Below are 72089 nucleotides of genomic sequence, written 5' to 3'. Positions count from 1 at the left end.
TGGTGGCATCAAAAGCTGTGACTCTTCGTGGAATTTTTGAGTCTGAGAACAATTGAGAATAATTATAATTGACCTATCGCCGTTTGCGAGTGAGCCACGCCCCTTAGACAACCCTATGGAATTTTGTACACTAAAGTTTTGTTCTCAGATTTTGCGCGTTCCGCGTCCACTTGTATATCATGTAATTGGACAATATTTCATAGCTGCGTTGACACAATTCTAGCGCGATAGGTTAATTGGCCTGAAGTTGGTACATAAAAGACTACATTTGTGAACGAAAGAGGGAACGCTTTATTTATTTGACTGACATTTTCTGGGAACAAACACAAGAAACATACAAAAGACCTTCCTCAAGGTACGCCCTCTTGAAAATCAAAGCGAGGCAAATAACGCAAACAAACATGGCGGCGTAAATAGTGCGCGCGGTGAACGAGTGACTCTCGCAAAGTTACCGGGATTTTGACAATCCTATAAAAGGATGGATAGCTCAAGTTTTCCGAAAACATCAATCCGTATTCTAAGTAGGCCATGTCTCATTACATTTTGAACAAGGATCTTCGAGTACAAAGCCTAAAGCAGTGGGCGACCTGACATTACAAATTTCAACCGTCTATTAGTAGAGCACACGGGCGTCTCGAAGGCCCGTATTGTTTGCACGTAAACGAGTCGGGGTACAGTGCACGACCATTGAGAAATTTCTTCATTGTATTTGTAAGAGAGAAAAAAAACCGCATTACCGTAGTGTGCCTGGATGCCTAAAATATCATCGGAGTGCAGCTGGAAGTTTGGCACGTAGCCGGCGTAGAACGCAAACATCAGCGCCCCCTGTACATTGGAATGCCCCAAGCCCAGGCTGTGACCGAACTCGTGCGCTGCCACCTGAAACAGGTTGATTCCTACAGGAAAACACAAACAATTCCGTGAATAAAGAGATGTCTGAGACTTGTACAGGTTTGCATGGTGGACTGTGGACATGAACAAAGTATATGGCAGATTAGCTGTGATACCATGTGAATATTATCTCTCTTGAGTTGTGTGGTTCTGAGAGGAACCAGGCAATGTTCGTCATCAGTCTCATGATGACGAACAGAGCACAATGTTCGAAACGTTGAATTAAAACAACTGATTCTGTTCAGAACCACACGACTCAAATAAGAGATATACCTGTTTCACTGTACCTAAATCAAATCTGTCGCCATGAAAACGACATTATGATTTGTACTTTTTTGGTTTGAGTTCAATGTGTGAAATTCAAGTGAAACTAGAAATGTGTTTGTGGACAAACACTGAGCTGTTTCGACCGTTTTATTAATGACTGCCGTAAAGGAGTTTCATCCAGGTCGAATGAACATGTACATGCGTATTCTATACAAAAAGTGTCTATCCTACGTCCCTGACTATGCATGAACATGAAATCTGTCAAAGTTAGCCGGAAATCGGCTAAAACGGTCACTGTGGACAGGATAGACCTCAGCAACACGTGCGCTGCGCGCGGGCTGACTGACATACGATATGTACAACGTACGTGCATGTACATGTACATGTACATTGTGGACTGTGCATGTTTTAAAGCAGAGTTATTGTCAACCTGAAGTTTTAAGCGTGCGCAGGGCATGTCCGAGTTTGCTTATTGCCTTGAAGCTTTGAAATATTTTAGACCTACCCATAAATAGACAATTACAGTAAAAACTAATGTAAAAACTGCCATGGTTGATTTTTCAGGAATTTTTTAAGGAAAAAGGGTCTTTTCATTATAACTTCCGGTCTGATGACGTCATACACCTTAAACTTTGCACACGTCTTAAGTGGGTCAAGGTCATCATATACACCAATATTTAGGCGATTCCGACAAACTTCGCCACAGACATCTATTCAAAATACATTTTTGAAAATATTCAACCTGTCGCTAGAGGGCGCTCGAAGATTGCATGACGTCATCGGTAGATGATTTGAAGAATACTATCAGCAAAGAGACTAACACCGTTAAAAGCAAGATCATATCTATTACCACTTTTAAATAATAAGCCACTTCCGGTTTGGGCCTTTTTCGACCGGAAGCAAGGGTCACGTGATTTTACGCACACTGAATGAAATAAAGACCTCAACCTACTCTACCACTTGCCGGCAACAGAATGCTGCGGACGCGTACGGTTGATTTCTTATGCATTTTTAAATATTAAAAGTGTCACAATTTAATTGCCCATAAATAAACACCGGATGACGTCATCATGACGTCATCGTTACACAATGTTGTTTGAATTAGGGTCATTGCTTGCACAAAGATTGGTGTAGATGAATTACTGGCAAAGTGTCGAAAATGCCCTCTGAAAATTGACATTTTTTTTAAATTTCTGTGTACAAAGTCTATGGGAAAAATTAAATATTCAAAAATCTATAATAAATCACGTGATGACGTCAGCATGACGAAAAGTTTCAGTGCACATCTTCAGATGGTGGTCTAAGTGTGTGCCGGGTTTGAAGTCGATCGGATTTGAAAAAAGTCCAAAAGTGCGTTGTAGAACGAAAACACGTGTTATCCTATGGGAAAAAAAGTGGAAGAAAAAAAAAAAGAGAAACTAGAGATCTATGTCTGTTTGCAACAGAACATAGGGCTTTTCCGCATTATGATTGTTTTATCAATAATACGTCTCTGACTATGCATGAACATAAAGTCTGTCAAAGTTAGCCGAAAATCGGCTAAAACGGTCACTGTTTTCAGGATTTGACCTCAGCAACACTTGCCCTGCAGTCTGACTGACATAAGATGTACATGTGCGTATGTACAACGTACGTGCATGTACATGTACATGTACATTGTGGACGTCCTGTGCATGTTTTGTCAAAGTTAGCCGAAAATCGGCTAAAACGGTCACTGTGGTCAGGATTTGACCTCAGCAACACGTGCGCTAGCGCTGCGGGCTGACTGACATACGATGTATGTGCGTATGTACAACGTACGTGCATGTACATGTACACTGTGGACGTCCTGTGCATGTTTTAAAGCAGAGGTATATTGTCAACTTGAAGTTTTAAGCGTGCATGTGCCATGTTCGAGTTCGCTTATTGCCTCGAAGCTTTGAAATGTTTTAGACCTACCCTTAAATCGACAATTAAAGTAAAAACAAATATAAAAACTGCCATGGTTGATTTTTCAGGAATTTTCAAAGGAAAAAGGGTCTTTTCATTATAACTTCCGGTCTGATGACGTCATACGCCTAAAACTTCTCACACGTCTTAAGGGGGTCAAGGTCATCCTATACACCAGTATTTAGGCGATTCTGACAAACTTCACCACAGACATCTATTCAAAACACATTTTTGAAAATTTTCAACCTGTCGCTAGAGGGCGCTCGAATATTGCATGACGTCATTGGTAAATGATTTGAAAAATACTATTGGCCGAGAGACTAACACCGTTAAAAGCAAGTTCATATCTATTACCACTTTTAAATGAAAAGCCACTTCCGGTTTTGGCCTTTTTCGACCGGAAGCAAGGGTCACGTGATTTCTCGCACACTGAATGAAATAAAGACCTCCACCTACTCTACCACTTGCCGGCAACAGAATGCTGCGGACGCGTATGGTCGATTTCTTATGCATTTTTAAATATTAAAAGTGTCACAATTTATTTGCCTATCAATCAACACAGGATGACGTCATCATGACGTCATCATTCCACAATGTTGTTTGAATTAGGGTCTTTGCTTGGACAAAGAGTGGTGTAAATGAATTACTGGCAAAGAGTCGAAAATGTCCTTTGAAAATCGACAACTTTTTTTAAAATTTCTGTGTATAAAGTCTATGGGAAAAATTAAATATTCAAAAATCTATAATAAATTAGTCGATGACGTCACCATGACGTCAATCTTCGGGACACATCTTTGCTATAGGGACTATGCTTATGCAAACTTTGAATGATGTCTGACAAAGATTAATGCCAAAAGTGGAGGCCAGAAAAAACGTGCACAAAGTCTATGGGGTTTTGGCGACAAAAAGAAGGAAAAAACTAGAGATCTATGTCTGTTTGCAACAGAACATAGGGCTTTTCCGCATTATGATTTTTTTTAATCAATAATATGCCCTGAATATGCATGAACATAAAATCTGTCAAAGTTAGCCGAAAATCGGCTAAAACGGTCACTGTGGACAGGATTTGACCTCGGCAATACGATGTATGTGCGTGTGCACAAGGTCTTTGCTTGGACAAAGAGTGATCTAAATAAATTACTGGCAAAGAGTCGAAAACGCACTTTGAAAATCGACAAAAATTTTTAATTTGTTGATGACGTCATCGTGACGTCACTTCGAACTTTGCATACTAGTATGATTAACTACCTACCCACCAAGTTTCATGACAATTGGACCTTTCCTTATATGAGTTTTGCAAAATCGCATTTTGATGACGTCATGATGACGTCACACTTTTTTTTCAAGTTTTGTGCAAATAGCTATTACATAACAGACCAAATGCAAAAAAGAATTTTGCATTTTGCATGTTGCGTTCGGGAGATATGGCTAAAAGTCCAAACAAATAAATATTATATAAAATCTCAAGATGACGTCATCATGACGTCACCTCATTTTTAATCTATAACACATCCTGGTATAGCCACATACCAAGTTTCAACCCAATCGGACTTACATTTCTGTAGATATAAGACTTCACAATATGTACGTAAATTTTCAAAAGTCAATAAAGAATTAGGTGATGACGTCATCGTGAGTCATAGTCTTGGCATAATTTTTGTATGAGGGTCTTTCTTGGCTGTAACTTTGATGACGATTCCAGATCGCCAAAATACGAAAATGGTGGCTTGAAAACGTGTACAAAGTCAATAGGTTAAAAATCCCACTGCAGAAAAACTGCACCTTTAAATGCGTGATTTTCCTTTAAACTGAAACATTTTTATAAAATATTACTTGCTATTCTAACTCTTGGGAATATTTTCAATCAAATGAAAGGCGTAAAAAAATACGATTTCTTTTTCCTTCTCATAGTAATTCTCAGCCGAAGTTCAGAACTACTCAGTAAGATATATCAGTGTTGTATAGGGAAAGACTTGTGGAGAAAGCTGTGTACAAAGTCTATGAGAAAAATTAATTATTCATAAATCCATAATAAATCACTTGATGACGTCACCATGACGTCACTCTTCGGGACACGTCTTGGCTATAGGGACTATGCTTATGCCAACTTTCAATGATATCTGAAAAAGATTAATGCCAAGAGTGCTATAATACGTCCATGTGCATGCATGAACATAAAATCTGTCAAAGTTAGCCGAAAATCGGCTAAAACGGTCACTGTGGACAGGATTTGACCTCAGCAACACGTGCGCTGCAGGCTGACTGACATACGATGTACGTGCCTATGTACAACGTACGTGCATGTACATGCACATTGTGGACGTCCTGTCCTGTGCATGTTTTGAAGCAGAGGTATTGTCAACGTGAAGTTTTAAGCGTGCACAGGGTATGTTCGAGTTTGCTTATCGCCTCGAAACTTTGAAATGTTTTAGACCTACCCTTCAATCGACAATTAAAGTAAAAACAAATATAAAAACTGCCATGGTTGATTTTTCAGGAATTTTCAAATGAAAAAGGGTCTTTTTATTGTAACTTCCGGTCTGATGACGTCATTTGCCTAAAACTTCGCACACGTCTTAAGTGGGTCAAGGTCATCATATACACCAATATTTAGGCGATTACGACAAACTTCGCCACAGACATCTATTCAAAATACATTTTTGCTAATTTTCAACCCGTCGCTAGAGGGCGCTCGAAGATTGCATGACGTCATCGGTAGATGATTTGAAGAATACTATTTGCCAAGAGACTAACACCGTTAAAAGCAAGTTTATATCTATTACCACTTTCAAATGATAAGCCACTTCCGGTTTGGGCCTTTTTCGACCGGAAGCAAGGGTCACGTGATTTCACGTACAGTGAATAAAATAAAGACCTCAACCTATTCTACCACTTGCCGGCAACAAAATGCTGCGGACGCGTACGGTTGATTTCTTATGCATTTTTGAATATTAAAAGTGTCACAATTTAATTGCCTATAAATACACACCTGATGACGTCATCATGACGTCATCATTACACAATGTTGTTTAAATTAGGGTCTTTGCTTAGACAAAGAGTGGTGTAAATGAATTACTGGCAAAGAGTCAAAAATGCCCTTTGCAAATCGACAATTTTTTTTAATCTTCTGTGTACAAAGTCTATGGGGAAAATTAAATATTCAAAAATCTATAATAAATTAGTCGATGACGTCACCATGACGTCAATCTTCGGGACAGATCTTTGCTATAGGGACTATGCTTATGCTAACTTTGAATGATGTAGGACAAAGATTAATGCCAAAAGTGGCGTTGAGAAAAAACGTGCACAAAGTCTATGGGATTTAGGCGACAAAAAGAAGAAGCCAAAAAAAAAAAAAAAAATGAGAACAAAAACAAAGGCTTTTCCGCAACTTTGCGGAAAAGCCAAAAAAAAAAAAAAAAAGAGAACAAAAACAAAGGCTTTTCCGCACTATGCGGAAAAGCCAAAAAAAATGAGAACAAAAACAAAGGCTTTTTCGCAAAATTGCGAAAAAGCCAATGAGAACAAAAACAAAGGCTTTTCCGCAACTTTGCGGAAAAGCCAAAAAAAAAGAAAGAAAAAAATCAGAACAAAAAGAAAGGCTTTTTCGCAAAATTGCGAAAAAGCCCCCCCCCAAAAAAAAATCAGAACAAAAAGAAAGGCTTTTTCGCAAAATTGCGAAAAAGCCAAAAAAATAAAAAAAAGTAAAAGAAAAAAAAAATCTTAACGAAAACAAGAGCTGTTTCGGTGTGTCACCGAAACAGCTAAAAAAAAAAAAAATCAGAACAAAAAGAAAGGCTTTTTCGCAAAATTGCGAAAAAGCCAAAAAAAAAATAACAAAAACAAGAGCTGTTTCGGTGTGTACACCGAAACAGCTAATAATTCACATCGAATCAAATTGTGATAAGGCCCCAACAAAAATAAGTCGGTCTCTGGTCAGCGCGCGCGTCGATTTTAATCACGCGCGTAAATCTGTTTTTCCCAAAATGTTCCGCGGTAGCTCCAACAGCGCCCTCTATTGCTACACCTCTATTGCAATTTTTTTTTTTAATAAAGAGCACTAAGGAATGGGAAATTGCACCAAGGCAAATGATCGAGAGTACCAGGGCAAATTATGGAGGACACTAGCGTACATGAGGACACCAAAAAAAGCAAAATAGTACCCCACCTTGTCTGTACAATCCAAGCTTGAAGAAAAAAAAAAAAAAAGCCGCGTCCCCGCGTCAATTCCGGAACTTTGGTCTGACCAGAGACCGAATATTTATTTTTGGCCTAATCTTACAATTAATGCAGTATTACACTAAATGTGATTATTTGCAAAATGGAAAAGTGAGGATCGTTTCTGAGGAGCCGTGGACGTTATAAATCTCAGTGAACGTTCAAAATCGTATTTATACAATTAGTGACCGTTGGAAACAAAATCACCAACTACACGGTATAAATCCATTATTGCTATTGTGGGATCTAATCAGAATACAGGAAGCAAGTTTTCCCCCAGGGTCTACAATTGTTTCGAGATTGAAAGCAGAACCTGGGAACGAGGTTATAAACACGTGGAATGGAATACGAACCACTCTGCAGGCTTGTACAAAATAATGTTAAGAAATATTTTTTTTGTTCATTTTATCAGGGCAGGCATTTAGTCGAGTCCATCACAAGTCCATCACAAGTCCAGCACAAGTGCAGTCACAAGTGCAGTCACAAGTGCAGTCACAAGTCTAGTCACAAGTCTAGTCACAAGTCTAGTCACAAGTGCAGTCACAAGTCCAGTCATAAGTCCAGTCACAAGTAACAGTGGATGAACAATAACAAAGGAATGTCCTTTGTCAAAGCTCATTTGAATAGCTTGTGAGCTAAATTGGGACTGGAGGACTTGTGATGGACCTGCAGGGATTTATGATGGACTTGCAGGGACTTGTGATGGGCTCGAGTAGTCGACTTCATCCCTGGATCGAGGGAGCAGACATATTATGATTCCAGTTGGTCCCACCTGAGTTAGAGTTGATGGTCCACTGTTCTCCTTCGTCGAAATGAGCGTCTCCAATCTCCGGGTAGAAAGCGTGAGCCAGGACACCCCTCGGGCCGTCGAACGGGCTGCTGTCCCCGTGGCCCTGGTTGCTTGGGGCGAAGAAGATGACAATGTCGGCCGGAGTGTTGCCAGTAACTCGGGTGAAAGTCAACGGTGTGACGTCCGACCAGACCTAAATAGCACAAGACAGGAAAAACCAAGATAAGGCAAGCCCAGCAAAGCTGGTCACATAGTGCACAAATTTGTGTTCAATTGGTCCAGAATGGTTATTCACTGGAAGTCTTTTCATGCATCTGGTTTACACGATGGGCCAGATTCAGCACACTTTGGGATAATTCTATAAGATAGCACTGCCCGGTTCTCTTCAACAGCCAACAAACCAGTCACCAGTGACAGTCAGTCGGTCAGTCGGTCGGGCAGTCAGTCACTTGTCAGTGAGTCAATCAGGCTCAAGGAGGACACTAGTCTGGCACTCTGGGACCAGCAAATGCAACACTGTTAATTTCGTACTATGCGGCATTTCATAAACTACGGCGAAATATCTGTTCGGTCAAAGCTTAAAGGATTTATATTTTATACACTAAGTTCCTGGTGAGATTTGATGCGGGATCCCGGTTCTATTTGGCCTGACACTTTCATGGGTTGAAACTGGCACTCTTACGCGTCAAGGCTGACGCTGAAACTCATTTCCCTGGTCATTTTAACCCAGAAAACCTGCACGAAAGGGTCATGTTGACCCGGAGAGGTGTCACTTTTGACTCTATAAAAAAGTGCCAGGCGGAACAGAACTCGGATTCTGGGTCAATGTGGCCAGGCACTTTTGAGAGTGTAGAATACCTTCAGAGCTGCGGCCATGGTTGCATCAACGTCGGCTCGGTCGGGGATGTCAGGGGTCGTGTTGTCGATGCGATAGGTCAGGTCGGTTCTGCTCCATGTTGGTCCGAGGGAGAACCGCTTCTTCCGTCTAGCGTCCAAGGCGTGACCGATGTTGTCCGGCATGCCGCAACGAGACATGTTCATCATGTCCATGGTGTCTTGATCAAGTTCACCTGCATGGGGAAGGTACGACAATCAGTGTGGCACACCCGATAACACTGGGAGTAGGGAAATTACGTCTCCCAACATATTTTCAACTTAATAAAAATAGTAATGTGCGGTGATATCAGCACAATCTGGTGTCTACCCTTACAAGTACCCGTTGATACTCCCGGGTGGTGAGAGGCAATTGTAGTAAAGTGTCTTGCCCAAGAACACAAATACCATGTTCCCCGTCAGGGGAACACGTCACAGCACATGCACCACGTCACATGGGTCCAACACCGTAACCATTGTATCACGGCGCTCCACATATATTGTGACTGTATTTTAATGAAAACTACACATTGTCTATTTTTTTTGGCGTGTGCAACCCTCTTGCAAAGTGATCTGTTTTGCGAGCAGACTGGTTCATGAGATCATGAGATAGGAGGCGGGATCCAGTCTACCCTGCGAGAACTTAAATAATTGTCATGCTGTAAATAATTTGAAATGTTTAAAGTAATTATTCCATTCCTAAATGTTGGTCTTTCTTTGTTTCTTTCGATGTCTCATTCAAAAGTTACTTTTGTACTGTTACAGCAATTTAATTTAAAAACAAATAAAAAAATAAAAATAAAAAAACCTATTTTGCGTTGAAATTCGTTGACAGCACCTTTTTACGTTGGACGGATTTCACAACGAATTTCAAAGATCACCTTACATCCTAAATATGAAATCATGAAATAAATAAGATAGTTTTGCCCTTTTAACTCGGACGGGTGGTAAATCATGGGTCTAGTCGAACATCTCTCTCTTTTCTTGGATTCTGACCATTATTGCTGTATAGATTGTGTGCGAATAAAACATGCCTCTTTAAACAATCAGTTTTCAGTTCGATTCCCTTCCATGGATATGATATGCAGTTTAGTATTGTGACAAATTCTTGTTTTAATTTTGATGCGAGGGTAGACCAGGAAACAAAATTATTTACTTATAACAAGGTCAATGTGTTGTACACATGATATACACCACAGGTGTACAGGAGGACATCACTTGGCATCCCGTGCACAAACCGTATGAGACTGATCTAACAAATTCCTTGAATTTCACAGTAAATGCTTCAATATTTTCCCTGCTAAATTTGACTTTTGAGGACATGTTTTCGCTTTCTGATGGCTGATAGGTCACTGCAGGGAAAATTTAGTGATGTCCATGTATATGGAATTCTTCCCGTATAGGAAAAGGTCATTGTTTTAAAGGGATCCTTTCATCTCAAATGCAGCCTTTTAGGGCTTTAAAACGTGTTTCTGCAATGTTATAAAAACACAAAAGTTGGTAACAAACTGTTGGACACTTCACCCAACTTTGGTATTAATTACTGAAATTGTCGGTTAATTCGGGTTAAAAAAAATTACCAATTATTGGGAAGAGTTTACCCAAAAGTGTCTGCAGTTGGTATGTTGACCAACCATTCAGCAAAAAAAACCCCAGACCGTTCGCCCAACCTCTTGGTGTGTGTAACGGAATGATAACAGTTTGACATATTGCCAAATCTACACAACTATACATCTTCAAAATTTGCAGTTTTCATGTAATTATTGCGCGAAGGAGTTGCGTGGTACAAAAAGTTTGGTCCTCATCAAATCAATCAAGCCGTTGGAAAGCAATTCGTCATTCCAGTCACGCGTGTTTATTTTAATGATAAAGCCAAACAGTAAACGAAGCCGAGCTTTGAAAAAGGCCCACCATGTTAATTTTTAGCCGTGGCGGCTACCTGACCGACCTCATCCCCAGTGCTTACTTTATTTCCAACCTCCTTTCCAATAGTAAGCCCTGGATAGGAAACTTTCTTCCTGTATCCTGATTCGATACCGCATTAGCAAGAACTGGATTTGTATCGTGTACTTGGTGTTATTTCCAACGTGTATTACGTTTTTTTACGTTCATTGTAATTATTACGTCCACACCTTCTGACTAAGAATAAGTTCCTTTCCAATTTGTTCATTTTAATATGAAAATGTGATACTTCATATTGACTGGATAACATTGTAAACATCGTGTTTTCGTAACTCACGCCATTTCTCTCGCCGCGACGAATTGATTGTACCCCAGACACCACATGCAAAAAAACCCCCAAGCTGATGTAAAGCACAGGACGGCACCAGACTATTCATCATTTACATGCGTGTTCAAAACTTTCACACATGCATATGATCCAGTGCCAGGGTGAGAGAGCAGGTAGTGGTGAGCGCGTTCTGTTCCACACCATGTGGACGAGGTTGGCTACCTGACCTACACATTTATGACGTCAGTGATTTGCCAGGTCAGGGAACCAGACTAATGCGCAGTGGGCGGGCCATTTAATGGATCAGTCCATTGTTCACGTACTCACCGGTTTGTGTCAAGTTGGCCATGTACTGGAAGTTCAGTATCCCTTGTCGTTTCTCATTAGCATCCATACCGGTCCCGTCGGTCGACTGTCTTTTTAAGTAGCCGAAGTCGCTTAGATACGTCTGTCAAATTCAAGAACAACAATATTTCCATTACAAAGTTTGGGACAACTTTGGTGCTACAGTTTGGCTAGTAATGAGCGTAAAATCTGGGAAATATTGGAGCTAAGTACCTTATAATGTTTCATTCATTTTTAAGTTTTTATTTATTGATTGATTGATTTATTTGGGTACAATATCACTATTTAGAAACTCGAAAGCTGACTGGTACAGTGATTTATGTTAAAAGGTAAATTAAATTAAAAAATAAACACAATTCAAGAGCAAATAAAACACATACAAAAATCGACAAATACAAACCATTATTCTAAAAAAAATCAAGCTTAGATGACCCCCCCCCCCCAAAAAAAACCCCGTAAACATTTTGTGTGTGCTTACCATGGGATCGAAGGGATTCTCCACGGGCCGGGAGTGAATAAGCGTTACAGCACTGGCCAGCAGTGCCGTCAAAAGTAGCGTAAGCCCCGTCATCGTCACAGGCCGTTTCACGCTGAGGCGCAGCAAATTTCAACTTGAGGTGGTGGAAATATTCTAAAACAAGTGTTCTTTTTACGCCGCCAGCTGCATTTGATACCCTGCCCAATTACTCGGGCTCCTTTTATGTGTTGTGTGAACATGTTTCGTCATTGCGATGACGTAAGACGTAGTGCGCTCTGGCGGCCGACTTCCTTTCTCGGGATTGGCTGACGCGTGCGTGAAGTTTGTAGTCACGGGGATTTTTGTTGGCCAATAAGAGAGCAGTTCAAAGCTGTTATTGGCGGGTGGCTGTTCAGGGTTAATGGTGATAGTTCCACTGCACTCCACCAAACACGCGCTCATATAGAAAACAACACAGAATTCGGACATAAAAAGCGCCACCTGGTGGCGCTCAGGAGCAAGGCGGCAATGTGTTTCTCACCGGAATTAAAGATTACGACCTCTTAGGTTTCTTTTTCAATTTTACCAGAGAAAGCCATTTTTTATTTTTATAAATATTCCCTTCTCCAAACCATTCCTAAAATGGTTGCCAATCTACGGGCCCAGGTCTAAGTGTAGCCCCCGACCTCTCGATGCGAAAGATGCCCACAAGTGGGGTTTTGTGAAGGAAACCCCTCGAGTTGGAAGCCACACGTTACAAAAGCTTGATCTCCAGAAATATTTCTACAATGTGTCCCAAGTATAGGCCACAAGGACTTCTTATTCAAAGTTACCTGTGGAGATCACAACATATAATTGAGCTCGCGGGCAGTAATTCACAGCTCTGTGGTGCTATGCACCCTGATAAGACAACATTACCAAAGTTGGTCATGGCCGTTTCTTTATACGTTTTCATATCATGAACAACTCATAATAAACAACTCATAATGCCCTCGAGCTGCGAAAACCACGACATTGTGGACAACATGCCATGAAGTTGGGATCACATTTTGTACAAGATTTGCATCGTCATGAAAAAAAAAAACCAGCAAAAAAAAAAAAAAAAAAAACACCACAAAGTTAAACACATGCAACTTTACAAGAATAGGCCTATTATAGGGAAGCTTTACCTGACTATTATTGTTGGCTGGCCGTAGTATTAAGACGGGCGGTCAGCGATATGCGACGTCGTGCTGCAGAGCTTTGTGTGGAAAGAGGTGGTAGCCACGTTGAAGGCACGTTGAAGTCATCCGTGGCCACAGACACACAATCAAGGTAGCATTGGAAAGAGGACACATTGGTGTTTTCGTGATCTTTAACTTATTTGAAATTATTTATTAGATCTTTGATAATTAACATTTACATCTGGGTTTCTTTTTTTTTCATATACACACCGTATAGTTTAATTTAAAATTGTAATTAATATAACACGCCACTTGTGTGGCGCGGTCTTCGTTAGTTTACCAGGAATTGAAAGAACTTTTAGGTAAATATTTGTCTCAGTTTGATGGAAGTTACAAACGTTATCAGGAAAAGAAAGATCATTATTTTTTCAGCGGCCTTGGTTGGTTTGTATACTCAACGAGCCAATCTATGTTTGGGTTGGGTGTCAGCAAAAATACCACCAATGACTTTTTTTATAAATCAATTGAAAGTGCAAGCTGGGTGTATGTTCTACGAAACAAAAGGCACGCGATGTCAATGTTCACATATGAGTTTTCAACTGTGGTTAAAGGGAATATACATCATTTGCTTTTGCTGTAATTTTCAGAAATGGATGGAATTGGGGGGTTAGAAATATATAGCAAATATAGTTACACTGACTTTTTTGAGGTTTTGGGTTCGAAAATGCTATAAAAACCAAGAAAAACGATCATTTTCCTGTAGTCTGGTTCCCTGACTCCATATAAGAAGAAACAGAGCAGTTTACATACATTGGGGAATTGTAAGGTCAGCGAACCAGTCTAGCTGGCTCGTACCCGTTCATAGGTTTGTAATCGATTGCAAACAAGTGCGATGGTCAATTGGGGCCAGTATTTGAAAAAAAGCCAGTTGTTTCCAACGCTGATCAGCCGATCAGCGTTGGAAATTGATACAAAAATACCACTTTTCTTGAAAATGACAGTATACCAGGTGCCATGATTTTACAGTATGCTTTACACTGTCATTCACTAACAGTCCAGCAAGTCATTTCAAAATGATTTGGTAGTTTTATTTTTTGATGTTTGCAAATGTTGTATTTTCCCTTTAAACACCGCACCATATTATGATAGCAAACTCATACAATAGAGGAATATTCCTCCATGCTTATACCGGAGGCACGCTAAAAGGAAGTGTAGGAAACGAGCATGGGGCTATTAATCGACTGAGCTCCTGCCTAACATGGAGTGCGAATAAAAAAAAAGTGAATGACATAATTCCAACTAAAGTGCAGTGTCGGAGGGGCTGGATAAAGGGGTCTAAATCCCTCTTGGACAGCAAAATAGGAATATCATGCAGAAAAACACAGTAAATGTATGATAAACCCCTTCTTTTCAGCTAAACCTCCCTCTTGATCCAAAACTGGATCCGCCCCTGCAATGTGTGATAAAGAACTGTATAAAATAAAGTCAATTTGTAAGACTTCAAAGCAGGCATAATTTACATATCATACAGAAACAAGTTCAGAGCTTTACGCAAATTCGGTATATAAACAGCTCCAAATCGATCTCTATTTGAACTTAGTAACAACGAATGCACTTAAAGATTAATTTGGGCATGCCTATGCAAGCGACTTACAAAAAGCATGGTCATGGGCATCGCCAGGATTTTTTCTAGAGGGAGGCAAAACATATTTTTGTCAAAAAAATGCCTGTATTTCTCTAAACATTCTCGATTTATCAGTTTTAGAGGGGGGCAGGGACATTTTGGTCCCCCCAACCTATTAAATTTACACCACTATGACTTCGCACCTTTTTTCTTTACTTTTGTCTCTTTTTTTCCCTTCTGTTTTTGGGTGCTTTTTTTGCTTTTCCGGGGGGGGGGGGGGCAAGTGCCCCCTTGCCTCCCCCCTCGCGACGCCCATGAGCATTGTCCACTATCTTTGCCTTTATAACGCAAAACGTCTATCGGTATTAAGCAGTGAATTTATACAATTCGCATGTCACAATAAGCACACATGATGGCCCCATTGTTATTGCTAAACATTAAGTTCCCAATTCCATAATTAGAATGCGACAACAAAAACATTTCAAGGAAATTAGTTCACGAAAACATTTCAAGGTAATCGTGTTTTTCTTTTGACTTTTTTTTTTTTAAAGATGACTCTCTGTGCTCATCAACAAATTCAACTATTCTCTCCTAACGAATTTCCAACTTACACGTTTTAGTTTAGTGAAAAAAAACCTTACTTTTCATCTGTTTTGGACATCTGCAGCCTTTTGTAAAGTGGCTTTTGGGTTACTTTTACACAAAAACAGATCCGCTTGTGATCCTGGCTCCCAATCCCTACATTATAGATGCTTACATTGGCGGGACCAGTGGAAATTAATTGATGTCGGGCGGTACTCGGGCCACAAGTAATAATTTGGAATTTGTAAAGTAAATTTTCCATAAGTAAACTCGGCAGATTTGTTTTCGTTCGATGCCGTATTAACGATTGCCGTGGAACAACATTTGTATTGCTTTAAAAAAAGCAAATTAAAAACAAAATCTAAATATCGGGTGAAACTTGAAAATAACAAGGACCGGTACATCTCTACAGGTGTCATTTACAACATTACATAACACATTTAAGGAGACATTTTGTAGTAAGCATTAAGGAGACATTTTGTAGTAAGCATAGGACGACATTGGTCATTGGGGAAACATTTTTGGTCTCCCTAATTCTTTAACTATACCTTTTCTAGAACTAATTTTAATGGAGCAAAATGCTTTAAAATGGTTTATTCGGTAAAGAATAGTATAATATTAAAAGGTTTAAGGAGGGGGAGTATTTTCAAATGGGTTAATATGGGAGACTTTATGTTGGCTCTGCACAAGTCTAAAGGAATGGCTCCTTAATGAACCATTTTCGGTACAAACGAACGGACCCAATTTGGAAAACAAATCACCTAGTTTGCTTGGAAGTTGAATACTTCAGGCGCGGATCCAGAAGGGGGGTTTTGGGGGTCAACCCCCCCCCCGCTCTGTAAAAAAATAAAAAAAATAAAACAAATTCCTAAAAAATAAGTCGAACACCCCCCCCCCCCCTGCTGTGACACCCCCCAAAAATTATACTGGTATAATGTCTGCCTGTTCAAAATACGGTACACCATTCTGTAATCTAGTGTTAATAATCGTCGAATTTGAACAGCACCCCTATTGAAATATGGTACCAGCTCCCCCCCCCCCCCCTCAGTTTTTTATTTTACGGAGGCCAAGTGTCCGGAGAAAAAAACCTGTGTACATTTTCAGATTTTTTTTGCTGATGAAACCCCCCCCTGCGAAATCATTCCTCGATCCGCCCCTGATTTTGGTATCGCCAGAACAGCACACCCCGCTATCACAAGTTTCCCTCCTGTTGTCAGAAATGTACTATAAAGTACAGTGCATGGAATTTGTCGAATTACAGGAACAATTGACAGTTGACAGGATATCCGCCCAGTTTCCAATTCCAGCGATGCGCTGGTGTTGTTGCAGGTTGCGGGCAGCGCATCCGAAAGTTTGGTCTCTGCATTGCAATGTCATTCTAGATTGTTGGGATTGATCCAGTGGTCGGTGGTCATACGGTAAGTTGATCAAACCATGGTCCAACTGGCCACTGGGGTGTCGGTCAGTTGGTCAGTTGGTCAGTTGGTCAGTTGGTCAGTTGGTCAGTTGGTCAGTAAAGTGAAGTAAAGTCTGTCACGAGCCAAGTGGCCCATCAGGCCGGCATTCATCTCCGGTGTCAGTTGCATGAAACGACTGAGAATATTTCCATTCCCCTTGAATGTGATGCCAGTCCATCGCAGGTTACTCCCCAGCTAACGCCGGTATCCATTTACACTCCTGGGTGGAGATAGGCAAGTGGGGGTGGAGTGGCTTGCCCAAGGACACAACATAATGACCAGCAGCTGGATTTGAACCCCTGACCCTCTGATCATGAGTCACAAACCCTAACCACTAGGCCACACTCCCCCTCAGTTGGTCAGTGTATTTTGTCTGTACCGGCGAATTCACAGCCACAATTTGGGATGGCTGAGTGGCCGGCCACTGCAAATTCAAAGAGCTGGGAGGGCTGGACCTCATTTAACGCTAGGGGCGCTCTTCTCCCATTTACATTCTTTTCTGCAACTTTAAAACAAGATAAAAATTTCTTTCTTTCTATTCATAATTTTTTTTTGACGAATCCGTATCAGGGAAAGGGGATGAGCATCGATTCAATGTGTTTTGCAGTGGTATTTGAAGGTTTAACATAGGGTTTGCAATAGGAGGTACACAACGTGCAGAACACATTGCGACCTTGACTTTTTTGTTGGGGGGCGGAGTTTATGGATCGAATTCCGATAAAACTGTTCGCTCGTACCCCACCCCCCCGCCCTGCAAACAGGACGCTGGGATACTCTGATGAGCTTCACAGAATCTGGTGAAGGAAGTGGCCTATGTATAAAGCATCTGGCTGCAGCTGTTCAAGACTGCAGTTAGACAATGTGCGCAAATGCTATCCGAAAACATCCCATAGAAATGCACACGTTCCATACCGGATGTGATTTCTGTTTCATTGCGGACCATGTGGACAAAATTTTGAGCGTCGTATTTTAATATGCAATCCGACCGTTCGTGATTCGAAACGGAGCCTGAGCAAGTGACGGACTTTTACAACACAGATAAGTTTTACAGAATTTCCTACATTATTACGCTTTTCAACGAAAAAAAAAATCTCTAAACTGGGATAAAAGAGTAACGAATCAGTCTTAACGGCCCTTTCAAACCTTGCAGAGTCATGGCCGTGATGACACGCAGGGCACAGGTCACGCAAAATCTAACCAATCAGAGCGTGAATTTATCAGAGTATCCCAGCGTCCTGTTTGCAGGGCGGGGGTACGAGCGAAATAAAACTGTAGGAACTAGGAAACCACAGTCCATGTGTTCAACTTGACACATAGCTTCCGACCTCTGTACTATACTTTCCTCTGGCACAAAAACATTTTGGTCCTCAAAAAAAAATTGAGCCGTCCTGGAACTAGTCGAAATTCGAGTCACACAATGATTATGTTCACGAAAAAAAAATTGCCTCGAACCGTGAGCACTTGGTTCGCCATGTGTGTAAGTTTGAAACTACCGTGGGACCTGGGCCCAATTTCATTGCTCTGCTTTATACCGTTAGCGAAAAATCCCTGCTTACTGTAACAGAACGTTCTGTGCTTACGGTAAGCATATTTATGGGTTAGCGAGGAATTTTGACTTCTACGCATGCGTACATCCCTAAAGGATTATGTGCTTACAGGTGCATTTTGAAGAAATTAATTAACTTTTTGTTGCCCTTTGGAGAATCTTCAATTCAGTTACCGTCACAGGATATTTCATCGATGTGTGACTTTTAGTCAAGACCTCACAAAATCCTCACATAAGTCAATCACAATTAAATCCTTCGATCTAAATCACTCACAAACTATTCCAAATTAACTATGATTAGATTTTCTTATGCATATTTGCTCTCAACAAGACTCGAAGCCACTTAAGGTACATGGCTACATGAGAAAAATAAAAAGAAGAGTAGATACTTAGGAGATCTGAAGGTAGGAATTAACATACCTCTTGAAACAGAACAGATCATAGGTTGGAGGGAAACAAGCACTAGGCAAGGAATTCCAAAGAGATGCAGCACGAGGGGAAAAGCTATTGGAATATCCTTTTGTTCTACATCTAGGTAATAACAACAGTAAATGGATGAGAACAGGTAGAAAGTCGGGTTTCTCTCTCAAACATTCTGATTGGAGGAACCAGGGTGGATGGTCTCCATCCTTGATATTTGCGGTCTTACTTGTGTCTGACTTGGGACTTGACTTGTGATGGATTCGACCAAAAGTCTGCATTGTCGTTGATGTTCAATTCGCTTGGGCCGGTGATTCTTGAGCGGCCTTTGCTGGTGGAATCGCTCGAAGTTCTATCTGCTCCGTCTGCTGCGGTCGGCGGCAGCGGTGGCACTGTCGAAGGAGCTTTGCCAGCGGGGGGAAAGCCTCCAAGAAAGCTGCTCGATACTGACTGTTCGTCACGCTGTACACCAGAGTATTGATGGAGCTGTTGATGAAGCGAAAGATTGCTGCGCAGAACAACATGTCAACACTGGTCCAGTAGATATCGAGAGCTTCTGCTGCTGAGTGCAAGGAGAACAGGAATATAAGGTAGACGACAAGGTAAACGATGTCCAATGTATTGAGCACGTAGAAGACAGCAGTGTTGATGACCAGCATGCGGACAACGGGGTAAACTCGACGGGTTTGGCCTGCTTGACGCTCTCGGTCACTGTGGCATAACTTAATAACGATGTAAATATGCGAGGAAATAGTTATGGTAAACGTAGCCAGGTAAATCAAGATGAAGATGACCACACATACTTGATTGAAAACCACGTTAGTGACATAATTGGTATCATTTGCGAGGCCACCCAAAGTGCCAGTGACAACTGCCACAACCCATACGCCTGCCGATACCTTGGCTGCTCGTGACTTGCTCGCTCGCGCTCTCTGGGTTAGTGGTTGGCGTACAGCGGAGAATCTCTCAACCGCTATGACAGTCACGAAGCAGTACGAAGCAATGTGCATAGTTGAAGAAGCTATGTTAACAGCTAGGAAAGCACCTGAAGCTACGTGTGTATCTTCTGTTGCCCATGTTGTCGACATGGCCAGAATCAGATAGACAGCGTCAGCCACTGCTAAATTCGACAGATAGACGTTGATGATCGTGCGCATGGACTTCACTCGAATTACCACGAAGAGAAAAATTGAGTTCAGAACGATTCCAATGGGGGCAACGATTTTGATAAAGTGATGGATTATGTCTTCGTAGTCTTGAGCATGAGCTTCGACATCACGGGCAAGCTGCCTCTCATGGGTTGTCAGTCCGTCGCTGTGTCTTATTGTTCCATTCATCTTTCTTTAATAGGATAACGTCTTGACAGGCTTGGTTCAAAAGTCGAAATGTATCTACATTTACAGCCAGATTATAACTCGTCTTGGGACGAAGCAATGTGAAATAAGAAAAGAAAGCAATAAACACTGGGCATGCATTATAACCAACTCACTCTTCGCGCGTGAAATGGCAATGTCAGAAAACTTAGTTTCCTTTTCGATCAGCGGACCCAATAGAGTTAAAGGCGCTATTTCGTGAATTGTGTATTTCTCAACTCACTCCAAGGGTGAGCTCTAACCTCTAGAGCATGGGTTCGTGCAGTTCAAATTACCCCTTTTGGGAATCGTTCTATAGCATGATTAACAATAACAATGTCCTGCAATCTTAGTCATGTGGTTTGAACCTAATTTGAACCCGTCACACCCCCACCCGATCCCACCCCGCCCCCATAGATTACCCAAGTTGTGCACACATTTCTAATTAACCTAAATTTCCGAGTGTTAGCTCTATAGACCATGTTAGATTTACAAATTGGATGTTCCAAAATTCCATCTTATAAATTGGATGTTGTTGTCACGTGATTTCAACTTTCAGCAAACTGATGTCTTCCGCACTGTGTATCCCTTGAAGTGGTGACGTAAAGTGTTTAACGTGGGCAAAATAACATGCAAAAGATGCTTAAATGTTGGGTTGCCTGTCAGTTGCCCGTTGGTAGCAATGGCAAGCCAGCTAGTCTGGCTCCCTGACCTGACAATTCCCCCACGTCAAAAAATTGCTCCATTTCTTCTAAAGTAGGGTCAGGGAATCAAACTACAAGAACAACATGATCTTGTTTTTTTTTCCAGCATATATGAACACAAAACCTTAAACACTACTATCAGTTTAACAAGATTGGCTATAAAATATCAACCCCCAAATCCATCAATTTCTGAAATTTACAGCAAAAGCAAATGCTATTTATTACCGTACCTTTAAGCATCATCCTTAATCCAATGTTTCGGAATCTATTTAACTTCCTGAACGTCAGAAGTTTCAATTTGCTTGCTCTTTTCCCCAGCATCTTCTTATACGTTTTCTGGTTTGCTTGAGACAATAGTGGTGATACCAAAAGTTCATTATCAAATTACGATTAAGTTTCCTCGTTTGTACCCTGTAGTCACAGTCACATGTTGAACGATTTACTCTCGAAGAGGTATTATATGGCTAAAAAGTCATCACGTGAACTCATAGTTTGGTCATTGCCCTCCGGCACAAAACCTAGTCTATGCAATATCCCCTACACAGCAAGGGTCTATGATATGCGAGCAGATTCGGCGATTATTCAAAACAAGACTGCGTGTTGACCTCGAGATTCTGACCATTCAGCGGGCGCCTTCTATCGGGTCTTCGGTAAACCCGTTGTTGTATTACAGAAACGTGACAACAAAATTGACCAACCAGCAGCTTAGTCCACATTTCTAATCGACATGACGTCCCAGTTTCCAAAGTCGACTCCGATTGGCTGGCTCGCGGGGTCGCATACAATTTGACTGCTAGGATATATCAGACGTTCGTCCGTGGCTCCGCACATGTAAATGTCTGATCCTTAGACTAATAATACACTGTACAGGCAAAAATTATCGAAAGTCCGATCTATGCGTTAGAAGTCAGAACAACGAAATAGCTCCCTTTAATTTCAATGAAGCTAATTTGTAAACTTCCTAAGGAGTTCAGTCGGGAAACTTTAATGTCTAATTTCTCGATTTTGAGAGAAAAAATTCCGGCCAAACGAATTGGAAACTGAGTATACCTGTAACTCTGTCACAGTTTGTCAGATTGCCATTTTGTACAGTCTTAGTATCAGCCGTAGTTCAACGGATCCCGCAGGCTCAGCAACAACGTTTGGTATAATTATGTGAGCATGCAAATCTTAATGAGACTCCGGGCGCAAGCCAATCGGAGTCCACTTTACAAATTGCGACGTCATTTGGAGCAGACAATCCTGCCTAAGCTGTTGAATGGTAAATTTTATGCACATGTTTTGTAATACACCAACGGGTTACTGAAGACCCAATAGAAGGCGCTCGCTGAATGGTCAGAATCTTGAGGTCAAGACGCAGTGTTGTTTTGCATGTGTCACCAATAAAACCCCAAATCATGGCTGAACAATTACAGTAATAAGTTCACGTGATGACTTTGTAGCTATAATCCCTTCAGAATGGAAAGTTCATCATGTGACTGTGACTAGTGTACAAACGAGGAAACACAATTGTGTTTCGATAATGAACTTTTGGTATCACTAGTATTGTCTCAAGTAAACCAGAAACTGCAAAACATTAAAAATAAAAATAAAAAAGAGCTAGGAAATTGAAAGTTCTAACGTCCAGGAAATTAGATTCCAAATGTTGGATCAAGGACGATGTTTAAATTGACTGCAGGTAATTCATATTTGTAGTCACGCATTTTTTATACAAACATTAGAATGTCATTATTGATATCAAATTTAATTGAGAGACAAAATGGAGTTTCATGACGTCGCACCCCAACGTATTTGAGGTGTTTGCAAATTGGAACAAAACAAAATTAGAATGGGAAACATCTGCCATTATTGGCTTAGTTCTATAGACCGTGTTACCTGTGCCGTCATACCAACGGGCAACCGACAGACAACCCAAACATTTAAGCATCTTTTGCATGTTATTTTGCCCACATTAAACAGTTGACGTCACCACTTTTACACCAATCACATTTCAAGGAATGCACATGCAGTGCTGAAGAGAACAGTTTGCTGAAAGTTGACATCACGTGACCACAGCATCCAATTTGTAAATTCATGTAACATGGTCTATAGAGCTAACACTCGGGAGTTTAGAAATATGTGCATAACTTGGCCAAACTTTGGGGTGGGTGGGATCGGGTGGGGATGTGGTGGGGCAGCGTGGGGGATGCAGGGTGTAATTAGGTTCCAACCATGTGACTAAGATTGCAGGACATTGCTACTGTTTATCATGCTATATAACAATATCCAATAGGGGTAATTTGAACTGCACAAACCCATGCTCTTAAGGTTCAAGCTTACCCTTGGAGGGAGTTGAAAACTACACAACTCACGAGATAGCGCCTTTAACACCATTGGATCTGCTGATCGAAATGGAAACTAAGTTTTCTGACATTCCCATTTAAGACGCAAAGAGTGAGTTTGTTATAATGCATGCCAAGTGTTTCTCGCTTTCTTTTCTGATTTCATATTGCTCGGACCCAAGACGAGTTATAATCTGGCTATCGATGTAGATACATTTCGACTTGCGAACCAAGCTGTTCAAGACGCCACCCTATAAGAAAGATGAATGGAACAATAGAACATAGCGACGGACTGACAGCCCACGAGAAGCAGCTTTTCCGTGATGTTGATGCTCATGCGCAAGACAACGACAGCATTACCCGTCAGTTTGTGAAAATCATCGCCCCCATCGGAATCCTGATGAACTCTATTTTTCTCTTCGTAGTAATTCGAGTGAAGTCCATGCACACGATCATCAACGTCTATCTGTCGAATTTAGCAGTGGCTGACGCTGCCTTTCTGATCCTAGGCATGTCAACAGCATGGGCAACAGAATATAGGCACATAGACTCAGGCGTTTCCCTAGCCTTAGCCATAGCTTCTTCAACGATGCAGATTGCTTCGTACTGCTTCGTGACTATCATAGCGGTTGAAAGATTCTCCGCCGTACGCCAACCGCTAACCCAGAGAGCGCGAGCGAGCAAGTCACGAGCAGCCAAGGTATCAGCAGGCGTCTGGGTTGCGGCAGTGGTCACGGGCGTGTTGGGTGGAGTCGCAACTGATCCCAATTATGTAACGAATGTGGTTTTCCATCAAGTATGTGTTGTCATCTTTCTCCTGATTTACCTGGCTTCGTTTACCATAACTATAACCTCATATATTTGCATCGTTATGAAGTTATACCACAGTGATCGAGAGCTTCAAGCAGGCCAGACCCGTCGAGTTTACCCGGTCGTCCGCATGCTGGTCATCAACACTGCTGTCTTCTTCATGCTCAGTTCAACGGATATCGCTGTCAGTGTTAATACCCTTATACTCCTGTTCTCCACGCTCTCACCGGCAGCCGTTATTGATCGCTTATGGACCATTCTCGACGTAGCGGTCTGTGTAGGAATCCTTCGCCTCATCAACAGCTCCATCAATACTCTGGTGTACAGCGTGACGAACAGTCAGTATCGAGCGGCTTTCTTGGAGGCTTTCCCCCCACTGGCAAAGCTCCTTCGACAGCGCCGCCGCTGCCGCCGACCGCAGCAGACGGAGCAGATAGAACTTCGAGCGATTCCACCAGCGAAGGCCGCTCAAGAATCACCGGCCCAAGCGAACTGAATATCGACGCCAATCCAGACTTTTAGTCGAGTCAATCACAAGTCAAGTCCCAAGTCAGACACAAGTAAGACCACAAATATCAAGGATGGAGACTATCCAACCTGGATCCTCCAATCAGAGTGTTTGAGAAACCTGACTTTCTGCCTGTTCTCATCCATATACTGTTGCAATTACCAAGATGTAGAACAAAAGGATATTTCCATAGCTTTTTTTCCCCACGTGCTGCATCTCTTTGGAATTCCTTGCCTGGTGCTTGTTTCCCTCCAACCTCAAGAGGAATGTTAATTCCTACCTTTAGTTTTCCTGATTATTCTTCTTTTTATTTTTATCTTGTATCCCTTTAACTTGAGTGGCTACAAGTCTTGTTGAGGGCAAATATGCATAAGAAACCCTAATCATAGTTACATTTGAATAGCTTGTGAGTAATTTAGATCGAAGGATTTCATTTCGATTGACTTATGTGAGGATTTTGTGAGGTCTTGACTAAAAGTCACACGTCGATGAAATATCCTGAGACGGTAACTGGATTGCAGATTCTGCTTAAAGGGCCCAATTTGCAGGCTATTTTTTTTCAAATTCAATCTTTTAAAATGCACGTTTGTGTCCCATTGAACCTAATTTTCAATTTTGTATTGTATTATACATGTGTGTAGACATTTGAAGTGTATGCAGGGCCCCAAATGGAAACCAGTTTTAAACTGTTTGGGCATACACTGGGTAAAGAAATGTAATAAATAAATAAATAAACAAATATAGAAATATACTCTATATTATGTACATTGATTAATTATGCTTCATGTTGTGAATTTACCTCTGTTTTTAGTACATAATCCATATTCTTTGGACATAATATTGTAGCTGTGCAGATTTGAATATTTCAAATGCCTTGCATGATCTCTTGTCATAAATGTTGCAATTTTAGAAATCATGCTCGCCCTGGTATATTTTTGTAATCACTATATTGTAACGGGAACCTGTTGGGCCCTTGTCCTCCGCATCCGGCAAAACGCAGGAAAAGGGGTCAAACACACAGGATTTCCAACTTCTGAAGAAACTCTTATGTATTCAGCAACAACTCTGTGGTCAACCTGCCACACTGCTACCAGTACCACGACTGATCATTCCCAGCATAGAAAAACACACAGTCTGAACAAATGTGTACAATTGTAACATTCTGTAATGACCCCGGCATCTTGCCAAACTATGAAGCCCGGGAAGGGACAGGGTGGAAATTTTTTTTGGCATTTGCTAATTAATTCGCACGAATTACTAGTTCGTTCGCACGAATTCCTAATTCGTTTGCACGAATTACTAATTCGTGCGAACGAATTAGTAATTCGTGGGAACGAATTAGTAATTCGTTCGCACGAATTACTAATTCGTTCCCACGAATAACTTATTCGTGCGAACGAATTAGCAAATGCCAAAGAAAATGTCCACCCTGTCCCTTCCCGGGCTTCATACCAAACCTTTCCCGCGTCCCCCAACAAAAGAAACCCACTTTAAGCAACCTATTTATAGAGCCCATTTCCGGATAGTTTTTTTTGTTTTGGGGGCCGTAAGGGGACATCATAGCCTATTTTTTTTTTTTTTCGTAATTCATACTCATATCGTTTTGAAAACGTAGCCTAATGAGTTGGTGTTCACCGTTTTTCAAGATTTGCAGTTTATCCCAGTTTATCTTTTGATAACTTATAAAACCTGAGCCTTTATTTCTCGGCACTGAATGGGGCATATTTAGGTCGATGTGTGAGCGAAGGCATCAAAACGAAACCAAAATACGTTGTAACAACTTAACAGTTGTATGAGGGCGCTCTTTCTCTTCAACTGTTCTTGTGGCAACCCAGCCTCCTCCATATTTGTGTACATATCACAATTTGTACAGTAGGTGGCGCGGTTCATAATACAATCTTGTATGAATATTTTTGTACATAAATTAGGTAAAGTAAAAAAATGTCACTTATTTGTCACTTAAAAATGCTTATTTGCTACCATACACATTTTCTTTTCAACACGCGTTTGGTTGTGCGTCTGTATAGTTCCTTACAAGTATGGATTTGTCTAAGATTTATTGGATGTTCTTGACATTTTGGTAGTAAAAGTAGGAAACGAATTCTTGCCCAGTTCACCGCAGTGCTGGATCTTCGAGGGGGGTGGGGGTGGACTACTACCCTAGACCCCAAAAGAAAGGAAATTTTGCAGAGCAAACAAGCACATGCCTGCTACCCCTACCCGTCCTTGACAGCTAACTCCCTTTGAGTCGAAGCTGGATCCGCCCCTGCATCCATCCACAATCAACACTTCTCCCCACCCAAATCCCAGAATATAAGCTTATTCAATGTCCTTTCCAATGAGCCTCAATCCAAGTTTTACAAATGTGTCTAAGTGAATGTTTTTTTGCTGGAGTTTCACAAATAAACCCCAAAATCATGGTTAAAATATTACCGTAGTGAGATCACGTGATAACTTTGTAGCAATGATACCTTTCCGATAATAAATCGTTCAACATGTGACTGTGACTAGCGTGCGAACGAGGAAACACAATGGTGTTTTGATAATGAACTTTTGGTATCACCAGTATATTGTCTCAAGCTAACCAGAAATGTTTATCATAATATGCTGGGACAAAATAACAAGTAAATGTAAACTTCTGACGTTCAGCAAGTTAAACTGATTCCAAAAGTTGGATCAAGGTAATAATACAATTTGTTTCTCCTGTAATTTTCAGAAATTGATATATTTGGGGGTTGGTATTTTATAGCAAACATTGTTCAACTGATAATTATGTTTAAAGATTTGTGTACACAGATGCTAGAAAAAAATCACAAAATGCTGCTCTTGTAGTTTGGTTCCCTGACGTACCCTATATACTTCAGACAAAACGGAACAATTTATAGACGTCGGGGAATTGTCAGCTCGGGGAACCATACTAGCTGGCTTGCAATTACTGTTACCAACGTGCAACCGACAGGCACCCCAAACATTTAAGCATCTTTTGCATGTTATTTTGCCCACATTAAACAGTTGACGTCACCACTTTTACACCAATCACATTTCAAGGAATACACACGCAGAGCAGAAGAGATCAGTTTGCAGAAAGTTGACATCACGTGACCACAACATCCAATTTGTAAAGAAATGTTACATGGTCTATAGAGCTAACACTCGGGAGTTTAGGTTCATTAGAAATGTGTGTATAACTTTGGCCAAACTTTGGGGGTGGGGTGGGATCGGGTGGGGTTGTGGTGGGGCAGCGTGGGTGATGCAGGGTGTAATTAGGTTCCAACCACGTGATTAAGATTGCAGGACATTGCTATTGTTTCTCATGCTATAAAACAAAATCCCATAGGGGTAATTTGAACTGCACGAACCCATGCTCTTAAGGTTCGAGCTTACCCTTGGAGTGAGTTGAGAACTACACAGTTCACGAGATAGCGCCTTTAACCCCATTGGATCTGCTGATCGAAATGGAAACTAAGTTTTCTGACATCCCATTTAAGACGCAAAGAGTGAGTTGGTTATAATGCATGTCCAGTGTTTCTCACTTTCTTTTCTTATTTCATATTGCTCGGTCCCAAGACGAGTTATAATCTGGCTATCAATGTAGATACATTTGGACTTGTGAATCAGGCCTGTCAAGACGTTTCTTGTAAGAAAGATGAATGGAACAATAGAACATAGCGACGGACTGACAGCCCATGAGGAGCAGCTTTTCCGTGATGTCGAAGCTCATGAGCAAGACTACAATTACATCATCGGTCAGTTCGCCAGAATCATCGCCCCCATTGGAATCCTGCTGAACTCTATTTTTCTCTTCGTGGTGATTCGAGTGAAGTCCATGCGCACGATCATCAACGTCTATCTGTCGAGTTTAGCAGTGGCTGACGCTACCAATCTGACCCTAGGCATGTCAATAACATGGGCAATACAAAACACACACACTGTAGATCCAGGTGCTTCCCTGGCCTCACACGTAGCTTTATCAACGATGCAGATTGCTTCGTACTGCTTCGTGACTGTCATAGCGGTTGAAAGATTCTTCGCCGTACGCCAACCGCTAACCCAGAGAGCGCAAGCGAGCAAGTCTCGAGCAGCCAAGGTATCGGCAGGCATCTGGGTTGCGGCACTTGTCACAGGCGTTTTGGGTGGATTCTTAACTAGTTCCACTTATGTCAAGAATGAGGTGTTCACTAAAGTAGCTGGTGTCTTGTTTCTACTGATTTACCTGGCTACGTTTACAATAACTATTTCTTCGTATATTTACATCGTTATTAAGTTGTGCCACAGTGACCGAGAGCGTCAAGTAGGCCAAACCCGTCGAGTTTACCCCGTCGTCCGCATGCTGGTCATCAACTCTGCTGTCTTCTTCCTGCTCAGTTCAACGGAAATCGCCTTAACCGTTAACACTCTTATTATCCTGTTCTCCTCACAGTCGGGAGCTGAAGCTGTCTTGGATATGTTCTGGACCAGTCTCGACCTGTTGTTCTGCGTAGCGATCTTTCGCCCCATCAACTGCTCCATCAATACTCTGGTATACAGTGCGACCAGCAGTCAGTATCGAGCGGCTTTTTTGGAGGCTTTCCCTCCGTTGGCAAAGCTCCTTCGACAGTGCCGCCGCTGCCGCCGACCGCAGCAGACGGAGCAAATAGAACTTCGAGTGATTCCACCAGTGAAGGCCGCTCAAGAATCACCGGTCCAAGCGCACTGAACATCGACGCCAATCCTGACTTTTAGTCGAGTCAATCGCAAGTCAAGTCCCAAGTCAGACACAAGTAAGAACACAAATATCAAGGATGGAGACCATCCAACCTGGTTCCTCCAATCAGAGTGTTTGAGACAGAAACCCGACTTTCTGCCTGCTCTCATCCATACACTGTTGCTATAACCTAGATGTAGAACAAAAGGTTATTCCAATAACTTTTTCCCACAAGCTGTGTCTCTTTGGAATTCCTTGCCTGGTGCTTGTTTCCCTCCAACCTATGATCTGTCCTGATTTGAAGTAGAATGTAATTTCATACCTTCAGTTTAAGTGAGTATTTCCCCTTCTTTTTAGTATTTTCTTGTTGCCCTGTACATTGAGTAGCTTTGGCATTATTGAGGGCGCATGCGTAAAAACGTTACCACGGTCAACTTGAAATAGCTTGTGAGTGATTAAGATTGAGCAACGGAATAGTGAATGACTTCTGAGACGATTTTGTGAAGCTTGACTAAAAGTTGCACTTCGCTAAATTACTGTGACGTTACCTGGATTGAAGTTTTCCCCAAATCTGACATTCTCTGTTACAAACTCTCTTCGATGCTTCCTACATTGTGGTGCCTTGATTTGGAATCCTAAGAAGTGGCGTAAACTACTGTCGACGACTTGGGAGGGGGCTCATGCTTGCAAAATCCTGGCTCCACACTGGACGTTGTAAAATAACTTGCATAGCTGTAGTGGGGTGGTGTAGGTGTGTTGAGTTGGAATTTAAAGTTGCTGGCGATGTTCATAGTTAATCTGGTATGATTGTACACAAAGTAGGCCAAGTGAAAAGATGCAATGATAGGTCTATGCAGCTTAAAGCGGTTCATTGTAAATACAAAAATCGGAAAATGGCGACAAACTAAAGTTTCTCTGTAATAACTTTGTAACGCGTAGGTATACTGAAAAGTTATCAACGGGAATGTTTAGAGCTTGATGAAAATTATACTGTAAAAACAATGTGATGTAACTCTAAATGTTCCAGTCGACGGTGATTACTTGACTTAAGTTTAAACATTATTGGAATATAATCATTACGTTGTAACAAACAAATCAGGTCGCTAAGGTGTTTAAGTGTTAGGATTAATACTGACATTGGAGGTTAAATTGTTTGACACAATGGTACGTGTAGCCAACCAAATTTGCAAGCTGCGATTCATTTGTTTCCTTACACAGATTTAAACAGTGTGAAGTAACTTGTAAAGTCCTCTTAGGAATGTGTAAATACCCACCGCCCTTCCAGGAGCTCTCCTTATTTGTGAATAGGAATTTTTGTTTGCATTGTTGAGGCGAACAAGTGAAATGCCTGTGTTTAGTTGAGCATTAGGGCGTGGTGCAGCGCGAAATTCAAGGCAGTCATTCCTGCACATGCCGTCCTGAGAGAAGGATCGACGTAGAGCGCTGTTCTTTCTTCGTTCTTTGCGTTTCCTGAGTTCAGCCACATTCATTTTCCTTCCTTTACAAACTTTGCTATTTCTTTAGTATCACTATGAAGCCTCGCCCAGCTGTATTCGGCTTCTGACGGCCCATTTTTGTGCATAATTAGGTACCTTCCGGTGAGCTCAATTGGAAAAACCAATTTTCTCATGTAATTGTGTATGTTTAAGTGACGGTATTTGTGTATTTTCTACTGTGAAAATTGCTGATATTTGGTGCCTCCAACATTGCATCATTGTGGCTAATTAATATCCTCATTTTGTATATATGCTAAATGTATGGTTTTTTAAGGTGCCGTTCATTTTAAATACTGCAAACTGTAGATAATTTAACAAATGTCGACACCCACTCGTATTTATTAGTGTCATTGATAATTGTATTTCAGTAATCCATATCTGTGGCCATTTTGCTGTGGTAGCTCTTGAGACGGTACCCGCCAGTCACTAACTCTCTGGCGGGTACATGATCGTTAATTGTTCATAATCCAGAAAATTAGTTAAGATTGGCATAGCATATATCCCGTGTATATTGCCTCATTTTCACAATGTTGGTTGCCATAATACGGAGCCAGATGCGAATTTTCCCGTTTTTCTCCCAATAGTTTTGGCGAGTTTTTCGCCCCTCCCGTAATCAGCGAATGATATAGAAATATATTTTCTCGATGTCACAAGAAATGCCCAAATCCGTCGTGTTCACTTATTTCACCTTAGGCCTTTAGGAAAGTCTGTTAGCGATGTCGTCTCAAACTGTGCATGTTTCTTTGTAATAGTTGTACAATATTCATAATAGTTGCTTGACCATCATGCAGTAATCCCATACGCTTTTATTCTATTTCATTGTGCTGTATTGTATTAGTAATGTATTGTATTTGTATGTATTGTATTTGTATATGTGTGTAGTCACAAACACTGTAGCGTTTGCAGGGCTCCATGGGAAACCAGTTTTAAATTGTAAGGCCATATCCTCGCTAAAGAAATGTAACAAATAAATAAACAAATAAACTCTATATTTTGTACATTGAATAAGTATTCTCCAATTGTCAAATTTCCTCCGTTTATTTGCACATAATCCATTTTGTTTGGACATAATATTGTAGCCGTGCAGATTTGAATATTTCAAATGCCTTGCATGATCTGTTGTCAAAAATGTTGCAATTATAGAAATCATGCTCGCCTCGATAACATTTTGTAATCCTTGTTGTCTATATTTGCTGAATAATTTCCCGCTCAAATTAAGTGATTTCGATATTTTCTCTCAGTACACCGACTCCCTCAACATCTGGTAGCCTTGTATTTCTCCTTGTCATTTGCTCTTATCTTTCCTTGTTTTACCCGGACTAATTTTGTACATATTCTCAAATCCTTCGATTGCAAAGCATAAAATCATTTTTGGGGGGTTAAATTCACAATTGATTAAACCATCTTGCGAGCAACCTGAAAATTAAGTTTCCAACTCAGTGTTTTTAGTCACCTTCTCTAGTCTGCTTGGTTTGTACATGGATTTTTTGTGTGTGTTCTGATAGTAAAGCACTGAAGGCGGAAAAATCAACTTGAGCCACGTTGGGGGCCTCTATAGGGGACATCAACAATAGCCTATACATTTTTAGTAATTCATCCTCATATCGTTTTGAAAACGTAGTCAAATAAGTTGGTGTTTCCGTTTTTCAAGCTTTGCAGTTTATCCTAGTTTATCTTTTGATAGCTTATAAAACTGAATCGGGCATATTTAGGTCGGTGCGTGAGCGAAGGCAGGGGCGTAAATCGGGGAGGGGGGGGGGATGGGGGTATATACCCCCCACCTTTTGACCGGGGGATGGGCTTTTGAATCGAACCCCCCCCCCGGTGCACTTTTTTTGTGTTGAGAAAAGATTGGAGGTTTGAGGTCTTTTGCGAACGTCCCAACAACTAAAATGTATTCAATAGCATTGGGTATACATATTGATATACATCTTTATCCTGAAGAGCGCCCCCTAGTATAATGTGGCCTCCAGCGGTCCCCCCCCCCCATTCGGCCGGGCAATTCTATTTTTTTGGTCACTAACCCATGCCCCCCCACCTCGCCAGTAGATTTACGCCACTGAGTGAAGGCATCAAAACGAAACCAAAATACGTTGTTACAACTTTACAGTTGTACGAGGGCGCCCTTGTCTTTAATTGATTCCTGTGCCAACGCAGCTGTGTACATATGACCAATAGTGTGCATGTCACATCTTAACATAGGATGAATATACTGCCCTCTTTCGGAATGGTTCTCGGACTTGATTTCCATTTAAACAAATTCCCACAGAGCCATGAATGATAAGAAAAGGTTGAGTTTCATTTTAAATGCGATCATCTGGAGTTGATTTAACACAGTTTAGGGAAGATTTTTTTTTTGGGGGGGGTGGAAATAAAAATGTAAAATTCCCTCCAGGATTTGAACAAGCAGCCTCCCAGCATCCAAACCAGCGACCTAACGCAGCACGTGATAGCTAAACCTCACTGACTGCTACAAAATATAGGCTATATAGAGACCATTATCATGTTGCGACCATCTTGATTTTTCCCCGATTAAAATCAACGTAACCAAAGCAACGCTGGAAGTCGAATAGTCTGGTTCCTGTTTGCACAAGAAACATTATAATTCAGTACTGTTTTTGGATACAGGGAACATGACTAAAATGGTGGCAGCATGATTAAGGTCTATAAGAACTAAATCCGGATCAGATGACATAATGTATTCTTCACGAGAGAGGGCAGTATATTAAAATGTGATATGCACACAATATTGTGTCAATTGTGAAATGTTCACAAAATAAGAAGAAGACTTGGCTAATTGTCCTGTGCGAGTTGTTATGCGAACGACGGAATAAAACGAAAACTAATACAGCTATACGCAGTGGCGACGGCAGACTCTCAAATAGGAAGGGGGGGGGGGGGACAGGAAATACTTTTTTTGGGGGGGGGGGGGAAGTCAAAACAAAATCTAGCCTGTGTACACTCGAGTGCCCATTGTCAGTAGTCCGGAAATAAGCCACTAGAGTAACTTAGAGAAGTGTAGTCGTTTTTGTTTCCCATGCCCCCCCCCCCTAGTGCTGCCACTGGCTATACGCCAAAATGACCTTGTCACAAATTGCAAGAGGCCATGTTGAAAAAACCTTTTTGCTAAGTTTTGAGTAAAAGTTGCCATGAAAACATCACAAATATTTCTACATTAATTAACCTCAGGTATATCACGGAGAAACGTTGACTCCGAAATTGCTGACAAACAAATTGCAGTTGCATACTTTATTTCCATTTTGCTAAATCCTACTTTTACTTACTACCATTGTGCTATTCGATAGCCTCATTTATGACACTATTTATCTGATTTTACTTCAAATTTCAACCTTAGTAAGTAAGATCCCTATATTTATTATTTCGTAAAACAACTATTATTATCACAAACAGTAGTCCAATCATCATAAATGTTCACTGTACGAGTTATGCTTTACCACAATATTATGAGTATATAAAAGTACACAACCTCAACCCATATAAAATCATAACACTTAACCGAAACAACAGATTAAAACTTAAGCAGGTGATCAGTAAATGTTTTCTTTTGCTGCTCTTTAAGTAGACGTACTATATAAAAGAAAACGTATGCTACTTCAGCAGTCTAACATGCTGTAGTACAATTTTTGGTGTAGTACAATTTTGGTGTTACAAAAAATGTGAACAACTTTAACCTTCAGTTTTAATGTTATTCCAGCGAATGCATAGTAATAAAAAATAACCTGGATTGATGACACTTACTAAACTTAATTCCTTCACTTTAAGTGTTTTTAATCTTCGATCATTTCAAAGGTCAAATAACATCATTATCGACTCCTGGTCGTTTGCAGATGCTTTCATTTTAGCCGAAGGAATTATTCAGAGTTTTAATTCTCAACTGTGTAGTGTTTCGCATTTTAAAGCACGAACAGGACGTTTTGAAGATTTGAAAAATTAACAGCTTTTTTTAAAAATCTAAATCTCTACGAGTGGAGAGAAGAACACTCTACACGATTTTTAAACCTAAAAACTAACACTTACGTTAACTGTATTTCAGTATTTTCCTGTTACGTCTACAATTATTTAAGCTTTCTTTTTTTAAACAACTGTTTCGCCTGATATTTCCTTGTCTTACTTGCCAAATATTTCTTTCTCTCAGGATATATATTTCTTTACTTAATCATTAATCATCATCAACGTTCGCTTAATTTGTACGGCTTTCAAGTTACATCAATTACTAGTGTCAGGTTGCAATAAAGACATGGCTGGATCAAAATTTCAAACACAAAATTTTTCTCTACATGTCTTTTGTGCGATATACAAAGGATATTCAAAAAAATTATGGTTCTACCACAAGGTTTACGAAAAAAATTAAAAACATTACGTTTACGAAAAACGGTTTACTACAAAGATTACGAAAAAAGGTTGTAGCACAATGTTAAAACAAGAGCCATCGGAACATAAATGCTTCATCGCATTCAAACATGACTGATCAATCTTAAAAACGGAATGATTCAATACGATGAATGCAATCGTCATATCCAGGCACAAAAAATGTGGCGGATTATGTTAATAATTAACATTTTATCGCATATAATGTTTAATACCGTTTTTACAATTATTTGTAAAAAAAAAACCAGAATCGTAACGCTCGGCAATCACTCAGACAAGATACTGATAACAAACTGTCTTTAATTTGAGATCTTCGGACAATACTTCAAAATCTATTTAAAAGAAGGAAAATTGTCCTGGTCTAGACAAAAGTTTGTAAAAACTGTCATCAAAGATGTGTCAGATCAAAAAAAATTGAACAAAAAAGAGTCTTAACTGTTTCTCTTTAAACTGCGCTAGATACATTTGTTTACAACTACACGTAATACCCTGCTTCTGCAGTCTTTTCAACACAATATGAAAACGAAGCATTGTCTTGCATTTGAGATGTTGGTTGTAGCCTGAGTATACTCAATCATATTCACGAATGGTTCTTTCAACGATGCGGAATCCCAACAACGATATTTGTTCCGTACATGTGTTAAGTATTTGTTGACCTTGCTAAGCATGATAACTGGTTTGTTTCATGATAACTGTTATTCTACATCGATAACTTCTAGTGCTTTTAAAACACATATACAGACAATATTTCGTGCGCTTAATTAATGTTCGACTTAAATTTCCACAACTACAAAACAAATATAAACACTTGCGTTTGATTTATTTCTGTCAATTTCTTAATCAAGTATAGTATTAATACCGATACGTTAATTTACAGGGGTTTCCCTTCACTTTTTCCTTTACTGGCCGGCCGGGCCAGTAAACCAGAGTTTTCACTGGCCCGCAACCTTTTTCACTAGCCCACATGTTTTAATAGTAACTTTCAGTTTCAATCAAATCACCATAAGCATTTTTGATAACATTTTTGATAATAAATTATGCAATATGAATACAATCGGCAATTATCTTAATCATGTACATAATATTGCATGTAGTTCCTTTTTAAGTAAAGTCAATGTTTCTTAAATCGTCCATGCTTTAACATAGAGCAAGGCTTTAATTAACAGGAATCAAATATAGGGGGAGAAGTTATAATCAAAATTTATGCAGTGTGCTTCGTTCCGAACTTAAGGCTTTAGGTGTTCTATTTCCGACATGTTTTGATAAAACACGAACTAAAAAAGCGTTATCTTGAGGAACAAGAAAACATTGCACACAGTCGTGGTATTAATGGGAGTTTACCAAGTTAGTATAAACTGAACTGTTTTAACTTGTTTGAAAATGAGTGAGAAGGCCAGTATTTAAAAAAAAAAACATCTCTCGCGCGCGCCATGCATTTCTAGCGAAGAATGGTGCAATCAGCGTGCCTAGCCAAGAAGCGCTGCGGGCGGGCGACCCACAAACTTACGCTGGTCACGTCAATCCAAAACGTTTTCTGGAGCACGGTCCACTTTACATTCACTAGTCTTTACATTCAAAATAGGCCCCTCGAATCTCATATTGTCCTCATCTTTTCGGTACATTCGTTTGATAGTGTTCAAGAAATCATCCCAAGAATCCGTTCGGGCACTAGTTTTGGCAGTGAAACTGTCATGAAAGTTTTCTCCTCACCACGTTGTATGATACGAATACGATGTTAACGTACGCACGTCCGTACCGTACCCGTGTGGACTGCAGACGAAGTACATGTAAATCACGTGCGCTGCATGTGTGCACAATGTGTAATGGCAAATACACGTTGATTCGCCTCGTGTCGTATTCGTCGTTGGGATTTCAATGCCCAGCGCACTGCGAATATACATGGAGTGATATGAATTCAAACTACCAATGTTTTTATTTCGGTCGGCGTGGCAAAAGCATTCATGTGTTGTATCACCCTTAACTTTTTATTTTGATTGATTGAAAAATACTGTAGGGAAAATTTCGTTATTTTTATTTTTTTAACAGTTTTTTGACTCGCCCGTCGGACTACTGAGAGGAGGGTTTTGACTCGCCCGCCGCTGTTTTCACTCGCATTTGGCGAGCGGGCGACCGCTAAGGAAAACCCCTGCCGTTAATACTAGCTACAGTTAACAAGCTCACAATGATCTCTTTGAACAAATCACCTGCTACTTGGCTACAAACAGGCACAAGACAGACTCAGGCGTAGGAATCTTCGAAAAGCTTTCGACAGTGTCCAAATTTTATTTCAAAGCAGTATAATCTCCCTACCTAGTTGCTCAGTGCGTACATATATAAATGGTAAAATATTAAATTAGCGTTTTCAAAGTCAGCTTCAAAAGCTGCAGTTCCTCCTGGCTCGGGTATCTCTGACTAAGCATGTATGCATCGAAGGTACGCGTACATATTCTATGTCAGATGAAAGATAGACGGGACATTTAGCATACTAAAAATGAAGTGAACAAATTTCCCACAAATGAACAGTTAGGCTCTTCCAGCCACTTGTTCATTTATTGTCATAAGGGAATGAAGCTTCTTGTTTCAGCTTCGTATCATGTTGTTTAAAACAACCTGATACCGATGATTTCTTGGACAAGGTTCAGCAGTTCTCCACACTTCTTCAAAACTTCTGCTGTGCGGAAATCACTGTACTCCTGTCCACTTGTCTTTGAGTTCCTCTGCGGGTAGCGAGGTTTTCTGAAGTCACAACTCAGACGAACTAGTTCATGTGTTACTTCAGACACTCGGTTAGAGGTTACGTCCCTGTGTTGGTCAACAGCACTTGCTAGAGATATTAGATCGTTACTCTCTATATCCGGACGTCCATCCAGACTGTACTGAGCTGCTTTAAGAGCAGTTTCTGCGGCCTGATGTACTTGGAAGGCTATCCATTGAGTCGGAACTGGGTCATGTTGACTCGTCTGCTCTGCAACCTTTAGGTGTTCCTTGGCCTGACGGAACCACAGCCGTGCTTTTCGTGGATCTGGGGTCTCTCTGGTAAAGGACGGTGGTACAAAGTTATCATATGATCTGTTTGAACTAGCGCTGGACCGACTTTGGTAATACCTCTCTTGATATCTTCTGGCTTCCTCCCTGTCCCTATTAACCTCTGACTCCCAGTTGGAATATTGATTAGAACACCGCTGGTTGGACTCATAGCCCCTTTCATGCCTTTCAATTTCCTGTTTGAGGAATTGGAATGCCTTATTGGCACGGTCCTGCTGGCCTGGATTCTTATCGGGATGCCACTTGCGAAAGAGACGATGCAAAACCTTTTTGCGTTCTTCTGGCGGTAGTCCAAATACCTCGTCAACCTCCTTCTTAATCTGCTCTTCGTCTTTCTGCATGTCTTCTGGAAGAGCTCGGTCAAAATGCGCCGCAGGTGGGACATCAGATGTAGGTTCCCCAGTGAAAGGAACGACTGTCATGTCTGGCTGTTTCTTTGGTCGCAGAAATTTATATAGGGTAGTCACTTTAACAGTGATGGGATCCTTTCTTCCAACGTCAATTTTGTATTGTCTCGATAAATTGACTGTCTCATCCCTCTTGTCAATCTGCTCAAGGATTTTTGCATAGATTTTCTCAGTAGCACCATCAGCAAGGTCGTCATTGTCATCATACTGCAACTGGTCGCCTTCGTCAATGTTTCTTTCATAACCTACTATCTCACCTTCGCGGAAAAGGTTGTACGGATCGTGATCAAGCAGGTGATGGATATCGCTTGGTATAAGAGTTCCTGGTCTGTACTCGTCCGGTTGGAGAGCTCTTGCTGTGATATCGTACTCGGGGATCTCAGACTGGGAAAGAATCAAATTCATCTTGTCCAGACTCTTACAGTCCAAGACACTTATAAAGATACTCAAATGATACACATCCAACAGATGTTCTAGGAGTGCGTTGCAACTGTTTGCGATTTGTCTGGAAGTAGGACCCCTTTGCTGAGATGGCGAAGAGTGCCGTAGGCATATTTCATTTGTGGATTTGTTGAAGTACGCTTCCCGGGAGTATTTCCGTTCAGCAATCTTATGCCCATTCTTGTCGTATAAGCCAAATTTCAATTCCACTTTGCAGACGAATTTGTCAAATTGCTGGAGTTGTACTATGTGCTGTTTGATGTCAGCACTTAGTTGTTTGTTTTCGGACTGGTGTTGCTTAAGTCTTAGCAAGACTCGAGTCATCTCCTCTGATTTCACCTTTCGCTTAACACCTTCCAGATACTCACAATGCTGTCCAGCAGGACAGTCTTTATTGGTTTCTAACGGCTTCTCATTCATCTCATCACCAAGATTCTTAGGTCGGAGAGACTCTTGAAGAAGTTCAATGAGCCTCATTTCATCCTGAACCTCAAATCCGCACTGCTTTAAGGGAAGGACGAATTCTCTGTCTGTGGATGCAAGGTTGTATTGATCCATTTGGTTTGGGTCGGCATAATAAAGATCTGTCGACCTCCTCATGAAGTATTCTGTATTTGGCAAATACAGCTCGGGTACAGAAAACCTTGATTGACCGTTCCCACTGTCCAACAGGCCAATTATTGCTCCTACAGCACACACGGCTGTATTCTTTTCGTTGGGACCCAGACGTTCATCACCACATTCCACTTTCATTGACGCCAAAACTCCTGCCAGTTGGTCCAAGGAACATGACTCCTGGGCTCCAAGCAGTTTGAAGACAGGATCGAAATCGGACAATTCTCGTGGCGCTTTGTACAAGTACGGTCGCAAAGAGGGCTCTAGATGTTTGTCCATTTCAAATACTAACTGATCTGCTCTGACCAATACACTGCCTTCCTCCACAAGACATACTGGAGTGCACTTCAACCGACGTTTAATGTCATCACTGTGCTTACGCATGCTTCCATTCAAGAAGCCCAAAATCTTACCCATGACGCCTTTGAACGTCTTTCTCTGTTCTGAAGGCAGTGTGTCTTTCTTGTGAATCGCATTGTGTGTCTCCATCAGCCCACAGATGTTTTGGGTGTGCGAAACAACTTTGTCAACAATCACGTTTTCAATTCCAAGGCATTCATGAACAGTAACGTCCTTAGTTAGTTTGTCGTCTCTCGGTATGGCCCCATTCGGTAGTATCACACAAACTGACCAGACGAGCTCCAAATGTTCCCCCGACACTGATCCTTTGTATGCAACGAATGGGGGTACTTTCTTGTTATCACTGCTCGTCAAAGAACATGCAGGGTGGATGTCAAGCAGCTCTTTCTTGATTGTCACCGACTGAACGAACTTAATCGTACAGATTTTCTTCAGGAAGTCTGGATTGCGGAGCTCTTTGTTGAAATTCAGTTGATCTGTCAGAAGACGAGAAATGCGACACAATGCATCTCTTTCGTTCTTGTCTTTGACCTCACCCGACCTTTTTTCTACCTCCTGTGAAAACTGTAGGAAGTCGGCTTGAGTAACTGTTGAATGGAGACCAATCCTTTCCAGGAAACATTTCAGGGTTCCCATGGATTCAGGCAGTAGCTTTATTGGATCAATCAACGCTTTGAAAACAGAGTTATCACCGTCGTAAAAAAAGCATGCTTGTCGAGGTATACCCGTTCTGTCTGGAATGAACGCAATGTGGGAAAGACGCTCAATAATTTCTTTCCTCTCCTGTTCTGAAGCTTTGCCTAGAACGCTGTCTCTGATGAATTTGACGTGCTGTAATCGACCCTCTTGACTGAGCAATAGGAAGCTTGGAAGTATGTACTTGAGATACATGTCAGCTTGTGTGATGGGCGTTATTCCTAGCTGTTCGTAGATCAGATTCAAGCTACGATTGGGCTCCAGAATAACACAGTGCATGTTGTCCATCCATGTCTTGGACTCAACCATCAACATCGCGTAGCCTTCTGCAGTGTGGTAGTCATCGTAGCGGTGAAGATCAGTGGTGTTTTGTTCCTTTAGAAGTTTGAAAACTGAGAGCTTTTTGATAGTCTTCTTGCTGTCCTCCGACAGATTCTCGTCCTCTTGGAAATAATGAAGTAGAGTGTCGCACTCTTGGAGCGTCAGACGACCAAAGCCTCCGCCTGTTTTTAGCACGAATGCGATCACATCTGTCACATCTTGTCTTGAGGCTGGCAGGGCTAGGTGTTTCGCAAGTAGTTCGTCTAGTCGTGGTGGTGCATGGTGTACTTGCACTTGAGTACCAGTGAGGAAGGTTGTCCTGAGCTCACACATAAGGGTCCGCGAAATAAGAGGGAGACCAAGTTTGCGCAGCACATTGGCTATTTCCATCCCTAACCCTACTTGGTTTTGCAGGAGTAACACAGTTTTGGACAAAGAAGGTGGCACCAGTTTTCCCGACGTAGTGGGGAATATTGGCCAGTGGTTGATGCAATCGAGGGAGGAATCCTGTAATGTCTCGCTGCAGATGAATGCCCAAAGGTGTCCAAGCCACGACTCGGAGGGATGGCCTTCTGTGTCTGGCGTCCACTCTACGTGCTGATTGCAACCTTGCCAGCTCTCTGGCAGATGCTTCCCAAGGTGTTGGGCAAGCTCAGTGATGGTAAACTGCTTAAGCACTCCACTGCTATAAGCTGCCTCGGAATTCTCTTTCCTCTTGAACCAAGCAATGCAAGATGAAACAAGCCTGCTGTGAAGGAATATATCCTTCAGAAAAGGTAGTACCATGGTGTGGTCCGTCACATATGAACCATCACTTGTTGAAAACTCACGCAGTATGCAATCATTCGTCAGACGGATGGGTAAGCCGTTCAACTCAGCTGGATTTTCGACACCTTCAAGGCAGTACTCAAACACAGTATGAAGAGTCTTGATGTTCTTGAAATCGGTTGTCTCCAAAGGAGCAGGGAGGGCCTGTGCCACTGGGTGAGAAGAAAGATGTTGAACTACTGACTTTGGATTTACAAACTTTGCCTCGACACCACAAGCTTGAAACGCCAAACATATATTCCGGGAGCTGGCCAGCAGGTTAAAGTTGACCCTCAGCAAAAAGGAGCGTATTAAATCCCGTACTTCATCATCTCTCACTAAGCTCACACCTGCTTCAGGCAATGCCGGATCGAAGTTATCCGTGAAAGCAAGACTGTCAACACTATTTGGATGATGCCAGGTAGTTGTGACAGCATCTTTGGTTTGACGCACAACAGGTAAAACCTTCAGGTTTTTCCTACCGATGTACTGGAGCGTCGCCTTTGCCAGGAGTTTCCACTCTCCATGATAGTTCTCCAAACGCTTTGGGAAAAGGTCATCATACTGCGAAAGGTGCTGTTTCAAAGACTCGGTATCAGCTACCCCAAGTAGTATTCCTCCGGCGTGCTCAATTAATGTAGCATAGGCCGGGGCAAGCACATGTTGCACAAGTATTCGGTTCCATCTATGGATGAGACCACTCTCGTCAGAAGAATCAACCATCGTATAATCGTCGCCTTTTGCGAGATTCTTTCTTGCCGAATCCAACTCAAACGTCCCATTCACATGCACTGGTAATCCGGTGTGCACCGGCAGCGGGAGAAAGCAGTAGGCCTTGTGCAGCTGACTTGCTGCCATCACCGGTCTGCTGTCCCTGAGGAGAGCGGCTACTCCACCACGGGGAAGGGGCCTTTTTAGGCTTAAAGCTGGCATACATTCAGCAGGAGAACCTTCAAACCCCAGCCTCTGAGAAATGAGCCATGTTTGTTCTGCGCCATGTGAGTCACTTGTCACGAGATTGTAGACAAGGGACATCGGCTCAACTGTCTCAGAGGGGTTATCAGTGAAAAGCTTGAGGTGCTTCGTGAACCTTGCACGTCGTTCTTCATCTTGTTCCGATAACTTTGCACTGATATGGTACTCTGTTGTCAGTTTGTTGGTGTGCTCATCAATACACGAAACACTGATCGATTTGATGTTGTTCAAGAAAAGAAGTGCTTCCTGGGACACCTTCTTGAAGTCACCAAGCAATTCCTGCACTCTGCTTGAATGGTAAGTCTCTCTGGAGAGCCCTGATGGCTGTGTTCTGAGTGGTAATCGGAAAATTGTTCCCCCCTTTCCACTAAAGGCTGGTATATCCTCAAGATATCCTCTCAACATGTCAGGGAATTTCTCCCTGAACCGATCGTTTGCCATTAGATGCATCCCTGGTGAAGACTTTTTCGTCTCTGGAGATAACATCAACAGCGGATCAAACACACAAAGGGTGTCACTGTTGCTCAGGAAACTCGGGCAATCAGTCAGGTGGTAGACTGCATTGAAACCGATTCCAAACTTCCCAGTTGTTGTTATGTCGTCTCTCTTTCCACCAACGCCTACCTTTTGAATGCCTTTGATGTCTGCTTCAGTGAATGGCTTGTCATTATACACACAGAGCGATGGAAGTTCTCCTACGGCAGCCCAGGAATCACATACGACCTTCTTTGCTTCGTGATAACGTGGGTCATAAACGAAGTGTATCTCTGTTGATCCTGCATCATCGGCATTTTGAAGAAGCTCTTTGAATACATCAGAGACGTTTGGATACGCCCCCAGTATGTTTTTCAGACGATCCGTTAATTCTTCACTCTGGCCGAAATCTATTGCAAAACCATGCAACGGTGAGCAGCTACCGATGTACTTCTGCCTTTGTGTGATGATATTCAAAACCTGAGCATCGCGGGATGTTATATCTGGATGTGTGTACTTCTCTTCGTCACGACTTCCCTCCCATTCAATATCGTTATATGTCAGTTCTTCGGGTGACCGCAAGATCCCACAGTTATCTGGGACATAGATTAAGCCTGTTTGCAAGCTGCTTTGCTGGCTACCTTCAGCATGTTCTCCATGCTTTCCTGTCAACAATGACACAACTTCTGACAACATCGACGTCGCGGTTTTCAGTTCTGATTGATTTAGAGGTTTCTCACCATGGGTGTTCTTTAGAAGCTGGAGAGCGAGAAGAAAATCCTCCAGCTGAAAACGATCTCTTACACCGCAAATCCGCAACAGGTTGCTGAATGAAATTAGCTCATGGGAAACTTTGTACAGATATGGTCCATGTTTGCCTTCGTAGTTAAAAGCTAGTTGCGTACACTCTCTGAATTTGCCATCACAGAAGACAAATCCCATTGAACGAAGTTCGTTAACAGCAGCACGGTGCTCTTCTTTGATAGTAACATCACCGTTTGGAGACACTGCACAGATTGTGCTCTGGAGGAATGAATATATGCTGCGCACCATAGCAGATGTTTGCACAGCCGACTTAGGTGCTCGATCAATTAGAATAACAAGCTGTGCAGTGACATCACCAACTGCAAATTGTTTTCCTGTGAAACCCAGAAAGGTTTTGACCTTGTCACTCATTGCGTCAGACCCCAATCTCTTCTCGTCCAAGAGTGGTCGAACTGAACCAAGAAGGTTCTTGTGTTCTCGTGTATGAAGCATGTCTGCTGGCATAAACTCGTCGTCAGTCTGAAACCAATCGATAGGATAGCCTGGGGGCTTCTTCAGGACTGGAAGAAAAGCTGCCTGCCGGATTTGTTTCCTTTGATCGGGTGTCGGTTCGTCATACCTTCTGAGTTTTTCATCGATCAGCTTCAGAAGAGTTACGCATCTCTGGTCAACATTCTCCCCCTCTGACAATGATTGGGCTCTCTCACAGATATCATCCCAAGATAAGTCATGTGAAGCCATTCCTAGCTGGAATAAAGACAAAAGACGTTCTTGTTTACGGTACTGCTCCCCATGTGGAAACCGACAGTCAGTCTCGCTATACAGTGATCCAACTGGTGATTCGGGATTCACCAAATCCTGAGGTCTTGCCAAGTCTTCGCCTTCTGGGGAGGTCGGTATGCACTCTGTAGCCCTCAGTGATTCATCATAATCTGCAAGTTTTCTTTCTCCAAGACGAAGGTCCAACATGTGAAGAACAATACTGTTCCTGTGTGTCGACTCGATGTCATGAGGGTTATTCTCCAACATCGGAAAGAATACCTCAGACAAGAATCGCTGGATGTTGAAGGTGTTGCGGTCGAAAACCCCTTGAGCGCCTGCTTGATTGATGCTGTGAACTACATCTTTTCCCAGTTCCACACATCGTTTCGGGTCCTGATGCTTGTCTAGCACGGCTTTTATGCTTCGTCTCAGTTGTTCTGGATCTGTCCGACTCCAATCAGTGAAGAAGCATTGATGCACTGATACCCACTTACTTTGGACAAAGAATACTTCTGGGGCATCGCCACTAGTTCCTATCTCCCTGTAGTAGGCTTTAACGAAAGGATGAAAGTCACTTTCGGACTCACTCCATCTTGGCCACAAACACTGGAAGTTGCGAGTATCGACAACACCTTGTCCTTGCAACATTTGAAGATCTTTCAGTAGATTCAAAAAAGCACGCAACAAGACTGATTCCATGAAGCAGATATTCCAACGGGTCTCAAATTCTCCCGTGTCAGATGAGGGTTTGCTCCACAGCTGGCGGCGGTTAGGTTGAAGCAGGAAGTTGCCATTGACATGAACGCGTAACCCGGTGGAGACATCAAGAGGGAGATAGCTAAAGGCCTTACCCTGTGTGGATTCAGGGGTCAACCCTCTTTCACCAGATTTTAATTGTGCTGCAACCCCACCACATGGCATAACTCCAGCTTTGATGCCCTCTTTGGTGAGAGCGAGATCTAGAGGCCTTCCTGTTGCCATGCAGGAGCTCACGATGAAGTGACATGTTTTTTGCTTTGGTTTCTTTTTGGCAGCTACGCCCAATATGCACGTTTCTTGATTCATCTTCACAATCATGGTTGTTTCTGGAACTGGAAGGCCTTGGTCTGGGACTTTCAAACGTTTTGCTGTTGCCTTCAGGATACCACGTTGAGTTTTCAAGTTATTTGTTGGTGCTGTAATTGACCGTGGCAGCTGTCTGACCTGTGAAACAGTGACAGACATCACTGTTGTCATGTTCTTGATGTTTTGAGACTCAAGCTGTTCCACGGTAACTTTATTCACGTTCTGGGTAAAGAGGAGCAGAGTAGACACCGACTTCTGCAAAGCCTTTAACAATGGGTCTGTACTCTTTTTGGAATCAAAGACAGAATCTGAAATTTGATTGGGCTGTTGGCCATCGGCTTCCGCTTTTGTCCGCAGTGGTAACCTAAAGAGTGTGTGCTCGAAGTGTGCAGCCTCTGGCAGCTTACAACCAAAGATGCCATTGTATGGTTGGAACTGGTTCGGATAACTCTCAAGCGTCCGTCTGTGGTTGTCATATGTCAGATCAAGTTTGATGCCTGGTTGTGCCGGCTTAACACGGGACCCAAGATGGGTTGTTCTTGGATCACAAATGAGTACATAGGGTCCGCTGACAACACTTGGAACATCTGTCAAGTGATAAACTGACGTAAATCCCAATCCGAACCTCCCAACTTTGTCCAGCTGATCTTTTTTGCTCTGGGCCGCTATATTGCAGATATTTGTAATATCATCTTTTGAGAAAATGCCATCGTTATAAGCCCAGAGAGCAGGTCCGTGACATAACTTCATTCCTTCACCCAGAAGGTCGTGAGCTGTTTGCTTGTTGTCGCGCCAGTCTAGAAGGAATTTGACTTCAGTAGCTCCAGCATCATCAGCATTTTGAATCAACTCGTTAAAGATTCCAGGCCCTTCCTTGTACATGTCAAGATTTCGCTTGATTGCATTTACTGTCGTCTCGTGTGGACCGGCAACCTCGTATCCATATTCTACTGCTTCAACAGGAGCAATCACATGACTCAGTGGTTGCAATCCTAATCTCTGAGCCACCAAGTTCGGTATTAACTCATGAATTATTGGCCTGTCGAAGTCTTGGGAACCTTCTTCGAATATCTGCCTTGCAAGTCTCTCCTCATCAACATACAGGCACTGAGATGAGCTTGCCATGTGTAGCTTTCTTTCTCCTCTCCGAATTCTACATGGAACGAGGATTCCCGACATCTTGTTGTCAAATCGTTCTTGGTTTACCATGTGCCGTAAGATGTTGCAGACAAGATTTAAGTCAGTCTCGTAATCCTCTTTATTGGTAACCGAGTTGGCTCCATGCTTTTGACTGACAATTTGCAGCACTTCGCAAAGAGCGCTGTCTTGGAAGGTCTCCTGGACACCCATGTTGTTTAGGAAACGTTTGTACTGGACACAATCCTGAGGAACAAGGCGTAGATAAGGGGTCAACGTAATGCCAAGTGTCCCATTGCTCATGGCCATTTTGTCAGGAGTAGTGAACCCAAAACCATGCCACACCCATGGTTGTGAGGCTTTCATGTGCTGATGAAAAAGGTGGCTCAACTGTACGTTCTCTGCTCGAATGAGGAAGGAATATATCTCAGAAACGGTATGAGAAACGAGATACACATTACCATGAACATTCTGGTAGCTGTTTGCTACATTCTTCAGATGAAGCACAACTCGTTCCACGTGTTGGTAGTTGCTGGGATCAAGATTCTTTTTCCATCCAAAGGCATCCAGTAGTTCATCTCTGACGTCACGTAAACTGACAAGAGGAAGCACAGAGCCTTGAAGCAGAGCAGAATCAATGAGTCCTACTTGTGTGGGTGAGTAGAGTGTATGGGAGTTTGCAATCCAACCAGCCTTGTTAGGGTAGTTAGCAGGCCGTGAAGCTACACACGGAACCCAAGACAAGTCTTCAAGAAACTTATATAGTGCTTTACATATCCTGTTCCTCTTGACTTGCTGACGTAGGATACCTGGATAGCGGTTGATGTGTTGTAATAGGACTGATCCCCTTTCAACATTAGCCCGACCTGTTGTTCGCGAAACCTCATTTGCACACCTCAAAATATCATCAGCTGCCACGTCTTCCTCTGTTTTGAGTCCGACCCGTTTCAAGTTGATTAACAGTCGGCCTTTGGAATAAGGTCCCACCGGAAACTTGCTGCTGCCTCTAAACATCACCTGCAGGGTTTTAGTGGGCTCAAACAGCCCCTTTGGACTTGCTCTGCCTTCAGAAATCGGAATAAACTTGAGGTCTGCCACCAATTCGTCAAATCTTGGTTGCTCCAAGACCCAGTTCATGATCTTCAGTGAATCACCGTCACTATAGAACCTTTCCTGTACTGCAGGGAGGACGTTTATTCGTAGAAACTCATCGACTGGTTGCTTGTGAACCCCGAGTCGTGTCAGCAGGTTGTCTGACTCGTCAGATCTTATAATAAGACATCGGCGTCTCAAAGCTTTCACTGGTAACCCAAAATAGTCACCGGGGACTGCAAGTGGACATGTCTTCACTGAGACATATTTCCCATCACTTCCTAGAAAGAAAGGAAGAGACTTCAAGATGTCACTTTGCCGGGTCGTAAAATGCTGGGCTTTTGCAAAGAATGCTCGCAGTTCGTCTTTTGTGCTTGCAGCTAATCTCTTGACGTGTTCAACAATGTTATTGTGGGTGCATGCTTCTAGGATAGTGATTACTCCTTCAGGCGTTGCAGCACTAACAAATCTGTTGATGCGTGGATGATCACTTACATAAGATGGGAGATCACGTATAACAACTGCTCCGACAGACTCCAGAAAGAAGCAGATGTTATCGGATAAGCGTGCTGGAGAACGCCAATTAGAGCCTCCCGCCTGTGCCTGGCAAATGAGCCTATTATGTTGTAGTCTGGCAATGCGATCGTGTGCTACCGGAATGAGGGGAACACCTTTGAATGCGTCAAGATCTGTTTTCACCAACCATCTCCAAAACTCCGCCAACCACTCCTTTGTTGGTTGTTGGCCCTGTCCTGGGGTCCATGGTACGGTATCATCTGTTCCGCCTCTCCATGTGCTTGGAAGCATCTCTTTCAATAGAGGTGCCACATCATTAACGCCAAGGTGTTTAAGCTGTGTGTATTGCTCTATTCTGGGATCTGTCTGCAGTGAAGCTGGGAGTTCACTTGCAGCGAATCTTGATGCCCCATTTGGGATCAGAGAACTTGGATTCTCTGTGGTTGCAATGTACACTTTTGGCGCATTCTTACGAAACGTAACGAAATCACCACTCTGCAAGGGAAGTAGACACAGGTTATTCAGATCACAAACTGTGTCACTAGTCACATACTTAAGAAGCTTTAACTTCTCGTCACGTGACAGGAACCGCAGTGGATCCCCTCTGATGTACTGTCTCACGAGTGCAGGTGTAACCGTGTTGTAACTCACACCTGCCCATCGAAGAGACTCGAGAATGTGGTTTGGAGGCTGTGCAACTGGACAACCTTTGATTCTCAGCACTTTTGCAACCAAAGCACTTCCCTTTGGGTCAACATACAGGTCCTTTAGCTTCATCCAGGAGCCGCCATCATGTTCTGTGTACAAGATGGGCTCGTTTGCTAACAGCTGCAAGAAGTTTCGGACTCCTGCCGACCAATTTGCCTTAACGTGCCCGGTTGAAGGCCATGCTCTATACACATCTAACGGCTGCGTTGGATCAGAGGGATCTTTACTCTTCTTTATAGCAGCTTGGATGACCTTTGCATAGACTTCAGGAAAGACTTCCTGTGTGAGGAGCTTGTTCCAGAGTGCCTTGTTGTCATGCTGGGACTCTTGATCTGGCCACTTGATACTGCGACGGTTGTCTCCAAGACCAAAGTAGCCGTGAACGTGGACTGGTAATCCAGTCCTCTCACTCTCTGGCAATGGTAGGAAGCAAAACACACGGCCACTTTGCTGTTCGTCACCTAAACCTCCCGCGAAGCTAATTCGGAAGGACATCCCCATCCATGGCAGCAACTTCAATTCATCATCTTGGCTCAGTTCCTGGAGACGTCTGGATGTACTCTGGTTCTTTAAGATGTTCAAGGTGATGTATCTGCTGGTCGTTTGAGCTGTCTGTTGTGCAGTTTGCTTCTCGATACGCACACTGCTCATGGTTTGAATGTCTTGCTTCAAGAGAATCCGGCTCAGGAATGTCGTTCTGTCCATATGAAGCTGCTGACGATCTTCTTGGTGGATCTGTACTCTACAGATAAGCCTAGGATTCTCAGACCTTTGGTCTCTCTCGTAAACGCTTATGGATTCTACATGCTTGAGAAACAACATGGATATCTCTGCATCTCTCTGGAATGACGCAAAGAGGTCAAGCATACGCTTACGATTAGTGAAAACCGACTTACTGATCAGTGATTCGCTGGTTCGCAACGGAAAGCGAAAAATAGTACCCTCTAATTTACCATTGTCAAAGTTGTTGTGATTACAGTGAAACAAGTCAATCAGATAAGGTGAAAACTGGTCTGGAAATTCAGCCAGGAGATCGGATGTCATCTTCCACTTCTTACCACGTCTGCCTCTGTATCTTGTGTTGGTGTGTGGGTCATGGATGAAGTGCTTCTCTAGTGGGTCCAAGAAACCGATTTTCTTTCCACTGATGATGCAGGGCATGTCTGTGAGAAAAAAGGTCAACCCTTAGAAAACCACTTCTGCAATAAGAGGTACACTGTTAATATAAAGAGTATATGTTGATGACAAGGAAGTTGTCATAGTGTATATACATGTTACTCACCTGTAAGATGGTAGACGGATATGAAGCCTAGGCCAAACCTCCCAACCTTGGAAAGATCTTCCAGCTTCCCACTCTGCTCAGGGTGCTGGATGTTGTACCAGTCTTGCTTCTGAAAGGTTGCATCATTGTAGGCATACAGGGCTGGTCCTTGGAAGTCCTTCAATGTCTCAGACCACAATTGATGGCTTGGATGCTGCGACTTGTCGTAAAGGAAAACGACATTCTTTGCTTCTGCATCATCTGCATTCTGCACAAGCTCCTGAAATTGACATATATCTATATTCAACAGGACAGCTTTAACTATGCTCTCTCTTTCATAATGGCCAGTTTCATGTATAAAGGGGGAAAACGAATAAATTATGTTGAAAATCGTTTCTGTTATGTACAAATTTGAAAACACGTTTCAACATTTCTAACAATAATCTTTTTGCAGCATGTACAGACGAATATTCCTACCTTCAAGATCTGTCCACCTTCCGGGTATTTGTCCAGAACCCTCTTAAGGTAGATGTGTAGCGGTGGTAACTTTTGCCCAAAATCATCTGCAAAATTAGAAGTAAGACTTAAGGATTATTGCCATAACCAAGAAGGAATATGTAAATTTTTGTGATGGTTTATCAAGGGAATTGTTTTGTGTATTTTAGGTCCGATATTATCCAATACCAAGTATACAAAGTTGTAGATACATCTTAATCAGGTGGTTGAAGTGCGCCACCAAGACTTTGTCATGGAGAGTTAATTTTTTCCAGTGCATTGGGGTGATGGTCGAAAAATATCGCAGCGCGGCACATTCAAAATTATTCGTTGTCTTCGGTCAGGACTTTCGTAAGCGTATGATTTGACTATTTGTTAGCCCTTTTCCTTCTTTTTATCAACATATTGCTTTCTTTGTAAGGTGTCAGAACGCAATGCGCAAATCATTCAAAACGGGTCCTGTTTGGTCGACCGTAAATTTGAAAAACGGACTCTCCATGGCAAACTCTTGGTGAAGAACTGCATTGTCGCTGGAATTGAGGCTCATCTCAGGTTGCAGTTATGTAAGAACATATCATTAATGATATGGAGTCTTTAATACAAAAAATGCCCTTGAATGAAACCTTTCACCGATTGGACTTACCATCACTGGAGTCTGACATTGTGCTTCAATTCTGCGCTAGATGAGCTCGTAGCAAATGTACATACTGAGTCGGATTTATTTCCTCTCTCCGTAGGCAAAGTCTGTAAAATGACGTTTGTTACAAAAATATTCATTACACAGACCATAAATAGACATTAATTCATGCGAACCAGGCTTTTGGATAACACTATTTGTGGTCGCCATCATCTCGCATGGGTAGCAACCATTACTTATTCTGTGATTAACGAACCAATACACAGTTTGTCCACTTGATCAAACTACCATTTCAGTGAAATCCGATCAACAGAGAACAAAATATGCAAGATAAAATTCCAAATTGCAAATTCGCATTATCAAATATACAATAAAACTACTAAAAAATCATTCAATTACAAAACAACCTTATTTACATTGTGAATAAATATCTGAAGGTGGATTTAATACGCCAATTTTGGTTACACCTCTTACGTTCCTACACCCCTATGTTTCGACACCCCTATGTTCCGATTGCACATTTTCCTATCACCCTGACCCTAGCCCTGACCCTTACCGGAAGTAACACACTCTTATGTGCGGGTTATCGGAACAGACAACACCGAGCTGTCACCGCCGGCCAACTTTCATATTTTCCTTAGAATATACTTCTTATGATTTTGGATGAGCGGTATAATTATATTGATTTTCTTTGCATGCTTTTCTGCACGCGGTGATCACTTGAAACAGTAACCAACCTTTTTGGGATACACTGGCAATTTGTTTTCTTTTTACTGCGTGTTATCTTGAAACAAAATACTGGATAAGGATGGTGAGTAAAAAACAAGGAAACCCAAATGTCAGGACTTATTATTTAATGAAGTTCTATATGTAGAACTTTCAAAATCTAGGATATGAAAGTCCAGTTAATAAGCTTTCTTTAAGCAGAAGAATCATTCGAATCACTCATTTACTTTTCAAGTTACGAAATTTTATACAAAAACACAGTTTAAATTTCAATCACAAAAAATGGTGAGTGTTCCCTTAGCAAAACGAAAACAGTACACGTACATCCCTGTATGAGAACTGTTGCCGTTTTGCTGAAAGAAAATTTACCTTTATTGCGATCCGTTGACAGAAATTTAAAACGGTGTTTTTGTTTAGAATTCCGTAACTTGAAAAGTAAATGAGTGATTTGAATGATTCTTGTGCTAAAAGAAGGCTGATTAGTTGGGCTTTCATATCCTAGATTTTAAAGTGCTACATGCAGAAGTTCATTAAGAAAATGGTCCTGTCATTTGGGTTTCTTTTGTTTTAATAACCTGTAAAAACAAACAATATATTACGAATTTCATGCTCAGGGTCTGTCCCTATAAACACGTACAACGCCTTTTTTTTTTATTAATTAATGCCTGGGAATATAGGCCTAGGTCAGCCGAGTAAACCGAAACAAATAGTTCGAGCGTATTTCTCGTGCGGCATACTCTTGAGGGCACGAGGCAACCTCGTCCCCAGTGCTTACTTTATTCCAACCTCGTTTCCAATAGTAAGCTCTGGATAGGACAATTTCTTCCTGTATCCTGTTCGATACCGCAATTTGTTAGTAATGGATTTATATCGTGTAGTTGGTGTTGTTATTTCCAACGTGCATTACGTGTTTTCACGATTATTGTAATTATAACGTCCGCCGCCTGCTAAATAATACTCCTTTTCTTTCCAGTTTGCTCATATAAATATGAAATGTGATAGTGCATATTGGCGTGCCAGATTGTAACATTTCAATTTCAAAAAAGTGCTTTCATAAGTCACGGCGCGACGAATTGATGCTGTTTTTACCCCAGACACCGCATACAAAAACAAACGCTAATGTAACGCACATGCAGGCACCAGACTACTCTTCGTTTGCATACGTGTTCAAAAAGTTTGAACATGCAAATGATCCAATACCAGGGTAAGAGAGCAGTTAGTGGGTGCGTACTGCTCGACACCCTGGGGACGAGGTTGGGTACGAGGGTAAAGGCGAGTGTACTCTTGCACCGAGAGTAATAATGCGCACGCAACATTTTCTTGCACCCGGGAATATCAAGAGTAACACGCTCGAACGCACACAGTAATGTACATTCAATCATGATATTGCGTGCTCTGGGTTTTCCCCTCAGTGTGCAATACCGCTCGGAGAACAATATGAATCACGCCACTAAGTTCGTTCACCCTACACATCCAAAGCGCATCAGGATTTCCAGATAAAAAGCTCGACACATAATGTACACAGTGTATGGGGACTTGCAATTGTAATGAATGTGAAATCTGGGTATTCTTGCATGCATAACCGAGAAAGTGAAAACATGTATACTGGACAGGTTGAACAATACAAAAAAAGTAAACTGTATTGGGCTACATACAACTTGAATGTACGTATAATGCTGTAAAAATATCGAACAGAATTGTATTTAAGTCGTATTGAACTTTTCCATACAATTTGAGAAAAAAAAAATAAGTTGTGATCCTTTCAGACTTCTTCGAATATTATGTAATTCGAAAGAAACTGAAGCATAATAGAGTCAGGATCAAGATGTATTTTAAGTAATCCGAAACGGCCTATAGTCCCCTTTTATGGGATTATGCATGCAGGAACAACATTAAAGCCATGTGTTACAGTTGTTGCTTTGATACACCTGTCTAAAAGTGGGCTCATGGCAAAAGCAACATCGGAATGGGTCGGCCGAGCAAACCTAAACGACATCCTGTTATGTCATGTGGTTGATGGTAGAAGAATAGAGAAGTTCACCTTCGAATAAAATGAATTTCAAACTTGTTATGAAATTCAAACGGCACAGACATGCACATTCACCAATTGGTATATTAACAAATCACCTTCTTAAATATACCGTACGTATTGACTGTCTACAAAAAAAACTAGTGTGAACGGTGAAGTATTTTGACGTAATGCACATATCAATTGTTACGTTTCCCCACCCCTCCCCTCCGGGCTTTCCCACCCAAAAGGTGGGGACTGTCACTTTTGAAGTGACAAAATCCCCACCCCTCGGGCAAAAATGGAAGTGACAATCCCCGGCATACATACGTGGGGCACACTAGTAATTTAATTTCCATGAAGTACGCCAATGGCAACAATGTAATTCGAGTGACCAAACTCCCCACCCTGGGGCATGAAAAACGTGACCAAATCCCGACATTGGACCTGGGGTGGCAGCGCATGGGGGTGGGGGTGGGGTGGGGGAAACATTAGGTGCATAAGTGTAGCTTGAGTTTGAAATGAAGAAACAGCCATTTGACACAGGAAACATGGAAATAAATGATGAGGGGCGCAGCCTTTCATTCTGTTTTCCAGACATTGTCATAATTATTCTCAAGATCATGGTGTATAAATAATGAAACTAGTAACAATTGCATAATGACTAGTTCTACCCTGTCACTTTGTAAGGGGCCATTCAGAATTTTCAGTGTTTTAAAATTTCGACTATTTTTCCAAATTGAGGGTGGGTGGGTCAAGCTAATTAATTGAAAATCGAAATTCAATTTTCATGGGAAAAAAAGCCAAAAAAAGAAAAGAAAAAAGATCTTTTGACTTGCCTGAACTACGCGCAAGCGTTCTGATATTGCGATGCGTGTTTCTTTTCCAACTTCGTCCCCTGTATGTACTGTACATGTACGTCATGTACGTGTATATATATCCACTGTGGCATGAGGAGGTGGTTTTTCAGTAGACTTGGACGCCGAGCACTCAGCAGCAATGGACATTTTTCTGAAAGGACACGCAACACGCACAGGCCCACCAGTAGGATGTAATGTGTACATGTATGCAAGTGCATGTACATGTACATGTTTTGTTTTTAATACTGCGTCACAAATCAGTTTTTTATTAATCGAAATTAGGGGTGGGTGGGTGGGTCAAAATAATTTGGAAAAAAAGTCGAAATTTTAAAACATTGAACATTCTGAATGGCCCCTAAGGCAAAAGGATGTGACTAGTAATTGCTCGTACCTGGCCAATAAGGTGCAAGTAATGATAGTGAAAATAAGGCATAATATACGACTCACCAATCATCTCAAGATCAATGTCGATCATGCATTGTGAGTGCGTCGAAGACATCAGAAGAAGCTACACATGTAGTGATCGAGGACCACTTATAATCTCCCGGACGATTTGTGGAGTTTTCCGATCCGATGAATTTGAAATCGCAACAGCATGCTCACGGTTCCCCGCAGAAATGATGGCAGGCTAGTATGGCAAGCCTGGCCATGGTGAGCGTAAGGTCAGAGCCAAATTCTGCTGAATGCGCATCAAAAATCTGTCAGATTTATCAAAAATCTGCCAAATTCCCCAGAATTACTCGAAATACACTAATCACTTAAAATCACATGCAGATTGGTAGTATTGCCTTAATTAAGATTCAAATTACATAATAAACAACCTAGTCACATAAAGATGTTGTGAAATTATTGGAAAATTTTGGGCAAAACGCGGATCCGGCGCGGACGAACTTCGTTTCCCAGTGAACCTCAGCACCTAGACCAGCCACCTGTCCCCTTATGCAAGGGTTTGTTTGAAAGGATTGAAGCTTTTTAAAACAAAATGTACCTTTTTTTGTTAAAATTTGCTGTTTTTCTGTCAAATAACCATTTTTGCAGAATTCTGTCAGAAATCTGCCAAAAAAATCCATTCTGTCAAATTTTCTGTCAGACTCGTTTTTTTAACAAAAATTCTGTCAAATTTAGCCAAAAATCGGCTAAAACGGTCACCCTGAGCCTGGCGTGCACGTGCGCCCACGCCACCAAATTAGTCACTCTATATTGCTCATTTGGGGAATCCCGCAGCACGCAATATACGGTTAAAGGGACACTAGGTCCTGAAATCCCCGAAAATTTCATGTTTTGGATTGTTAACTTAGCCTATTTTAAAAATATGGTTGAAAGGAAACCAACCTACATGTCTTTACCGTTCCCGAGAAAAGACGAAAAAAAAAACCGGCTTGTTTGCATCGGACACGACGGAGTACGAATACGTTTTTCGTGTCCGAGTCGTTCTTAGTGTACGATATACACGTTGCGTGTCTCGGGAACAGCGGTGACCAATCACCAATGCAAAAAATATGGTGTCTTCAACGTCCGCAAAAGTCGAACACTTTACGAATTAAATCACAACTAGCATCAAAACAGCTCGAATTTATGGGGTCGCAAAAGTGGACCCCGAAATTCATTTTCGCACGCATAATACAGGAATAACACACAAAAAACGCCCAGTTTTTAAAGGATAATTGTGTGGATGTTTATATCCTACTTTTAAATGTTCTTTTCGATTAACATCATCTCGTTCAAAGCGCGTTTTGTAGCCCAAGTGGGCTGTTCCAGGACCTAGTGTCAAGTTCTTGTGTAGCCTGAATATCCGACTTTATATAACCGACATACAGATCCTTGTCATTTGATTGGTGGAACTCACATCACGTGGCATTCGTTATTGCTCCCATTCATGCCGCGGCTCAAAAAGTACTATCCGCCCATGGGGAATGGGAAATACTATTCAACAGTTAGGATCATAACGCGGTATTTGTGTGCAAATGCATGCTGGTGTGCGCGTTCAGCGTTGCGCGTAGCGCGTATTGTTTCAAAGAGCCAGCGCTACAGCGTTAGGTTCAAACATTTTCGTGAAGGGGTATTTTGGAAGAGAGAAATACATTTTCCTCCAGTTTTGTATTGAAAAAAGTTCAAATATATCAAATGACAAGGATCTATATGTCAGTTATATAAAACAAATATTGAGTGGCTTTAAATTGTGAAATGGGAGGAATATTATCGCTCGGTAAAATCTGGACTTTACCTCGCGATAATATTCCTCCCATTCCACGCTGAGCCACTCAATATTTGTATACCATGTAATGGGAACTCATTGGCAGTATTGCGCATGCGTAGGTACGAGAATATGCTATTTTAGAATTACATACGGGAGAGTGACCTGTCACGTGCGAGGGATTAACCAATAATAGGGAAAAGGGGTCCGATTTTCATATGACACTGGTGCCTATTTACCCCTTCCCTAGTGCTTACTTATTTTCAACCTCGTTTCCAACAGTAAGCCCTGGACAGGAAACTTTCTTCCTATAGTCTGATTATTCGATACCGCAATTGACCTATCGCCGTTTGCAAGTTAGCCACGCCCCTTAGACAACACTATAGAGTTTATGTACACTACGTTTTATTGTCTCAGATTTTGCGCCTTCCGCGTCCATTTGTACATCATGTAATTGGACAATATTTCACAAACTGCGTTGACACGATTCTTACGCGAGTCTACCGTGACCGCGATAGGTCAGTTGGCTTGTAGATGATTTATATCGTGTACTAGGCGTTGTTATTTCCAACGTGCAGTACGTGTTTTCACAATCAGTGTAATTATAACGTCCACGTCTTCTCAAAACTTTTCTTTCAAATTTGATCATATTAATATGAAATTTAATACTGCATATTGGCGGGATAAAATTTTAACTTCGAAAACAATCGTGTTTTCTTAACTCACGGCGTGCGATTTGATTTTACCCCAGACACCGCATTCAAAAACAAACGCTAATGTAACGTGCAGACAGGAACCAGACTATTCCTCATTTGCATTCGTCTTCAAAAATCTTGCACATTGCAAATGATCCAATACCAGGGTGAGAGAGCAGTCAGTGGTGGGCGCGTACTGCTCGACACCCTGGGGACGAGATTGGGTGCCTATGCCCCGCGTAGTCGGTTCCCAGACCTGACAATTATTCCCAACGCTCACGTCTATAAATTGTAGGTCAGGCTGCCTCCGTGGCTAAAAATAAACATGACAAGATTGATGGCCCTTTGTTAAAGCTCGGCTTCGTTTCCGTTTCGCTTTATCACTAATAGCTTTTAATGTTCTGATCAAATATTTAAATAAATCACTTGCTTCGTAATATCATACAGTTATGATAATATAGTTTGATATATCTGTAAAATAACATTGACTAATGTTGATCTGGAATCTGCAAAATTAGGCACCCAAATAGCACTGTTAGCAGGCGGAGCCGAATGAAGACCGAGTTTTGGAAAATCTCGGTAACGGTCGTCAAATTCAAAACGGTACATGACGCTACAAAAAGGTCGCCCGTACGATCCGAGTATACTTGATGGCCAAAATCGTCGTTGAATTTCAAGTTCTCGAAATGAAAGCAAGGAATATTAATTATCAACTCATTTAAAAAAAAGTGTGTAATAAGCAATTAGCAGTTAATTAAACCTATATTTTACTCGGAAATATTCGGGCGCTATCCGATTGTCGACGAAACGAATTAGGCAAACTTCGGACATTTTCGGAAAAAGGAGGAATTCCTCCCGTTTTAGTCACCTGATGTAAATTGTAATACAATGTATTACCAGAGGCTACCGGACCTAAGATTCATCAGGAATAGTCCGAATCTTTTGGTCTGGGAACAAGACTAATGCGCCGCGTAGAGTGTTTCCCGCCCCCTAAAAATATTGGGACCGGTAGCTAGCTAGTCTGGTTCCCAGACCTGGCAATTATTCACGACGCTCACGTCTAAATTATAGGTCAGGCAGCCTCCGTGGCTAAAAATAAACATGACGACATTGAAGGCCCTTTTAAAAGACAGGGCTTCGTGTCCGAATTCGCTTTATCACTTATAGCTTTTAATGTTCCGACCATTTAAAAATAAATAAATTACTTGCTTCATAATATCATACAGTTATGATAATACATTGACTAACGTTGACCTGGAAACTTCAAAGTTAGGCGCCCAAATATCACTGTTAGTAGGCGGAGCTGAATAGAGACCACGCCGAGTTTTGTAAAATACCGGTAACGGTCGTCAAATTCAAAATAGTACATGACGCCGAAAAAAGTTCGTCCCTCGTATACGATCCGAGTACAAAATCGTCGTTTAATTTAGAATGTTTCAATTTAAAGCAATGGATATTAAATATCAACTCGTTTTTTAAGTTTTTAATAAACAATTAGCAGTTTATAAAACCCATATTGTACTCTGAAATACTTGGGCGCAATCTGATTGTCGACGAAATGAATTCGGCAAACTCGGACATTTTCGGAAAAAGGAGGAATTCCTCCCGTTTTAGTCACGTGACGTTATTTGTAATACAATGTATTATTGACGGCTGCCTGACCTAAGATTCATCAGGAATAGTCAGAATCTTTTGGCCTGGGAACCAGACTATAAACATGGCTGCCAACGTGACGTCCGGCGGGCGCCTAGAGGCCATGTCCGAAGTAGGGCTTCCAGAGCTACGGCTACGTCTATTGTCAGCGCGTCTCCGTGTGTTTTCAATGGGCTTGGACCTAGACCTAGCTCTAGACAGTTGATTCGGATGCAGCCTGTGTCATGTCAAAGTTCAACTTTCCAGCTCTTGCACGAAACTTTACCCGGTGCGAGGAGTAGGGATAATAACGGCCTTGATTACTGTCTTACACCGGTGCCACGGTTTGTGCTCTGTCTTTCCATGTATGTCTGTCAATTGTCTGTCTGTCCATAGGCTGGGGAACAAAAGCTTATGCTTCACCCCGGACCTAGATGCTGCCATTTAGTTAATGTTCACTATTGTAAATATATATATGTACATGTATTGTCAATTTGAATATATAACATTATGTATCGTCCTTTATGCAGCATCGAAATAAATGTATGTATCTCCAAAAAAAAACCCACGCATTCTATTTAACTTACGATGGTCTCCCAGACTAATCTCCGCCCCAAAAAACTTTGAATCATTGGATATACGCAGTGGATGGACCGGGAACCAGTCGAGGGTCTCCACAACTTCTGGCCGTTGAAGGGGTTCTCGTCCACGGATCGAGCCCAGAGACAGACGGCACATCATTTATTTCACTTATTTATTTATTTTACATCTTTAGGTAGTCAAATTAAAGTTGAACAGGGGAAATCATGGAAATAAAAATGTCCAAAATAACCTGTCTTCAAACGAGGGGTATATCCAGACCGCTGTCCAACAAACAAAGCAATACTAACAGTCCAATCACAAAATACAAGGTTCAAATACAGCATAACTATAGACAGCAAGATAAAAACATCAAAGTAAAAAATACCTTTATTAAAATTTATAAAGGGCCATTTATAAAAAAAATTGTTTAAAAGATGTTACGTTGACAGCCTAGACAACAAAATTTGCGGAGATAACTTTAAAAAGACAAAAACGAGACGAGACTAGATGATGCAAAAAAAGAAATGACATACAAGAAAATACCTTTTCGAGAAAAAAATCTTCAACAGGTGACTGTGACTAGCGTGCGAACGAGGAAACCCAATCGTTTTTCGATATCGCACTTTTTGGTATCACTAATATTGTCTCAAGTAAATCAGAAACTGTATAAGAATATGCTGGGAGAATAAAAAAACCAGTAAATTGAAACATCTGACGTTCAGGAAACTAAATTGATTCCGAAAGTTTGATCAAGGATGATGCTTAAAGGTAAATACACAACATTTGCTTTTGCTGTAATTTTCAGCAATAAATTGATTTGGAGGCTGGGATTTTATAGCAAATATTGTTAAATCTGATAATTATGTTTAATATTTGTGTTCACGGATGCTGGAAAACAAGACAAGAATGCTGTTCTTGTAGTTTTAATTTGGCCCCCTGACCCAACATCAGACGAAACGAAGCAATTTATAGACGTCGGGAAATTGTCAGGTCAGGGAACCAGACTAGTTGGCTTGCCATTGTTAACGGATGTGTAACAAATTGCAAACAAAATGTGGACTGACTAAATTTGGAAAATATGGGGCAGAATTTAAATATAAAGGCAATTTTTTTTTTTAACGATGGTCAGCCGATCATTGTTGGAAATTAATACAAAATTCCACTTTTTATGACAATGACAGCACATCAGGTGCCATGATTTCAGAGTAAGATTCACAAAGGTATTTCATAATAATTTACAAGTTTTTTTTTATGTTTGGACATTTTGTATACATGAATTACCTTTAGCTTGACAGAAGGCAAAACTTCGTTGTAGTCACGCAAGTTGTATAAAACAACACGAACTCATGCTCCAGATGTTTGAGTTCAACCTTGGAGCAAGTTTAGAAACACACAATTCACCAGATAGCGCCTTTAACTCCATTGGATCTGCTGATCGAAATGAAAACTAAGTGTTCGACATTCCCATTTAAGGCGCGATTGAAAGAGTGGGTTGGTTATAATGTATGCCCAGTGTTTTTTGCATCTGAAAACTGGTTTATGTGGATATCTTTTGTTCGGAAGTCGACACAGTGAATGTAATGCTTGTACGTCTTTGTAAACACTGGCAATGGTGGACCACCATCGTCCCTAATCCTCATTCCTTTGTTTGTACTCTTAACTTTGTAGCAACATCTCTCGTTGGTTTTGTACACAAATTTCAATCGTGGACGTTCGGTCAATCGTGGACGTATTGTTTGTGCCCTACCCCTTTTGTCCTAGTTTTTGCCGATGAAATTTAACCCACCACCCCATCTGCCGACTTCCGTTTTTCCCCTGTTCTTCGAGCTCCTTTTTGGGTTCAGAAGCTCCGCTTTCTTGTACTTGTTTGGCGTGTTTTCCCCACACAAACACTGGTTTCGTCTATCACCGCAATTATCTCAGCTTATTCCTGGAAATGGTATAGGATTCTATCAAACCGTTTTATGTATTTCATGGAAATTCCACACTAAAGAATTAGAAAACAAAATTTCCAAAAATATTGGTATCATGAGTAGATTGAAGTATATTCTTCCGTCGAGCATTTTGCGTACTCATTAGTTCTCTCTTACCTCTCTTATAGTAACATAATTTGGGCTTACACCTGCAAGTCAAATCTTGATAAATTGATTAAACTGAAGAAAAGGGCAAGTCGTATCGTATGGTGCACGTTAATGAACACACCACTCCTTTATTCATGAAACACAAGCTTTTGCCTCTTACTAGTAATATTAATGTCTTTCAACAAGATGTTTTTTATGTATAAATTTGTACATAACCAACTTCCTGAATCGCTACACAACCTTTTTTTCTCTTCAATTTAATAGATCCATACATGATTATAGCACTAGGTCCTCATCCAAATTACATACCCCTCAAGTCAGAACAACCTTTTTCTCAACATTCTTTCTCTGGACCAACAATCTGGAGCTACCTTTCACCGTCTATAACTAATTGCCCTTCAAGTTAATTACAAATGTACATTCAAATTTAAACCAAAAAAATTCCTACTTAATTCTCAGAATACCTGAATCATTATAAAGTTGGCTTAGCCGCTATTAATATGTTGTTTATTGTCGTGTTCACTTTGTTTAACCGTTATATGTTTAACTTTTGTCATTATTTCTGAATTCTTGTTTTGTCTTGTATTGTTGGGCGCATCCACCACAAGCTTCGGCTTTCTAGGATGATGCCTCCACAGAGTGAAAATAAATGTTTTATTGAATTGAATTGAATTGAATAGTTCTTCAAACTTTCAAAAACAAATTCAACCATTTCAAATTCATACAGGATCCTAAGCATGTTTCATAATCTTTAAAAGAACCATAACTTTACTTCTCAGTACAATAACCTCTGGTTCATTGAAGTTAAAACTAACTTGGATTTAAAAAAAAAATTATTAACGGCCTGTCAATTTCGATTGTAATTGCCGTTTATTAAACCTTTAAAAAAATAGAACTCTTTTATATAGGGTTACTTTAACTGTACTTTATAACCTTTAAAAGATTAAAACAAAACTTTACTTTTCTCAGCAATAACCTCTGGTTCAATACAGTTTAAACTGTGGATCTCCAAAAGAATGCTCAATTAACGCCCTGTTAATTTCATTTATAATTATCGTTTATCAAACATTTTGGTTCGAGTTCGATTAATTTGACTTCAAGATGACATTAGTAGCCGATGACGTCATGGTGGCATCTCCGATATATGCTATCTGTAAGAGATGGTTTTCAAGCAAGATTGCAACACATTTCAGCAATTCCAAATTTTGTTTGAAGCTAAAAACATTTGGTCACTTTGCTTAGACTTGCTAAGAATTTGAATAAGTTGTCATGCCGTACACATCAAAGAGTACGCCAACGATGACGTGACGTCACTGAAAGGATAACTCGGTGATGAAAACATGGCTACCGGTTCTGGCGCACGGTATAGCGTCTAACGCGAAGGCGGCGTTTAGTATTGCGGTGTTCGACTCATGTTCTATATTTAAGCCCAAGTCACACATTCACGGTTGGCGCTACGAATATCCACGGTTTACCAAGAATCAATCGTTCACGATGAACCGTCGAGGTTGGTGGAGAAATCGACTTTCTAAGAATGCACTACGGTTTCAGGACGGATAGCCACGACTGTCCTACGGTTTCTCTACAAATATACCACGGTTTGTCAAGAATAAAGACGGATTGGTGAACAATATCGACGGTATTACTAAGAATAATGACGTTAATGCCACGGTTGTCTGCAATTGGGTCACGGATGACCAAGGTTCTCCTACGAATGAAACGTGGATATTCGTAATATACAACCTTAGCAGAACCGTAGCACAACCGGGCATATCCGTAGGACATTCGTAGCGACTTCGTAGAGATTTCTACAACGAATGAGCTACGAATCTCCAAGATTATGCACGAATAGCCACATATAATTTTCATGACTGTTCACCACGGAAGTTTAGAACTTCCGTAGCACCTCCACGAATACCCAAGGAAGATGACGGATAACCACGGATGTACTAAGGATGAATACGGTACTCCCACGGTTTATCACGAATTTTAAACCGTGGAGATCCGTAGCTCCAAACCGCGAATGTGTGACTTAGGCTTTAATTAGTTTGAATCCCCTTTGGGAAGGGAAAATAACCGCAATGAAAAATCTCACCAATCTGGTGACAATCAACCACCAAGCAAACACTTACAGTATTTCATATACTGATGTGTGAAAATAAACTGTATTGTAAATCAAGGATGTCCAATTTAATTTTCTCAGAGCGTGTGTGTTCAAATGCAGGTGGAATGCGCCGATTTGCAAGCGAGTGAACCGGTGTCGAGGAAGGGAGCCCGACCAAAGGAAGAGTGATGTCTCACATCGGCAGCGCATCAGGATTACCTTTTCAAAGTTCGTTCGCTGTAATTAATGTGGCTGTATAATTTTATTTGGGAATATAAAACAAAAATCAAAACAATATTTGGAAACCCTGACACTGTCCAAAATTATCCTTTTAAAAAGTTTCGCCTTTGTGAGTACGGTACCCTGACGTTGCTGGTCGTGTTACACAGTCTAACTCGCCTCTTGTTGAACACAGGGCCCACAGTTACACAAAGGCACAAAAGGTGCCGCCCTGTTCGCGAGTTTCCAATTTGTATGGTTAAAAAAAGACAACAGAAACCCTTATTCAAAACTAAGACTCCGTAATTTATTTCCCTTCTAATTATGCGATGAGGAATTCGAGAATATAAAGATGATTCAGTCACAACGAGCATACAGTCACAATGAGAAACTAGAAATGTGTTTGTGGACAAATAATAGCTGTTTCGGCTGTTTGAAATGACACTGTGACAAGTGATGACGACATGATGACATCACTTCAAATTTAACACATCCTGGTCTAAGTACATATCAACTAACCAAGTCATAACCAAATCCGATCTATAGTTCTATAGATACAGGCCTTAGAAAAATACCCCTTTGATGTGACGTCACATGACATGTGATGACGTAATGATGACGTCACTTACATGTTCATTTATAACGCATCCCGGTATAGGTATAGGTACATACCAAGTTAAAAAAAATCTGAACGAAAACAAGAGCTGTTTCTGCAGAGTAGCCGAAACAGCTTATTAAATTTCGAACTAACATTCGTGGGAAATAGTATCGAAACAGATTTGCAGTTCTCGTGCGGAAAGATCGTGGTAGAATTTGGCACATCAACTAGTTAATATCACATTTCTCTAGAAATCATCTGTTTCATTTTAATACCAAGTCGCACTTTATGTCCTAGCTCTGTGGTTTACGTGGCAAAATACCATGCACGGGATTGTGCGTTCGTTCGATGGTTCTCTTTTCCCCCATTCCATACACACCGCTGGTACGTACCGAATCGCAGATGCGAGGCTGAAGGCAAGAAGCTTTCGACATGAATGAGATTTGCATAGTAGTTCGAGTTTTAAAAGGTCAATATTTGGAGCCAAAACCTCTCTATATAATGTGCTTCTTCCTGGTTGGAGTATGTGCTAACGTAACCTTGTGCTTTCTGATAAAACTCTAAAGGATGCTTATGGATCATGGCCTTAGTTGCTCCGAAACATGCGTTCCAACAGAACGGCATCCCTTGCTTAGGCGGAGGAGACCCCCACAGGTCCTGGTACACCTCACCAAGGGTCCGGTTTGCCTTCAGCAAGGGAACATTTTTCTTCTTATCTTCGTCGAGTTTAAGCTGGGGAAAGCGGATATTACCCCATTCGGTGTACCGACGTCTGTTAATTCGACAGGGCACGCCCTTCTTGGCATTCGATATGTACACCGGCACGCTTTTCCAGCAAGTTCCTTTCAGGTTGTCCGCCTGAAGAAAGACGGTCACATTGGCTAGCCGATCGTAGTAAGTGGTGATGTGAGTAAGATACGCGTGGGCCTCTCGGCCGACATTTTTCAGCCGTTCCCAACCGTAGAACTGGAATGGTGGACCCAGTTCGTTCCCCTTGGTGTAGATGAGGGTGTGGTTGGCGTAAGGCTTCATCCAATCAAGATTCTCGTTATAATGGGCGATGACGAATTCATAATCCAAAGGTATGGTGCGATCCGTGTTTTTCTTGGAGTTGGCGAGATTCGGATCCGGGTAAGTTAACTCCGGAACGTTGCTCAGGAACTTGTCCACGGCCTCGACCCCTTGCATGAAGGAATGATCTTGATTCGCAACCTCGTATCTCCAACCTCCAAACCGTCCACGGGAGTAGATGTCTTTGATTTTCAGCCAAGGTTGTATCGTGTCAAGGATCATATCCCTTTTTAGTGAAGGGACGGGGTATCCATGATCCAAGCGACGGTAGTGTTTGGAGACTACCATATCAGCAGTGATAAACCCGTACAAGACTAAGGCTTGAATGGATTCTTTGATCAAGCTTTCCTTACTCCAATACGCTCGATTAGAACTTTTCTGTGGTTCGGCTATTTCGCACATAAGCGACCAGTATTCTCCAGGTTTTGGGACATGGTCATCTGAATAATTGGAGAACATTGTCACGCGGTAGAAAGGAGAATCTGAATCCGGGAAATAAACCCAAGATTTACCAGTGAGGATCCTTGGCAGTTGACCGGTGAGGCCGATGCCTACGATGTGGGTGTGCGTGTGCACCAGCTGTGATGCTAGCTCTTGCATCTGCCATAGGGAAATATCGTTGCTTTGCAACAATGATGTAAAAACATCTAAGGGGGCCGTCGATATAAGGGTATCGTATGCTAATGAGTAATGCGTCTTAACGCCAGTTCCAGCCTCGACAGTGATGATTTTTCGGTCAATATTAATTGCAGTTACCTTTTCGTGAAATCTGAACCAGTGGCTTGGAAGCATTCTTGCAACTGACTCCCAAATTCCACCAGTCCCATTATATTTGGGGAAACGAAAGAAACGGTTCGGTCCCCAATCGGAATCCTTGGCGTCTGTCCCGTTATCTACCTCTTTAATCTTTGTCTTGATCTCTTCAATGTCTGGTACGGCAACCCTCTCTCCAACCCAGGCCGAGTTCATTTCTTTGGTGTCAACTGTCCAGATTTTCCGGTTGTATTTCCTCATAAAGACGTCAGTGAGACCCTCTCCGAATTTTTGCAGCAGCCACTCGTCGAAATTGTTGGGTTTACGGGTGCTGGGATTTTTGGTAATCTCCTCTAAGCCTTTCAGGCTTTTCTGCTGATCAACTTTATCCATGACGTGGATGTTGTTCTGAACTGGATAAGGAATGAACCTCCTCGTGTCATCTGATCCTTTCATGAAGGCAAATGACCCCCTGCGCCGGTAGTTCCACTCGGGTACTGCCATGTTCAGGACTCGATCAAAATAGGTGTAATGGGAGAATACGACGTGAACTCCGACGTCCCAGAGAAAGCCTTTATCATCCCTGACGGACGAGGCTAGACCTCCTGGTTTGCCTAGCTCTTCCAGGATAGTGATCACGCTGTTGTTTTTGCCTTGGCCGAGATCGTACAGTCTTTTAGCAGCACCCAGAGCGGTAGGTCCGGAGCCGATGATGACGATTCGATGATGACGATGAAAAGACTGTTTCTCATGTTCCCTGCGGGTCTGTATGTAATTGGGTACAGATGGTGCCCGGCCTCTGTCTATCCCTGCAATGAGCAAAAGAATTGCAATGACTTATAATTGTTTATGATAAGGACACTTATCCAAAAGGCAACCAGATGTAAACAAGTATAGTGCAAACATACTGAAATGTTTATCCTTGAGGAGACATTTCTTTGTTCTCGTGTACTAAAGTTTTCGAGTTTGAAAGTACAGTTTCAAAATGCTCTTATTTTAACCAGAATTAATTTCCTTGGCTGAAATTCGGACTTAATATCCCTTTTCTAAAACTCTACCATCAACATACCTTGGAAATTCCAAATTATTTAGTAAAATCCATATATCTATTTCGTGAAAACCTTGTGGAGACGTATTCATCTATAGAAATTGCCCTGTGGAGACGTATACAATCTTTTGTTCCCTATTGTGTGCATGTCTCCAGAGGGCACGGTGTATCAGATCAGTGTGTGTGTATAAGAGAACAGGATTGTATTAGAGACGGTAATTGTTTTGGTACTAAAAACACGTTGCTTATTTTTGCTGTGCCTGTGGTCTTCAGAAAACAAATTTCGATATATATGTTTTATTTCAACTGGGGCAATTTTCACATCTTTGGTAGTGTCTCTGTGGAAGTCTCTGATGTCTAATTCAAACGTCAAGAACTTTGTTATTACTAGAAGAAAAAAAAAGCAATTCTAAAAAATCAAATCGTGGTGGAATGCGGAAACTAGCACACGGAGAGCAACTTTAACACTGTATATGGGTATTTCCATAAATAAGGGTATACCAATACATATTTATATGCATAACTTTGTACATAAAGTATTTTCTGCACTCTTGACAGTCTCAGTATGTGGTAATGGTTTGTCCTTGTCACTCAAAACATGAATCGTTAAAAGCAAATGTATCTTCTTCATACATGATGAAAATCATTGTTTCACGTGTAAAGGGGACACCAAATTTGGTAGCCCCGTTACACGTAAAATCACTGTTTTTTTGGTCATAAATATCCTGCAACATTACACTAAAAAAGTTTGAAATTCATTTATTCTATAAACTAATTGGTATGACTACATACTAAAAGAAATTGAGACATTTTAATGAAATACTTAAGATTATATGGTGCATACAAGTTACTGGTTTTACGTGAAATGGGGAACCAACCTCTAAATAAGGACATAAGCACTATTTGGTGCAATATGTCCATCTGAAAATGTCTGAATGTTATAGAATAATAAGTGCCATTTATTAGCTTATGGAATTTATAAGATTCAGAAATTTTCAAAGAAAGCTAACAGATATAATGGCACCAAAAGATATTTTGCTTCACACTGTAACGGACATTGACGCTAAACTGCATCCAGGCAGAGTAGGGAGGCTGTGTGTGGGGTTAGTCAGTACCAGGCTAACGTCTTATAAAAAGCACACAAGAAGCCATTATTACCTACAATGCGACTGGCGGGTCGGTCGGCGCCATAAAACCGAGCGGGGCCCATGGGTTGGGTTTGGGAGCAGTCTGCACGGCGCAAATGGCGTTGATGTTCTAAGGTTTCTACGGTATTGAAGACGTGCAGCAGCACCAGCAGTAGGTGTACGTGTAGTAAAGGGCGGTTGTACATGATAGTATGTTCCGGCCAGCTGCATCCTTAGCGGAATGACGTCCCAGCGGATTATTAGTCTATAATTCTCTTGTATATGAATGATGTGATAATGAACAGAAGGAGAAGTAGAAGGGAAGGCCAGGCAAGGACGTAGGAAAACAGGATGGATCGATAACATCAGGAAGTGGACGGATTGAGGAATGGCCGTGGCAAGAGCAAAGGCACACAAGAGAATGCCAACGGTTCTATGATGAGACTATGGCAAAACAGCAGCAGCAGTAACGGACATTTGGGGGACACCATGGTTTTTCCTGTTACACGTGAAACTAGAAACTTATTTGCGCTATATTTCTCAATATAAGCCTTCCATTGAAAATTCAAATGTTCATAACAGACACAAGTATCTTCACTGCTTTATATCATATAGGCCCATGAATTTGAGACATTTTCGACGAAAACCAACAGAAATATGGCACAAATAAGTCACCAATTTCACGTGTAACACAGGAACGGTGTCCATGTTCCACGTGAAACCAGGTTTTTCGTCATGTAAGAAGAATATCCAGTCCGAAAATGAAAAATGTATGTTTAAAGTACTTAGATCAACCAGTCCTACAAATTTATACTGCAAAGGTTAAAGAAAATATTTTGCATACAAACATATATAACTAGGGGTGGGTATTAGCCCATGCTTTTTGAGCTGCCCCCCTCAAAATATGTAGTGACTCATGGGAATTAAGGGAAAAACACTTAACAAATTATTTGAGACTGTTAACCCCCCTGTACATGGCCCTCAAAGTCTCCATGTGCACAAATTGTATGTAACTATTTTTCGGCTCCAGACCATTTTCTCTCACTCTGGTCCAGCCTAGACATAAGTTATTTAAATAGAGGAAATAAAGAAACGTCCCTTATTTTTTGTTTAGTAAATCCTTTTGTTTCACCTCTAGTTTGTTTCATGTATGTCATTACAATTGTAACCATTGCCAATACAAATTCTTACTTAAACAAAATCTTAGGTTTAAAACACATGCCCATGCAGGTTTGCATGCGGAATGCAGTTATAAGAAGGTCTACTTATTTTTGTTTTGCCTGAAAAAAAAAATGTTTTCAGCACATACCAAAACAATAATTACAAACACAAAAGCTGAAAACAATGTTCCTGAAATTAAATTGGCCCTTTAAAATTGCCAAAAGTGGAGGATTGCACTTTCAATTTTTTTGCGATTTGTTGATTTGTTCCCGTTTTCCCAGCTTACATAACTCGGCTTGTATTAGTCTAAGTGTTAACATTTTACGTGATTTTGAATATGCTGAATTGATTTGAAAGGGAAAAACAGAGAACATGATAATTCTATTCGTTCAAAAGTAATTGCGGGCATGATTAATGTTGAATGCATTGGACTACTTATTTAAGAGATGTTTATAGCCGGCTCTGTTAACCCTAAGGGGGCCGGGGGCGGAAACCGCCCCCCCCCTCAACATTTTCCGCGATAGCCTCTAAAAAAAAAATTTCGCGACCCGAGCTGTTATGACTTTTTAGCCTCGAGCTTTGCGCATCTTTTGATACCAAAAACATAAAAATCGGACCACGGGTTGCCGCGTAGCGAAAATTTTTCCGGCGAAAGCTGAATTTTCGAATATACGTCGTGTACACAGGGCAGATTTGCCATTCGTACATATGAATAATTAATTAGCCATAATTCCAAAACCCTTTGACCTATAGTCATGAAATTTCTTGGGTATGTTTAGGAAGAGTTGCTCTATCCATGTGCAGAGTTTCAAAATTTTTCGTCGCTCGATAACTGAGATCTTAGGGCGCCGCCCCCCGGCTGAGAGATGGTCAAAATAACCCGGCCCCTTTAGGGTTAAACATCAATCATCGTGGCTGTCTGCTTTGGTGGTATATTGTCCAAATATAGCGTCAGATTTGCCTAGTCGACTAGACTATAGTCTGGGACCTAGTCTTCCATACATTCATCAACCTGGTCTGATGATGTGAATGGTCTTCCCATACCTCATAGTTTATCTTCGAGTTCATCCTGTGCAGAATTCCACTGCACATTACTTCTGGTATAGTAAAATTGTTACACCCGAGTATTCTCGGAAGGAACCTGGCTATCTTCGCTCGATATACGTGTACGTGTAGTAAAGGGCGGTTGTACATGATAGTATGTTCCGGCCAGCTGCATCCTTAGCGGAATGACGTCCCAGCGGATTATTAGTCTATAATTCTCTTGTATATGAATGATGTGATAATGAACAGAAGGAGAAGTAGAAGGGAAGGCCAGGCCAGGACGTAGGAAAACAGGATGGATCGATAACATCAGGAAGTGGACGGATTGAGGAATGGCCGTGGCAAGAGCAAAGGCACACAAGAGAATGCCAACGGTTCTATGATGAGACTATGGCAAAACAGCAGCAGCAGTAACGGACATTTGGGGGACACCATGGTTTTCCCTGTTACACGTGAAACTAGAAACTTATTTGCGCTATATTTCTCAATATAAGCCTTCCATTGAAAATTCAAATGTTCATAACAGACACAAGTATCTTCACTGCTTTATA

General features: G+C 41.4%; 6 protein-coding genes across 6 annotated transcripts in view; 2 read left to right on the top strand and 4 right to left on the bottom strand.

The window, feature by feature from the left end:
* The window catches only part of LOC119731105 (matrix metalloproteinase-16-like), a 16530-nt gene extending 4339 nt beyond the window's left edge, over nt 1-12191 (bottom strand). Inside the window, exons 1-5 of the mRNA XM_038204118.1 lie at nt 12022-12191; nt 11526-11646; nt 8954-9165; nt 8078-8288; nt 738-896 (exon numbers count right to left, since the gene is read on the bottom strand). Coding sequence (XP_038060046.1) covers nt 738-896; nt 8078-8288; nt 8954-9165; nt 11526-11646; nt 12022-12114 — 796 coding nt within the window. The 5' untranslated portion in view covers nt 12115-12191. The remainder of the gene's footprint in view (nt 1-737; nt 897-8077; nt 8289-8953; nt 9166-11525; nt 11647-12021) is intronic.
* Nucleotides 12192-19085: 6894 nt separating this feature from the next.
* Nucleotides 19086-20129, bottom strand: LOC119731448 (kappa-type opioid receptor-like). The gene has a single exon (XM_038204617.1). The coding sequence runs from the start codon at nt 20127-20129 to the stop codon at nt 19086-19088; it is 1044 nt and encodes a 347-aa protein (XP_038060545.1).
* Nucleotides 20130-23431: 3302 nt separating this feature from the next.
* LOC119731447 (somatostatin receptor type 4-like) lies at nt 23432-24475 on the top strand. The gene has a single exon (XM_038204616.1). The coding sequence runs from the start codon at nt 23432-23434 to the stop codon at nt 24473-24475; it is 1044 nt and encodes a 347-aa protein (XP_038060544.1).
* Nucleotides 24476-28133: 3658 nt separating this feature from the next.
* LOC119731446 (G-protein coupled receptor 35-like) lies at nt 28134-29183 on the top strand. The gene has a single exon (XM_038204615.1). It carries the CDS (start codon nt 28134-28136, stop codon nt 29181-29183), a length of 1050 nt encoding a protein of 349 aa, XP_038060543.1.
* Nucleotides 29184-37315: 8132 nt separating this feature from the next.
* Nucleotides 37316-55856, bottom strand: LOC119731263 (sacsin-like). Its single transcript, XM_038204396.1, has 5 exons — nt 55677-55856; nt 51642-51742; nt 50981-51066; nt 50525-50783; nt 37316-50405 (listed from the first exon to the last, which is right to left on the bottom strand). Exons 2-5 carry the CDS (start codon nt 51658-51660, stop codon nt 37657-37659), a joined length of 13113 nt encoding a protein of 4370 aa, XP_038060324.1. The 5' UTR covers nt 51661-51742; nt 55677-55856; the 3' UTR covers nt 37316-37656.
* Nucleotides 55857-65796: 9940 nt separating this feature from the next.
* The window catches only part of LOC119731445, a 15972-nt gene continuing 9679 nt past the window's right edge, over nt 65797-72089 (bottom strand). The window contains exon 2 of the mRNA XM_038204614.1: nt 65797-67967. Within this exon, the coding sequence (XP_038060542.1) occupies nt 65797-67967 (2171 nt within the window). The remainder of the gene's footprint in view (nt 67968-72089) is intronic.

The sequence above is a fragment of the Patiria miniata genome, unplaced genomic scaffold (genome assembly GCF_015706575.1).
Source record: "Patiria miniata isolate m_02_andy unplaced genomic scaffold, ASM1570657v1 HiC_scaffold_23, whole genome shotgun sequence".
In the NCBI taxonomy this organism is placed as follows: Eukaryota; Metazoa; Echinodermata; class Asteroidea; order Valvatida; family Asterinidae; genus Patiria; species Patiria miniata.
This window is presented reverse-complemented; position numbering and strand designations above follow the sequence as displayed.

Coding starts and splice junctions, on each gene's coding strand:
- LOC119731448 (XM_038204617.1), bottom strand. CDS start 20,129: ATGAATGGAACAATAAGACACAGCGACGGACTGACAACCCATGAGAGG.
- LOC119731447 (XM_038204616.1), top strand. CDS start 23,432: ATGAATGGAACAATAGAACATAGCGACGGACTGACAGCCCACGAGAAG.
- LOC119731446 (XM_038204615.1), top strand. CDS start 28,134: ATGAATGGAACAATAGAACATAGCGACGGACTGACAGCCCATGAGGAG.
- LOC119731263 (XM_038204396.1), bottom strand. Junction 50,784..50,980: donor AAGGTGGACAGATCTTGAAG/GTAGGAATATTC, acceptor TGTCAATTTCAG/GAGCTTGTGCAGAATGCAGA. Junction 50,406..50,524: donor ATCCGTCTACCATCTTACAG/GTGAGTAACATG, acceptor TTTTTCTCACAG/ACATGCCCTGCATCATCAGT.